Raw genomic sequence first — 67,055 nt, forward strand, 5'->3', positions numbered from 1 at the left:
TGACAAACACTCACAAGCTGGTTTCAATGTATTTCACTGAAGATAGATTAAAATGGACTGAATAAAGGCAATTTAATAATAAAAATTGTCTATGTTGAGTAAGAAAATTTCTCTACCCAATTTAAAAATATGCTACAATAAATATTAAGAAAGACGTAATGGAAATCTTATTGTCATTGTAAAATAATTTTAAAAAAAATTGATCAAGATTGACCTAGCAGATCTTATTTAATTATGGTTTTTTAGAAAAACTTGAAAGATAATGTTGCTCTAAGTTTGAATGTAACAAATTCATTTAATGAAAAGGGTTTTTTTCTTGGAAACACTTATAGATTTGGATAAACTGGAATTTTGAACTACCATAAATCTGGTTTTTATTTGGTGTTGATGATGGTAAAAATATTTTTAAGAGGCTCTGTATTTTGCATAGGATAAAGTCACAGGCAAGCTTGATTCCAATGCCAATCTTAACAAAGCTTTATTATTATGCATGATGTAATCTTTTTAGACTACATAACACAGAAGTGTCTGAGACTGCAGAGTTAATTTTATTAGCCTTGTGATGAACACAGTACCTAAATCGCTTGTCCTTTGCCAAAGATAGGACAGTAGTAGCACCTCCAAATGAATGACCAACCATTGCAACCCTTTTTAAGTCCAGTCTTCCCTTAAAAAAAAGACAAAGGAGACACAATTTATGAATTAGCATTATTCTTGTTGTCAAACAGAGGTAACCACTCAACTAAAAAGCAATCAATATTTTTCTTTTACCTGACTCGATGAGCCATGAACTACGATGTAAACAAATATGAAATTTTGGAATACATTGGTTAGATTGCTTTTCAAGGAAACATAATTCTTCGATTATCCAATGCACAGCAATTTATTTGCTGAATGGCTTCATCCCTCCTTCAAATAAGTGGTGCCATTGAATAGATTAATGGATGGAATGACTGAAGATAATTAAAGGAACAGGGATAAAATTAACGGACAAAGCCAATTTCCCTCAAATACCTTGAGCTGTTGTAAAATAGAGTTTTCCTGGAACAAATTTGTTGGAAAATATCCTGACTGAATGTTTTCAAGAATGTTATGGGCTCTTACACATTCATTTGCTCTGATGTGAACCTATAAAAAGAAAAAATAACTGTTTTAATGAAAAAAAATGAAGTATATTTCCTTGTTAAGGCAGTTTTAACAGTGATATTGTGGTGTTTAAAGATATAGTAGAGTTGGCCTGATGGTAAGGACCATGGAATCTGTGTCAACAGATCTCAGTTTCAGCACCAACTTGGTCACTGTGCTGCATTCATCTGCAAGACACTTAACTTTAAAATTGCCTCTTTCCACCCAGTAGCTGAGGGGATAATTGAGTCACAAGGAATTATCAGATGCCATTCATTATCCTCTGATAACTGGCTTCCCATCCATAATGCCTGGCCATATATTTTATAGTATAATGCTTCATAAATCAGGATAAGCTCTGTCAGAATGAGCCAATAAGCTGAAGTACAAACTGTGGTTGTATCTTAAAATCAAAATGAAATGAATCTAAACTACAAATAAACACACCTGCCTGTTTCGAAATTCAAACTCATTATCACTTTCTCGGAGATGGTGGTACTGGATCCATTCCTCTGTCATATTCCCATCTCCATCATTCTTCTTTAGAATGTATGTAGCAGAGGCTGATTCATCTCTGGTGTTTTTTTAATAAAGAAAAAAAATCTTATTCAATTTTAAGTGGAGTCAGGTGCAAGGCCTTGGAAAATAAACTATAGAGATTGTGCAGTTGATTTTCCTGAGCCTTGTAGTTCTGTATTTTGTTTTATGCTGGTTTAAAAATTAAAAATTGTTTTCAATATTTAATTTGGGTCAGATCACAAAATCAACTGATGATTACTGCAAAAGTCATGTGAACCCCTTATTTATTGTCCCATCTTAATGATGAATCATTCTCTATAATGCTTTCAATTGCATAATAAGTATCAATGCATTAACTTTCAATGCTAATACTTGTCTTCATTACATGAAACTTTCTTTTTGTGTCTTTCCTCACTAGTGGACAAAACTGTAAAAACTGTCCCATCAAAATCAAAGGACAAATTTTGTCATAACAAATTTGCATTTATTTTTGTCCACATTAAAAATTTCAAGCTGTCAATTCTGTCAGCGTTTGATCTGTTCATAAGACCAGCCAACATAGTTTGGCAGAGGATTCCACCTGCAATTTCCAGGATTCATCAACATTCATTTTAAAATTTTAGAATCACCGAGTTTTGCAACAAAAGACAATTTTTGCCTTTCTAATAAACTAATTTCAGTTCAATTACATGCTGGTCATAGCTTTAATGACAAATGATTAAAAAGGTTATCATGATTATGGGACAAATTTTGTTGGCAGTGTGTTTGAAGATTTGTCTGCTTCGGCCAAAACAATTATTTGTCAAGTCAGGACGAACCATTCACACTTGTAAAATGTTGGTGGTGACAGAACATTTTCCTAAATAAACATTTTTTTTGCTAGTGTGGAAAGGCCCATACTCAAAAAACCAAATAAAGCCATAACTGCTTACCTGTGTTCTACACATGCCACTAGACATCCTTGGGATGCCAACTCACAACAGTAAGTGTTGTAGATTAACCTGTTACCTCCCAGGCCATGTGAAAAAATAACACAAGGTAACAACTGGTCCTCTCCAGCAGGTTTACAAAGTGGTGCATTGTATATTGCAGGGATCTGCAAGCTACCTAGAGTAATAAAAATATCGCAATAAGTGGATTTATTGATCATTGCAAATGCTCACAAGCTGACTATAGCCCATTTAAGAGGATTCTCGCTGCACACGTTCAGACTATAGGAGTGCACGTCTTGACTACCACTTTATTTTCCGCATCCCCCCCCTCCCTAGGAAGGTAAAACCCCCTGCATTACAATCAATAGCTATGCGGTCGAGTACCTCAACCTTAAGTTAGTAGTAAATCAAATTGAGAGCTGTACGCCTACCTACACACCAGTGGAAAAATCTTCCTAAAACCCAACCTGGAAGTTTCATGAAGTTTACAAGTCCTGATGCGTATTCTTGACAAGGAATCCAAAAACATCTTTTCGATTCATCCAATGTTCCAGCCGTCTTCTCCGCTGGGTAAAAGAAACGTATAAAGCTACCACCTTCAGTAGAAAAACCTGTAGATTCATCTTTTGCACACATAAAATCGCTGCAACCAACAGAGAACGGCCCGGTACATTCTTCGAGCTTTGTCTGCACTCTCCAAAATGAGAACCAGCTCGACATTTTCCTTCTTATCATAATATTTGCGAAGTAAAACACTGCTTATCGAATAAATAATAATCACCTAATATTACACAATTGCAAAACGTGATTTTATGCCAGGCGTTGCACGTGATTAACGTGAAGGACTGGATCTCGGAGTTGACTATCACATTGTTTTCCCGGAACTGTTCGATGCGGATTTCATGAACTAATTTCAAGTATGTCTGACGGAGAAAATCGTCCGCTTTTACGCAGTGATTCAAGCACAAGTTCAAATTATCAAAATGAGGTGACGAATTTTGGAAAATTGGTTTATTATTCCACGTGATGTCCCATGGTGGAGTATAAATTTCAGAGTATTATATAATTTTGTGAATTCCATCATTTTGTGTGGTGCAGAGCTCCCTTACGTTTTCAAGCAAATGGGGCCTTGTTTTGTCGTGCCTGGGCTGTGTGATAGGAACAGGAAATATCTGGAGATTTCCAAGGATAGTTGCCAATAACAGTGGAGACAAAGGTAGAAAAATAAGCAAAGCAGTTGTGTCCATTTGCTGTTTGTTTACGTTTTACAAAATTCCACTCAATCCATTCGTCCATGGAATACCAATAGCCTTATCGCTTATTGTCACAACCTTGTAGATGTTTCTCATCAAAAACAGTTTTGCTCAGAGGAATCACGCGAACTCTATCGTTAATTAATAATCCATGCCGAGCTCTAGGAAGTTTGGTCATATCCAACTCCTTTTTTTACTTAAAGGGCATGTAAACCCAAAATACATGTTTTTCTTATACTATGTAAAAAGTGGCGTAGAAAACGAATTTGAAATTAGTGTTGTCCAATTCGACTTATTTTAGGAGAAAATCGGCATTTTCAACTGAAATTCCATTTCCGGTAAAAACAATAGTGAGAAGTCGTGACGTAAGCGGTGGAACCAAAATATTGCGCAACACATATTCTTTAGTAGAACTGGTGTGGGAGTTCGTGTAAGTGGCGGTAGTTCGGAAGATGTTTTTTCAGAAGATAGCCACTCGAATGCCTTAAGCTTAGTACATGAAAGCGCTGGGGATAATCCAGAATCTTCAGGAGAGTCTGGGCCACGTCCTTAACAATATGAGCCGCGTAGAGTTCACCGAAGCGATCCGCACGAAGACAGTACAGAACATGTCGACAGCGATGCGACCGTCTCGGAAACTCAGACTGGTATTTAATTTACTTTGTGATTTATTTGTATTTAACATGAAAATGCAATAAAGCGAGAGTAAAATCTAAAGGAATGCAACATAATTTTTTTTAACTAGAGCTTCTGAAAGTGTTTTATATAAAATTATCAAAGGTGCGAGTGTGGAACTTGTCAACCAATGCCGACAACTCATGAAAGTGTTTGTTGTACGGAAATCGGGCAATTGTGGCAAAATGGCCTGAAACCCAGATAAGTTGTATCACTGAGCATCCAGGTTTTCAGTCAATTTGCCTCGATTTCTGGGTGCTGGAGACGGCCAAGTACGCGTACAGGCAGCAGCAAAGCACAGATAATCACACAGGAAACGACTAAGCTAAATATTTTCTGTTTCATCTGTTTTGTTACATTTTGAGATCGATTTACTTGAGTTGTTTCTGCCATTGATTTAATAATACAGTATTAGAGCTAGTTGTTTTTCGCTTCTTTCCTGGCAGGAAATTTCGCTAAATTGCCTACAGATAGCTTGTTCGTTGGTGTTGGGGATATCTCGGCAAACACTTTAGGGTCGCTGTGCTATCTTGTGCGGTAAACAATATCCTTCATCTCAGAAACATTTCCATCGATAAACAAGTTGTATCATGTACATTTCCTTGTGTGGCCTTCATAATTATCCAACCCTGTTTGTGTTTGCTTCGATTTGAAATATTGAAAAGATAGTTTTGCAAGCTGAAATCAGGATCTTTTAAGTTGTACTCAAAATGATGAATATTGTCCTACTGACCTTTGAATGTATTTTCACTGTAACCGTGACACAAATTCTTCTGCTGTTTCTCTGCAGGGTTTCTCAAAGGAAGAACCAAGCGGGGCTGGCTTGGATTTTCTTATAGAACATAAGGGTTGATTATGGGATCCTATATAAAATTCTTTGTATCGAACCGACAAAATTCCAGATCACGTTATTACACACTGATATCAACGAATTCTCTTTCTTTGATACGTGTTTCGAATTCAGGCAAAGGTTCAGACATGTCAGTGTCTTTTACGGGCTCAGCGCTGGCTCCCGAACAACTGGCTTCCCCATGATATTTCATTAGATGAGAAAAAAGATGTTTTTAGAGAACCAATAAAGCTATTGTTGTTTAATTAACGAAACGTTTTCATGTAAATCGATTTTGTACTTTCTCTGTTGACTTTCTCAGTTCGGTCGCCGGGGGCCGCTTCCGAATCCTCGTCGTCTGCCGACTGTATGGGTCGTTTTTATACTTCCGAATAATTTGCTTCTGGTGAGGCCTGAATCGTCAGCACAAGGAAGAAAAATGACTGCTACAAACAACAGAACGTTCGAACGGCTCGACGAAATCGGCTATTTTCACATGAACAAATTTCACAAACTGTCGCTTCAAATTTGCGTCATTTGGAAATATTTGCATTGTATGCCCAGTTTTGTTTGAATCAGTACAAAACTGGACGACACAACGCTTCACCATTACGAAAAAATCGAATATATTGAAGCAAACTGTAAGTGAAAAAATCATGACGAGACCAGCAAACAACGGCTGTAGAAAAGACCCCTTCGTGCCTCACGCGATTATAAAACGAGACTTTGGAGGGTCCACCCGTGACGTCACAGGAAAGATGGCGCCATTCAAGATGGCGAATGTTTCGAATTTGGAAGAGCTTTTACAAAGTGAAAATTGACTTTTGAGAATAAACGAATGGTACCTTTCGTGTACTTGATATATTTACTAAACGTCTGTGTGAAAAGAAAATGAACGTTTTTTGGGTTTACATGCCCTTTAAGGGGATTGTCAGGGTTGGGTCTGGAACTTAGTGGTAAGTTAATCAGCTGGCCTGGGGAGGTGGTGTTGGGGGGGGGAGGGAGGGGTGGCAGGTGTAGAGGATATAACCCCTCCCCCTCTCTAGGTTTAATTATGTGATATCACTATTATGTAACATACCATGTTGTTTTTGTAGGCGGACTCCACTTTTTGTTGGTGTGGTTATTATTTCTTGGTCTGTGGTCAATACCAGTGATTCTGATAGAGTATTCTGTTGGTCGATATACAAGAAGGGCTCCAGTCAAATCATTCCGAGCACTACGGGGACCCTGGTCATTATGGTGTGGTGGATGGATGGTGATAGTTGTTAGTTGCATTGCGTAAGTGTGTTTTTTTTAATGAGTAATTTACAGTTTAGTGATGATCAATGTAGCCATTTTGTTAACTTGATATTGGATCAATATTGTGGTGACAACTTGTCTTCGCTGTTGAGTTTTTCAAATTCCTTACTCAAGCACAATTTTCTTCTGAAGGATTCTTTGTGTGATCTACAAATGTTGCAGAATTTAATAAATTCATCAATTAGCTTTTGATGCTGCTGTTTGGTTTTTCCATTGTATCCATCATTCTGTGACATGAAAATTTTTGACGAAGCCTTTTGCTTATAAAGGTGGCCTCTTTACCTTCAAACTCCTCCTATTTAAAATTTAAAGATGTGTATTCCTCTGGTTCAAATTACTAATCCCACCAAGGCATGGTACTGATTCCCCACCCCCCTGGGCATGGACAACTGTCAAATGCCCATGGGTTGTGCAGAGGAGGAAGGAATGTGAATCTCCAAATTGATTGGTGCAATACAAAGTGAGAGTTCTCTTTACAAGTGTGATTTCAGACAGAATTGAATGACTTAAAGTCCTGGTACCCTTTAATCAAAACTCCGACAAAATTTCGGAAACAAATTTGCCATGGGTTATACATTTTCATTAAAAAAACAAACAAAAAACAGTTAACTTGGTGAAATGCACAACAAGAGCTGGTACACATGAACCACACAGGCATGACTTGTACACTATCCAGTTAAACTCTTCACTTAAAAGCATGACTTGTACACTGTCCTATCAGTGCTCAAATAGGGCTTGTAATAACCAATTTGATGACTTTTGTTATTTGTTTTGTTGTTAAACAAAGATGATCATCTGATTGTATTTCAGGTCATATTATGCTGTGGTGGTTGGCTGGTGTTTTTATTATGTCTTTCACTCTATTTCCTATCACCTGCCTGAATCATTGAAAGCAAGCCAGGCTATTTGGAATCATTTACAGGTGATGTTTGTTAGTAATTTGTTACTTGGTTTACAGATGTCATTAACTTCTTAAAACAGGCACCCATATGGTTGGAAATGCACTTTTAAACACATTTGAAAAAAATCTGTTTTAAATCATTCTTCTTATTAGCAGACCACAATTAGCAGACCACAGATAATGTCAAAATGTGGTAAAAACAAAATGATGACATACGAGGCAAAGCCAAATGTGTTGTTAAGTTCTTACAACTTTTTGACATTTACTGTGATCTTAAATACTTAATGCAGACTCATGGCAACATGGAAACTATTTATTTTATATGCTTAAAAAAGGTAAATGCATGTATTAATTAGCTTATGGTATAATTACTAATGTCAAACTCAGAAAACTGTAATTGTTAGAAATATTAAAAAAATTATTTAAAAATATTTCTTTTTCTTTTTTCACAGGATCACAAGTGGTTACCAGTCCTCCTTCTGTTTTTAAGCCTGTTGTTTGCTGGTGTCTCAATAACCAGATCCGTGTCATCCATTGAAAGAGTGAACATTGTCATCATGCCACTTCTGTTACTTGTACTGGTGGTATCATTCTATTGGTCGCTGACTTTGAAATATGCGTCATTTGGAATTACTTACCTCTTCACACCAGATTGGGGTATGTTGCTATATGATGGCTGCAGTGCATCTTCTATATTGTATATTTTTGGAAAAGTCTCTAGTTAGGGTATGAGCTAGTGTGGGAATCTGCAGAATGGAAAGTCTGTTTCACTTGCTACATGCATGTATCACTTCCCATAGATACCAGAGCTTTTTGGTTAAATATAGCAGCAAACAATCCTGTTATTTATTGGCAAAGGCACAGTGGGCTCATGGTTAATGCACTTGACTCTGGATCGAGTGGTCCGGTTTGGAGCCCTGGCTGGGGTCATTGTGTTGTGTTCTTAGGCAAGACACTTTACTCTCAAATTGCTTCTCTTCACCCAGGTGTACAAATGGGTACCAACAAATATGCTGGGGGTAACCCTGCAATGGACTAGCATCCCATCTAGGGGGAAGTAGCAATACCCCTAGCTGCTTCATGCTAAGGAAACCGGGGTGAAGCGCTGTCCCCATGGGCCATTTGGGCCAGTATAAAGGCTTTACTTTTTTTTTTAATTGACTGATGGGTCTGTAGTGCTGATGATGTATGTAGTATTTTGACTTTGTGATTGGAAGTCCCTGTGCACTACAGAAAGCATCAGTTTTGTTGTAATAAAGCTAAACTTTTAAAAGAAAGTTCTTACCTGATAATTATAATGAACTCATCAAATGGTTTGAAACCTAAAATTTGTCCTTAGAAACTGAAGTTGTTGCAGTTCTTTTATTTTTTCTCCTGTAGCTGAATTAGGAACCTTACGTCTTTGGGTGGATGCAGCCTCTCAGAATGCTTGGGACACAGGTAAAAAAATGATTTCAAATAATTTTATTTCAATTCAATTTGTTCATTTTGATTTAATTTCATTTCTTTTTCTCCCATTTAATTATGTTCCACTCCATTACTTTCCATCATTTCACTTCATTTCAATTTATCAATTTTTCTTATGTCACAGAAATTTTCCCATTTCATTTCCCATCATTTCATTTCCATTTCATTTTATAACTGATTGGAACACTGCAGCTGCGTTAGTCAGTATTAATAGACTAGGATTTTTGTATCATTAAAGTTCCTAACTGGAGTTGATGATACCATACAAACTCACATTTTTGTTTACTTTTAACTTTTTTGCCTAAAAATCCTTGCCTTTATTCTCCTAGGTGCTGGTTCGGGGTTATTTTTAACATATGCAACATACATGTCCAGACGGAATAGTGTGGTCAAATTAGGAATCCTTCTTCCACTTTGTAACAATTTAGTCAGGTGAGCATGAGGAAGTCCTCTTGATAAAATTATAATTCTTGGGCCATAAGTAAGTCCTGCCTCCTTAAATCTCTATAATTGTAGTTGAGACAATTGACCCAGACTATAAAAAAATCCTTAATTGATTAAGAGTGAGGTTGAAATTGCTAAATTTAACAAAAAGATCCCATGTTCAGTAACAGATCACAGATGAGAACAGTGCAGTTGTTAATGTGACTTCATGTATGCGTCTGGCCTCCAATAGATCATAAGTACCAACCAATCAAAATACGTGTATAATTCAGCTTATTTGTGACTGCATGGATTGGACTTCATCACAGTCCAAAGTAAGGCAAAACAAACTCACAGAAATTGGCCAATATACAGTTTTTTTATCCTTACGCCTTGTCGGTAACGTAGATGTATGGCAGCTCGCTATGAGTTCCCTCTAACCCACTGCTGGTAAAGCACTGCTCTGTTAATTGGAAGGTTCCATTCTCGTTTCTAATGAATTAAGATTTCTTCTTAAAAGTTATTTCAGAGTTGCGCAATCATTTAGAAAAGTGAAAATTGATTTAATTTTCTTCAGCGATTCCAACAAAATCTTTTGCGCCATTTGTAAACGTAGAGAACTTATATTATGCCATACATTTATTTTTTTAACTTATTTGTCACTGCAATTTTTCTCCTCTTCAGTTTAGTAAGCGCTTTGACACTTTATTCCACGGTATTTTCTACAAAGATGAGAGAGGGAGCTAATAAAACTGAAATCGCACGGTTATTAAGAGAGGACGGCTATGCTAATACAGGACTCACCTTTCTTTGGTAAGTTTTAGTTAATGGAAACACGTGCGTGCAAGCGCGGGCTCAGCGATGTTTACACGTGCACGTCTTACTGCTATTCTTAACGCTCCCCTTTTGGTTCAAACAATCTCGCCTTACCTGTCTAACCAATCAGATGTAAAGTTAATACTAATTACGACATGGTCACTCACGTTTTCCCGCACTGAAAGGCTTGCCGATTGACTTAGTATCGAAAAACAAAAACCAAAGAAATCACAACGGCCAATCATGACAAAGGTTTACATGATCATTATCAGCCAATGAGCGCTCAAAGTAAAAACAGGAATACCACCATAAGCGCGGGAAAAACGCGGGCGACCACGTCGTGATTGTTTTTCGTTTTGCATATGATTGATAAAAACGATGGTGCGAATTTTGAGGATCGACCACTGACCGAATTGATACAACCCCCCAAAAAATCTCTGACTACTTTCAACATTCTATTGAAAATTACTCTAAGGCCATCAAATGAGTTTTTATTAACTTAAGTTTGAAGAGGATACCATTGTGAAATCGAATATGGCTGGTATTGAAATATTCTCTGGGGATTCGGATTTTTGTTTGTCTTGTCCTCGAGGAAAAGGTGCAACGTTTTTTTTCTAATTTTTTTTTACATGCCTTTCTTTTGTCAGGATGCCAGTTCTTTACGAGCATCTTGGAACTTCAGGGCGGGTCCTATCATCGCTGTTTTTCCTTTGCCTATCTCTTGGTGGCATCACTTCACTTTTAGCAATGATAGAACTGCCAGTTCGTACGCTTCAAGAGATGCAAGGTACGAATAGCTATTCATTAATATGTTTCTTTGTCTATTCATTTATTCACTTATTTATTAAACTTAATTTATTTTTTAATGCTCTCAATCAAATCTCGTAACATGAAAAAATTATGGTTACTATAACGACCAATCAAAACAAGAGAGTATGTCACCGGGAGCCAATGAGATCTCGTCCTCAAGCGTGGGAAAATGCAACTACAACGACTCACGATTAGTTTGAGTTTGGCATGTGATTGGTTAAAAAGGTGGACCAATCAGTGAGAACATTTTAGCAAAAGCAATTAAATGGAGGATTATTTTTAATTATAATTGTCTGTTTATCCTGTTCCCTTTTTCACAGTTCCTCGAAAATATGGTCTCCCCGTGGTTTTAACGCTGTTGTTTTGTTGTGGCTTACCATCAGCACTGCATTTGGACTTCCTTGTCAGCCAGGTAAGGGGTTTGTTTTGTTTTTTTCTCGGTATTATCGACCAGTTTTCGATGGAAAGTCGAAATTACTTTGTAAACATTCGGTGTTAATTCTCACGCTCTTTGATTGGTCCAGAAAGCTCGTGCCACTCTCTCAACCAATCAGACACAAAACCAAACGTAGGACCAATTGTAACCAGGTCACCCTCGTTTTCTCGCACGTCAGCTACAAAAAAGTGATTATCAAATAGAAAGAAAAAGATAAATGAATATATGAATAAATGGATGAAAGGATGAATGGATGAATGAAATAAATGGGAAATGGAGGAATGAATGAGTGAAAAAAAGTCAAATATCAGTAAGCTTGTTAGTTGCCCTAACGATTAATTGTTAACATTTATCTTTGTTTCTTGATTATTTTTCGAGAGCTTAAAGAGAAAGCGAAATGCGATCTAGGCTATTTCATTATCTTTTTCATTGCAGGATTTTGTTTGGGCGTTCGGTCAAGTCCTCGCTGGTGCTGTTACAATATCATTACCAATACTTTATGGCGTGTCCAAATTTAGGGAGGATTTAGTCAATCAGGTGTGTTCTCATGGAGCATCGAGTTTTTCGATTTTATAACCTTTGGTATTTAATGTGATAAAAGGGTTTAATTTGCTTTCCAACTTAGTGGCTTAGTCAGCGGGAAATCTTGTACCCAGATCCTACCGTGTGATTGAAACAACCGCTTGGCCGTGGAAGGTTTGGTTACAAGATTAATCAGCAGGGGCACTCATCCCGGTTTGCACAGCCCCTGATGCTGCAAGTTTATCTCCAGTTACCCCTTACTATTTCGTCATGTTTCCCTGGCAACAGGTTTTTAGCTATTTATACTCCTGGGAGGGGAGAGGCACTATGAGAGTAGAGAAGTGACTTGGCTAGGGACACAACACAATGACACGCTTGGGCTCGAACCCAGACCTCTCGACCCGGAGTCCAGCACCAACTTCAAGGCCTTTCCGTTTCCCGGATGTTTTAATTCGAGTGATTTTGTCTTGTGTCTTCTTTAGTTTGGACTTGACGACTGGAGACTTCCCAGGATTTGGGATTTTATTGTAAAGTATGTCACATTTTTGTTAATTTTTTTTAGGCTTTGAAATGTGTGCGCAAAAAAGGGAAATAAAAGAATTTGAACGCAGTAATTAGTTTATTTTTTGTTTATCATCTCAGGTTTCTTGATCCTGTGATAGCAGTTGCGTTGTTAGCGTCATTTGTGGTTTACACTGTCGAGTATGAAAAATCGGATTGGTATAAGTTCGGAAGAGAATCGCTTATGCTGTGTTTTGTCGAGGTAAGTAAATAAGAAAAGAACAATACGCAGGTTTTTTTGATCTTCAGTCTTGGAAAGTTTGGGTTCAAGGTGATTATGAAACTATATAATAATCACGATGAAAATTTCGCATTTGAACACCTAATCCCTTGGAAGGGGGTTGGGGGAAGGAGGGAGGGAGGAGAGGGTAGGTCGCAACATTTCTGGTTGTGGATATTTGCCGCCAAACAGTGTGGTTTCGGTGTCTTGTAACTGAACTGGGTGTGGAATTCGAATAGCAGGTGTCACAAGCAAGGGTGGCTTTCCTTAATTCTAGTTAACATGTAGATTATGAGTTCAAGATTTCTATCGCATGTAGGAAATCGACAGAGGAAATACTGAATTCTATGATGCCGTGGGTCTGTACAATAATAGAATACAGACGTGAATGAAAGTGATCCTCGCAGTAATGTGCACTACTTAGGTAGTAGTGAAAATAAGGCCTGAAAAATTCAGGCCTGTACGGGATTTGAACCCATGACCTCTGCGATACCGGTGCAGCGCTCTACCAACTGAGCTAACAAGCCAACTGCACATTACTGCGAGGATCACTTTCATTCACGTCTTTATCCGCAGTTCAAATATATGACTCTCGTATATTCTTAACCATTTATTCATCACTTCACGGGTTTATTAGAACCAACTTCATGACCAGCTCCCAGTTGGCTTGTTAGCTCAGTTGGTAGAGCGCTGCACCGGTATCGCAAAGGTCATGGGTTCAAATCCCGTACAGGCCTGAATTTTTTCAGGCCTTATTTTCACTACTGCCTAAGTAGTGCACATTACTGCGAGGATCAGTTTCATTCACGTCTTTATCCGCAGTTCAAATAAATGACTTTCATATATTCTTAACCATTTAATAGAATACAGAAGAGGCCAAAATGTGGTAGGAACATTAGTGCCACGTTTTTTGTTCTTACCACATTCTGACGTCATCTGTGGTCTGTTACTAAACAGACGCAAGGTAATATGGGATCTATTTGTTGAGTGGATAGCGATTATATTAACCAATCAGATTGCAGCAGCTGTGACTAGCACTTGTTTTTCTTTCTCTGTGTATTTCAGTGGCTTGGTGTGCTGTTGCTATTGTTACTGGCAAATTGTTTCTGGATCTTTCGTCGTCGTTCTCGTAGAAGAATTCGTAGAATATCCAGCATACGGGACTCTTGAGTACAATAATAATTAGTTTATCGCTTATTTTAAATATTTGTTTTCGATTTTGATTCTTACAAATAAGTTATTTAGATACCATGTTAGTTAACCTCCGTTTTAGTTTAAATAAGAGCATTTTCGATTTTTGGTTGATTTGCCTTCGTTACGCTATGTGATTGGTCAACAACATTCGCGCCAAATTATCAACCAATTATATTCAGAACTAAAATAAATTGTGACTTGGTCACCCGCGTTTTCCCGCGCGTTGTAATTTACTTTTGTTTCTCTAGGTCCTTGCGATTTCAGTGGTTAGACTTTGCGACGCTTTGTGATTGGTCAAAAATATTTACTCCAAATTCTCAACCAATCAAATGCAAAAGTAAAATCAATCGTGACTTGGTCACCCGCGTTTTCCCGCACGTTGTAATTTACCTTTGTTTTTATAGGTCCGTGCGATTTCACTGGTTTAACTTTGCTACGCTTTGTGATTGGTCGAAAGTATTTGCTCAAAATTCTCAACCAATCAGATGCAAAACTAAAATCAATTGTGACCTGGTCATCCGCGTTTCCCGCGCGTTGTAATTAACCTTTGTCTTTATAGGTCCTAGAGATTTCATTGGTTTGACTTTGCTACGCTTTTTGATTGGTCAAAAGTGTTTATTCCAAATTCTCAACCAATCAGATGCAAAACTAAAATCAATCGTGACTACTCTTAAATAAAAACCTTTCTTTAGCTCAAAAATTCTTTACCGTGACGTTATGAGCATGTATCGAATGCTGGCATTATGTTCATTATGTGTGTGTTCAAGTTTAAACAATGTAAAATCTTTAAACAGTTTCTCTCAACCGCATCAATAAAACTGTTTTTACAAATTCCCACGAATATCAAGTTCTCTTAAACCCTCTCTTTTTTGAAACAGTCGGTTATTGGCGTCCGCAAAATTTGTAAATTTGCATCCAATTTTTCTTAATATGTACTTCATGGTACAACACTGTTCAGTAATGACTGGAAATGTATGAAAATCGGATGTGTACTGCGGATGGAGCAATGAGTATGGAAACGATCTTCGCAGTAATGAACACTTCTTACACAGTAGTGAAAATAAGACTTGAAAAAAATTGAGGCCTGTGCGGAATTTGTGCCCATGACCCTTTTTTTTAGGCCTTATTGTTATTACTGCTTAAGTGGTGTTCATTACTGCGAAGATCGCTTGCATATTCAGTGTTCAGTCACTTTGTTAGATTCTTTCGGATATAACCACAATCTTTGATCCTTCGAAACATCGCTTTGACAATGCGGAGCACCTAGGTTAAATGCCAAAAGGGTTAGTTACCACTTCGAAAAGTCTCGGTAGATAAACGCACTTGACGGATGATGAGTATCAAATAATGTCGTTAGTCCTTTGTTTCTGATTTTACCAGCAACAACCTCGGACAAAATCTCAGAAAAATCCATTTCCTACTACATTTCTCTGGCTATTTCAGGTAGGCGTTACCGTTCTCGCTGTTGTCTCGGCATTTAAAGGTAAAAATCTTCCTCAAAACAACCTTGTACCCTCGTCTGAACCTCTCATCTGCGGCAGAATATATGAATGGGTTTATGGTGCTACTCAGATAAATTAAGAGGCTGTAACTTAAGTACACTTGTCGTGGTAGCGTGGGTTCTCCACGTGTCATGTCAAAGTTAGCAACGACAAAAACAGGAAGCCAACAGCATGCAAAGCCGACCACAACTGCTACCAAACGCTTCGTCACTTTGGCTTCTTGCACATTCACCCGAAGAAGTTCCGGGTTATTTTCCAATGAGAAAACACGATTTGATCTCGACACGGCGCGGAACACTTTGACATAGCAGATCGTGATGATAATCAAGGGTGTTGTGATAAAACAACAAAGGATTGAGGCAGAGTAAGCAATATTACTTTCAAATTTGTACAGACACATTGCTTTTCCAGGGTGGAATTCAATGCTGTCATTTTTGAAGAGTAATATGGGCACAGATCCAACCAGAGCCAAGCACCAAACGATGAAAATATACATCAAGGCTCTTTGCTTCTTAAACAGCGAGGGATACTTTTCCCGATTAACAACACAGAAATATCGGCTGACTGCAATTGCTGCCATAGTTCCAAGACTACTCGTCCCAAACGCAAAGATATCAAATGCTTGAAAGCGGCAGACCGTTTCATCAAAGATCCACCTGCCGTGGAAAAGACTTACAACTGTAAAAGGCATACAGATAATAGGCATCAGAATATCGCTCACAGCTAGTGCTGTTACGAATATGTTGGGAATCGTGCGTTGCCTGTGGTTATGGTACACGGCGCAAAAAATGAGGAGATTTCCAAGGATGGCCACAACATTGGTAATAGCAAACAAAACTGTTTCAGTCCTAACAAAGGCTTCAGTTCGCATAGCAAGCTCATGGAAAAGTGTGTTGGAGACCATCATTCTCGACCAATGAATAAAAAAACTGGGACTGCAACCGCGCTTGAGACTTTGAAGGTGCAAGTTTCTTGGGAAACTGTGGAGCTGCGTCGGTGGGAGAGTATAACAGGGTAATTTAGTATTATCAACTGAGTTGAAACGTAAATTGGCCACCGTAAAGAGTCTCGAGCGTCAGCCTTCCGTTAGAGCGATCGGAGGAATTGTGGGTGGTGAGCGTTTATATGCAGAAATGGAGCTACACCATTGGTGGGAATATGGTGACGAGAAAACAAGAATAAATTAGTTAAATGAATTTCGCTCGTTGCCGGGGGGATACCGTAGGGATTAAGAGTGCCGATTTGAGAGAAAAAATTTTTTTTCTAGAGAAAAACTGTTATTTATGTAATAGTGAATTTTTGTTTGTGTATGGATATCAGTTTAAGACATTTCTCTGTTCATTTACACTTTTCTTATTCAGGTTAATTTCCTGTGCTCTTCAATGACTTCTCTGAGGCTCGGGGCCAAGCTAAAGATAATCGAAAAGGACATCTTAAATCAGATTTGAGTAAATTTCTTCAATCATAACGCAGCCAGGACATGACTGTTTGAGTTTCGATGTCGTCTTCATCATTATCCAAGCAAAAATTTGTTGTTTGAATTATGTAAAATTGGACGTAAACTTTTTCTCAGAAATATCCTTAATTAAACCTGCCTAACTGTCATTAAAATGTTGAACACCTTCAACATGCAGTAACTTACTCCCGTTGAATCCTATAATTAATTAAATAGACAGATACTTGCTCAGATAATAACGCCTGAATTTTGCTCAGTTTAAACTAAGAATTCGTACAAAGTAATGTGTTTTCTTTTCAAGGAATATCTGTTATTTTAACAGCAACTATAAAGTAAGGGGTCTTTTTATTTGATTTCAGTGCACACAGCTCATAATTACATTCCTTGGAATTAGGTTTGTTAATCGGGCACCTGACAAATTTTACAATTTGTTCCGTTAATGTTGTCGTCATGCGGAAAGTTCTTCTGACCACCTTTCATAGTTTTGACTTCCCATTCCGGATTCAATTGCTAGTTACAATTCCTCCGCATTTGTTTCATTCTTCTTTCATGCTGTAGGGGCCAGCTGCGCTTGGCAAAATAAGTGCGACACAACAACTTCTATGCGTCTTGATTCCTTGTATTCTTGTACAGGATAATCACAACGAATGACCAATGAGGATCTGTCCGGCAACGATTCGAAGTTATTGCATCATACACAGCCTAAAATCCTTGGCTGAAACTAACTCGACAAAAACGGCAAAAAAAAAAAAAGCAAAAAAAAAAAAACTGCAAATAACGCTCAAGCAGCGCACATGGCATGGGAGACTGCGCCCTAGGTATATTGTCAGCGGCGTTATAAACTATATCAGGTAAATACAACGAATCATACACATGCTAGTTTCTTATTCAACTTTCTTTTCGTTCTGCTTTGAACGATACAATCAGGTTTCACGATGAAAATAGAGTGCACTTATCTTTGTAAGACGATTTACACTCGAGACAAAATTATCATAAAAAGTGCAGCAGATTTATTTCAAGTTACTACAAGTCTGCTGTTACCTCATTTAGAAGACGTCACCAGTTCCTTTTCGCCAGTTATTTTCGCATAGTCAGTGGTGGTGAATCTCCTGTAAGCTTGGACTGGCAAATTTCCTGCAAATGCGCCTTTATATTTATAAGGCAGATTTTTACGAAGACGCGTAAACGTTTTTTTCCAGAACTGTATGACTGCAAGCTGTTACAAGCTCTTTAAACAAAAACAGCTGTATTCCACAGATTTTTTTATGTGAATCATCAGCCAAGGTCAAACTTAATTTAGGAAGTAAAATGACTTTTTGGCTTCAATATTTAGAAAGAAGATGTTCAGACAACATCCCCACGGTTTTTAATTAACCTTCTAAATGTTTCAAGAAGAAACGTGAGGTGGTTCTAATTACAACTTTAATTTTTACTGACACTCTACTTCCGCGATCTTGTGTGCCCGTCAAAAGAAAATACTTCCCCTCTACTATGCCAAAAAACGAATTTTAACCAAAAGTTGCATTGTGGATTACAAAGTTTCCTTTGATATTCGTAATTCGTCTTCTTTTTTTCAGTAATTTTGTTTAAGGAAATGAAAGTTGTTGAAGCTCTCTATTGTATTTCTCACTTTTTTGGACGACGGAATCATCGGATAGCGTTTGTTTACTAACCAGGAACCTAAGGTAAATGCTGATGTTTAGAAACAAGAAATGGCTAAATAGAATGAACAGCCTTTCTTTCACTCAGAAAGGATAAACCAAACATCAAAAGCGACTCTCTAGCACTTATGTAAAGTTAAACAAGTGAGAACAATTAAAACAAACCTCTTTTAACTTCAACGACAAACAATACGTGGTAGTTCTCGCAGTAACATAAAATCGATCCGTTTTTTGCCTTACAACCTCCCACGGTAAATGACAACGACGTTGACATAATTACATAGTTCAATATTAAATATTGCTCAATATTTATTTATTGCAATTGGTATAAAGATAAGATTTATGAGAGAATGGCATCTGTTTTCATCTCAGCAGACAATATCACTCGCGCACCTTATAGGTTTTAGCGATTTATGATTCAAAAAGGTGTCAACGAAGACTTCACAACAGTATAGTTCTTTTTTTTATCTTTTCGCTAAGCTAATTGACCAAAAGCTGTGATGACAGGTAAACTTTCCCTTGAGCTTACCACAAGAGAGGAGGCGTTAGCTTGGACTGAAACAATTTTGTTTGCTGTTACCAATGTTGTGGCCATCCTTGGAAATCTCCTCATTCTTTGCGCCGTGTACCATAACCACAGTCTACGCACGATTCCCAACATATTCGTAATAGCACTGGCTGTGAGCGATATTCTGATGTCTACTATATGTATGCCTTTTACAGTTGCAAGTCTTTTCCACGGCAGGTGGATCTTTGATGAAACGGTCTGCCGCTTTCAAGCATTTGATATCTTTGCGTTTGGGAAGTGTAGTCTTGGAACTATGGCAGCAATTGCAGTCAGCCGATATTTCTGTGTTGTGAATCGGGAAAAGTATCCCTCGCTGTTTAAGAAGCAAAGAGCCTTGATGTATATTTTCATCGTTTGGTGTTTAGGTCTGGTTGGATCTGTGCCCATATTACTCTTCAAAAATGACAGCATTGAATTCCACCCTGGAAAAGCAATGTGTCTGTTCAAATTTGAAAGTAACATTGCTTACTCTGCCTCAATCCTTTGCTGTTTTATCACAACACCCTTGATTATCATCACGATCTGCTATGTCAAAGTGTTCCGCGCCGTGTCGAGATCAAATCGTGTTTTCTCATTGGAAAATAACCCGGAACTTCTTCGGGTGAATGTGCAAGAAGCCCAAGTGGCGAAGCGTTTGCTAGCAGTTGTGGTCGGCTTTGCATGCTGTTGGCTTCCTGTTTTTGTCGTTGATAACATCGACATGGCACGTGGAGAACCCACGCTACCACGACAAGTTTACTTAACTAACAGCCTCATAATTTATCTGAGTAGCACCATAAACCCATTCATATATTGCGCCGCAGATAAGAGGTTCAGACGAGAGTACAAGGTTGTTTTGAGGAAGATTTTTACCTTTAAATGCCGAGACAACAGCGAGAACGGTAACGCTTAACTGAAATAGCCAGAGAAGTTGTGGTAGGAAATGGATTTTTCTGAGATTTTGTCCGAGGTTGTTGCTGGTAAAATCAGAAACAAAGGACTAACGACATTATTTGACACTCATCATCCGTCAAATGCGTTTATCTACCGAGACGTTTCGAAGTAGTAACTAATACCCTTTTGGTGTTTTCTCATTAGTAAATAATCCAGAACTCCTTCGGATGAAAGTGGAGGAAACCAAAGTGACGAAGCGTTTGGTTGCAGTTGTAGTCGGCTTTGCATGCTGTTGGCTTCCTATTTTCATCATCGACAACATCGACATGGCGCACAGAGAGCCCACACTACCACGACCAGCTTACTTAACATATAGCTTTTTGCTTTACTTGAGTAGCTCCATAAACCCCTTTATATATTGTGCCACAGATAAGAGGTTCAGACGAGAGTATAAGGCTGTTTTCTGGAAGATTTTTAGCTTCAAATGCCGAGCCAACAACGAAAACAACGACGCCTAACTGAAATGGTGCAAGATCTGGTGTAGTAGTAGTTTTTTTTCTCAGACTTTAACTGAGGTTTTCACTTGTAAAATTGGAAACATTTGAAGGTAGACTGGCTTGAATTACCGAAAAGAGTGACTAAATAAATACTTTGCACGAACCTGGAAGTCATTTGGAGGATCCCAAAGACAGGCACTCTTAGTGATTGCAGCATCTGGAGGGGAACTACCCTCTTATCAGTTCCAAGAAAAATCTTGGCGGAGATCATCATCAAGTGAATATCAAACACAGTGGACTATAAAGTTTTATTTGATTTCAGTGCACACAGCTCATGATTACATTCCCTGGAATAAGGTTTGTTAATCGGGCACCTGAGAAATGTTCCGTCAATGTTGTCGTCATGTGGAAAGTTCTTCTGAGCACCTTTCATAGTTTCGACTCCCCATTCCGGATTAAATTGCTAGTTACAATCCCCCGCATTTGTTTCATTCTTCTTTCACGCTGTAAGGGCCAGCTGCGCTTGGCAAAAAAAATGCGACACAAAAACTTCTATGTGTCCTGATTCCTTGTATTCTTGTACAGGATAATCACAGCGAATGACCAATAAGGATCCATCCAGCGACGATTCGAAGCTACTGCTTCTTACATAGCCTAAAATCCTTCGCTGAAACTAACTCGGCAAAAACGGAAAAAAAAAAAAGCTGCAAGTAATGCTGAAGCAACGCTCACGGCATGGGGAACTGCGCCACAAGTATATTATCAGCGGCGCTTTAAACTGTATCAGGTAAATGCAACGAATCATACAAATGCTACTTTCTTGTTCAACGTTCTTTTCGTTCTGCTTTGAACGATACAATCAGGTTTCACGATGACATAATAGAGTGAGCTTATCTTTGTAAGACGATTTACACCCGAGACAAAATTATCATAAAAAGTCCAGGAACTCTAAGATTTATTTCAAGTTACTACAAGTCTCCTGTTACCTCATTTAGAAGCTGTCACCAGTTCTTTTTCGCCAGTTATTTTGCAAAGTCAATGGTGGTGAATCTCCTGTAGGCTTGGGCTCCACCCTTTATATTCTGTTGTCAACGACTGATCCCCCCCTTTCTTTCCCCTGAGAACTACGTAACTCCCCAAACATCAACCCATTCCTTCCCCCCCTCCCCCGACACATGTAATTGACATGAATGAAGCCTCGCGCGTGGAACTCACGTTGCCGCGAGAAGTGTCCCTTACATATGGGTCCTTCGCTTACCGAAGCAGCACCATCAACCCTCTTCATTTATAGTGCATTGAGTGAGCAACTGAGGAGAGAGTTCAAGGGCATTTTGAAGTGTTTTCGTTAATTAAAGACCCAAGTAGGTAGCTATGGTAACGAAATGTGACGACAAACGTAGCTTGAAATCATGTTTTTTCCACATTAAATTAATTTTTGCGTTGGTATTGAGAGACGAAATGTCAAACGCGTCCAATTTTGCCGTTATTTGATAATATTCAAGCGCTTTAGCTGGTATAGGGCAGATTTTTACGAAGACGCTTAAAAATTCTTTTATCTAGAACTTTATTACTGCAAGCTGGTATTAGCTCTTTAAACAAAAACAGCTGTATTCCACAGTTTTTTTTTAAGTGTATCATCAGCGAGAGACCATCTCTGTCCTCTCCAAGGTAAAACAGTTTCTTTTTATGCATTTTTTAAAATTGTTGCGACATGAGTTGATTTAGTTGAATTCAAACGATATAAATACTGTTAAGAAATGTGCTAAAGCGACGATTTTTATATCTTCGGCCAACCCTGTTAAAACTTGTTGGTTTCCACAGCAACACGAGAAAGAATTATGTCAACTTAAAGTTTATTTAGGACGTAAAATGACTTTTTGGTTTCAATATTTAGAAAGAAGATGTTCAGACAACATCCCCACGGTTTTTAATTAACGTTCCAAATGTTTCAAGCAGAAACTTGAGTTGGTTCAAACAACTTCAAATTTTACTGACACTACTTCCGAGATCTTATATGCTTATCAAAAGAAAAGACTTCCCCTCTACTATGCCGAAAAACAAATTTTTACCAAAAGTTGCAATATGGATCACAAAGTTTCCTTTGATTTCCGTAATTCTTCTTTTTTTCAGTAATTTTGTTTGAGGAAATAAAATTGTTGAAGCTTTCTAAAGTATTTTCTCATTTTTGTGAACGACGAAATCGTCGGATAACGTTTGTTTACTAACAAGTACCTGTAAATGCTGATGTGTACGAACAAGAAATGGCTAAACAGAATGAACAGCCTTTCTTTCACTCAAAAGGGATAAACCAAATATTAAAAGCAACTCACTAGCACTTATATAAAAGTTAAACAAGTGAGAACAATTAAAACAAACCTCTTTTAACATCAACGATAAAAAATACGTGGATGTTCCCGAAGTAATATAAAATCGATCTTTTTTTGCCTTACAACTTCCAACGGTAAATGAAAACGACGTTGACATAATTATATAGTTCAATATTAAATATTGCTCAATATTTATTTACTGCAGTGGGTATAGAGATAAGATTTATGAGAGAATGACATCTGTTTTCATCCTAGCAGACAAAATCGCTCGCGCACCGAAGGTTTTAGCGATTAATGATTCAAAAAGTCGTCAACGAAGACTTCACAACGGTATAGTTTTTTTTTTTATCTTTTCGCTGAGCTTATCGACCAAAGGAGATGAGGAGAAACACACTTTCCCTTGAGCTCACCACGAGGACGGAGGCGTTAGTTTGTACTGAAACAGTTTTGTTTGCTGTTACCAATGCTGTGGCCATCCTCGGAAATCTTCTCACTTTTTATGCTGTGTACAGAAACCACAGGCTGCGCACGATTCCCAACATGTTCCTGATAGCTCTGGCTCTAAGTGATATTCTGATGTCTACTATCTGTATACCTTTTACAGTTGCAAGTCTCTTCCACGGCAGGTGGATCTTTGGTGACAAGGTCTGTCGCTGGCAAGCATTTGATATATTTACATTTGGGATGAGTAGTGTTGGAACTATGGCAGCAATTGCAGTCAGCCGATATTTCTGTGTTGTTAATCGGGAAAAGTATCCCTCGCTGTTTAAGAAGCAAAGATCCGTGATGTACATTTTCATTGTTTGCTGCTTGGCTCTGGTTGGATCTGTGCCCATATTAGTCTTCAAAAATAACAGCGTTGAATTCCAGCCAGGAAAAGCAATGTGTCTGTACAAATTTGAAAGTAACATTGCTTACTCTGTCTTTATGCACTGCTGTTTTATCACAACACCCTTGATTATCATCAAGATCTCCTATTTAAAAGTGTTCCGCGCCGTGTCGAGATCAAATCGTGTTTCCTCACTTTCAGGAGGCGATTTCAGTGATATTGAAGAGTTTGCCGACTCGTATAATTGATTTCCAAACGTTTATCAGGGAGATATTTTTCAAATAAAACTTTCTTGAACCGCTAGAACAGTTTTTTTGATGAGTCAGTGTTGTCTAAAAGATAACATCTCTGTTTACTCGCAGCTTTACAATTTTCATTTTAAGACATTCCACAAAGAATTACGATTGAATTTCATGAGTTTAGGTAAACGACTAATTTACTGTTTATTACGTTGTTATATTACAGTTTCTAAGTTTCTAAGCCGACGATTTTTCTAACTTCTTCTTTCGTTCTAGATACGTGAATAAATGTAAGAAGGCTCTAAACTTATGGCTAATTTAGAGCTTAGATTGACTTTTCGGCTTCGTTATTTGATAACAAGATGTTCTTACAATATCCTCTCGGTCTTAGAACAAAGGTTTTTAATTTAAGCAGAAATTTAGAGTGGCTTAAATTATAATTTCAAATTTGACCGTCACTTAACCTTCGCGATCTTATATGCCCATCCAAAAAAAATCAGTTCCCCCCCATACGATGCCGAAAATTGTTAATAACAGACTGGACTTCAATTTTTTTTTCTGAGAGAGAGTTTTAGTTTTTTCCAGCTATTTTTACTGCAGAAATGAGAGTTGTTCAAACTCTTTAAGATATCTTATCCCTTTCGTGAGCGGCGTAATTATATGTTTGTTTATTAACCTGCTGTGTGAAGAAATTGTTTAGACAAGATACGGAGAAATAGAAACAACATCTTTTCTTTCACTCTAAAGAGATATGTCGATATATTAAAAGCGATCCAACAACACTTATCCGGAGTTAAATTACATAGTTTAATTATAATAAACCTCTTTTAGCAACAACGACATACCGCACGAGCTCTCGCCGAACAGAAACAGTTTTCATTTGGCCCTACAACTTCCAACTTGATGAGAATGATAACAACGATGACATACAGACATTTTTTAATATTTATTAATTGCAATGTGTTTACAGATAGGATGTGATGGAAAATAACATTTGTTTTTCGGTGTTGGTAGACAGTGTTGGTAATCGCGCACACCAGCGGGTTTCGCCGATCACTGCTTCAAAAAGTCGACAACAAAGACTGTGCAGAAGTGTAACTGAATTAATAATCTTTTCGCCGAGCTAGAGATTATTGACCAAAAGCAGTGATGACAAGTAAACTCTCCCTTGAGCTTGCCACAAGAGAGGAGGTGTTAGTGTGGACTGAAACAGTTCTGTTTGCTTTTACCAACGTTGTGGCTGTCTTCGGAAATCTTCTCACTTTTTACGCCGTGTACAGAAACCACAGGCTGCGAACAGTTACCAACATGTTCGTAATAGCTCTGGCTATCAGCGATATTCTGATGTGTACCTGCTGTATGCCTTTTACAGTTGTCGCTCTGTTCCATGGCCAGTGGATATTTGGAAAATCTTACTGTCTCTTTCAAGGTTTTGCCGCGCTGACTCTCGCGATGGTCTCCATAGTTACCATGGGTGTCATTGCCGTCAACCGATTCTTCTGCGTTGTAAAACCAGAAAAGTATCTCTTTGTGTTTAAGAAGCAAAGAGCGTTGATATACATTGTCATTGTGTGGTGCCTGGCTTTCGCTGGATCTGTGCTCCCGTTTTCCTTTGAGGGCAAAAATAGCTTTAAATTCCAGCCTGGAAAAGCAATGTGTTCGTACACGTTTGAAAGAAATATGGCTTACACGTTTACAATCGCATGTCTTTACATCGCTGCGCCCTTAAAAATCATAGTGGTCTGCTATATCAAAGTGTTCCGCTCAGTTTCAAGATTAAATCGTGTTTTCTGTCGAGGCGTTAATCCCAGTCAACTCCGCGCGAATGTGGAAGAAGCAAAAGTAACGAAAACTTTAGTAGTAGTTCTGTTTGGCTTCGCGTGCTGCTGGCTTCCTATCTTCGTTATGGATATCTTGGACGCCGTGCGCGGAGAACTGGCAATACCACGACAGGTTTACCTGACGAACGGGTTCTTGATCTATCTGAGTAGCACTATCAACCCAGTCATTTATGGTATCATGAATAGACAGTTCAGGCGAGAGTACAAGGCCCTCTTGTGCAAGATTACTTGCTTTCGACGCCAAAATGGCAACAACAACGGCAGCCACAACGCTGAAAATGATGCATGAATTATTTTCACCATTCTCAGCAAACAGCAAATATTTCTGTCTGATTACACGGAAATGACGCTTACATTTTCCTATAAGAGTGCAAGTCGGGCTGTTGTCAACCCATCTCATTCGAGAGCTGTGCTATAGTTTTGAACAGTGATGGTAATAGGACGAAGTGGAGTCCAATTCGATCTGTAATTAAACAAGTGATTAGCAAAATCGGACTACTACGTGTAGTGTCCCGTATGTTCATTATTATTATGGGATATAGTAGCGGGGAGAGCATGTGGTAAGACGATATAAAACACAATAAAGATTACGTTGTTGTTACAAAACGGAGTTGTACAGTCAATACGTCAAAGACACCACATTTGGCGACGAGGATAAACGATATTCAACTTGCCGTACGGCTGCTGAAGTGGAAACGAGTTCAAACAGTGGACAAAACTCGCACAGATGGCCGTATGCTTAAGCGGATTACCTGGATTATCTGCGTTCGACGCCGTCGGCGAACCAGCTACACTCGCCCAAAGATGGTTAACTTGGAAAGAAGAATTCGAGCTTTATGTTACTGCCTCTGGAATCAGCGACCCCACACAAAAAAGAGCACTACTACTTCACCTAGCCGGCCCCAAAGTCCGAGATGTTTTCAATAATTCCATTCCTGCTACAACACGAGGCGAAGCGAAAGATTACAAAAAAGCTATGGACTGCCTTTCAGAACACTTCAAGCTCAAAAAGAACGCCCCAATGGCCAGACAAATATTTTTAGCGGCTACTCCATTACCTGGTGAAACCGTCAACAATTTTATTACTCGCCTGCAGAAACTAGCAGAACATTGTGACTACGAGGGCGAAAGGGACAACCAGGTGAGAGATCGCGCCATTTCTTTTCTGAAGGACAAAAATCTCAAGTCAAAATTGTACCATGAGGAAACACTGCCTCTCAGCAAACTCATGGAAATCGTTAGCCAGTATCATGACAAAGAAGCGCTTATCCTCATTCCCGAAAGCCACGTAAACAGCTTGTCCCGTGATCCAAAACAAGGGGGAAAATGTTGGCGGTGCGATAAAGTGGGTCATTTCGCGAAAGAATGCCGTCGCTCACGTGACCACAAATGCGGAAAGTGCGGGCACATCGGTCATTTTGAAGTGTGCTGCCACTCCAAGCAGAATAAAGGACGAGACCCCAGCCAAAGTTCAAGTCGTGGTCGCGGAAACCCACGAACAAAACCTAGCCGTGGACGAAGAGGAGGAAATTCAAAGGAGCAACGTGATGTACACAACGTGTGCGAAGACGCGAGTGCAGACGAGCGCGTAAACAGTGATGACTTCTACGTGTTCAGCACCGGGAGCACGGATGGAGAGAACACCATGGAACTCATGATTGAAGATAAGCTTGTAAACATTGTTATAGACTCTGGTGCTAGCTGTAATTTAATGTCAGAGGAAATGTTTAATTTTGTATCGGGGGGCAAGGCTAGATTGTTGGACTGCAATAAGAGAGTTTATGCTTATGCTTCTGTACAGCCTCTCCAGCTTAAAGGGAAATACTTTTTTAACGTACAAGTACCACAGACCCACAAATCCCTGTATACTGAATTTTATGTAATGTGCGGTAAGGCAGCGACGCTACTTGGTCGCGAGGCCTCCGAATTGCTGGGCGTGTTAAGGGTAGGCGTGTCCATTAATAGCTGTGATGTCAAATCTGATAGCATGGAAAGCCTCACAAACAGTCTTGACCGAAAAGCCCTTCTGAAGTCCAAATTTCCAAAAGTATTTCAAGGCCTCGGCAAGCTCAAAGGATATCAGCTAAAACTCCACATTGATGAGAGTGTTCAACCAGTCGCTCAGCCACTACGCAGAATCCCTTTTAGTAGAAGAGCTAAGGTCACCGAAAAGCTAGAGGAACTACTCAAACTTGATGTCATTGAAAAGGTGGAGGGACCAACCAGCTGGGTGAACCCCTTGGTTGTGGTGGAGAAGCCTAATGGTGACATCAGGATATGTCTTGATATGAGGCAAGCAAATCAGGCCATCGTACGGGAGAAGCACCCAGTACCAACAGTTGAAGAGACACTCCAAGAAGTCTCCTATGCCAAAGTTTTCTCAAAGCTAGATCTAAATATGGCCTTCCACCAAATTGAGCTACATCCAGACTCTCGGGATATCACAACATTTGCTGCGCCTGATGGTTTATACAGGTACAAACGCCTGCTTTTTGGCGTGAACATGGCCACAGAAAAATTCCAGCAGATCGTGTGGCAAGTAATTAAATGCTGCCCGGGTGCCTACAATCTCCATGATGACCTGCGAGTCGTAGGGGCAGACGACAAAGAACATGATGAGAATTTAGACAGGGTCATGCGTAAACTGGAAGAATCAAACCTCACCTTGAATTATGACAAATGTGAAATTGGTGTTAGCAGCATGGTTTACATGGGTGATGTACTCTCTGGCGAGGGATTAAAAGTCTCCAGTGAACGAGTGGAAGCTATCGTTAAAGCACCAACGCCCCAAAACCAGTCTGAAGTAAGAAGCTTTCTCGGTTCAGTTCAGTTTTGTGCGAAGTTCATCCCAAACTTTGCAACCGTATCAAGTCCATTGTGGGACCTAACCGGCAAAGATGTTAAGTGGCACTGGGGTCCAAAAGAAAAAAAAGCCTTTCAAGAAATCAAGGGCCTGCTAACCAGAGCACCAGTGATGGCCTACCACAGGCAAGGTGCCACAACACGGCTCACAACTGATGCTTCTCCTGTTGGAGTTGGAGCAGTTCTGGAGCAAAAACAACGAGACGGGACCTACAGGCCAATATATTACGCTAGCCGAAAGCTTAGCAACGTTGAAACAAGGTACTCCCAGTTCGAAAGAGAAGCTCTAGCTGTCAGATGGGCTTGCGAGAAGTTTTACCTGTACCTGTATGGAATTAAATTCGAAGTCCGCACTGACCATAAGCCGCTAGTCACAGTACTCGGTACAAAGTCGAAGCCTCCATCCGCCCGGATAGAAAGGTGGCTCCTATACTTGCAGCAATTTCAATACACGCTGACGCACATACCAGGCAAAGATAATCCGGCAGACGTCCTCAGCCGCCTGCCTATTGGCTCAACTCAAGATGACGACACCAGAAAGACGGAAGATTTTGCATACAGCGTGGCAAGTGCAGCAATACCAGCCGCTTTGTTGCCGAAGCAAGTTGAGACTGCCACAGCAAATGATCCAACTTTACGGATAGTGCACAAAGCTGTGATCACTGGTGACTGGACCCAATTGTCAGGCACCACCTACAAAGCAGTTAAGGAAGAACTGTGGGTAGTAGGACAAGTAGTGATGAGAGGGACTCGCATTGTAATGCCTCAGAGCCTGTGGAAACAAACCATCATATTGGCACACGAAGGTCATCAGGGCATGGTCCGTACTAAAGCCAGGTTGCGGGAAAAAGTGTGGTGGCCACAAATGGACAAACAGGTGGAGGATGCCATACGTTCATGCCACCCCTGTCAACTTGTGGGACCAAGATCAAAACCAGAGCCTGTGAGGTCAAGCAGTCTACCTGATGGACCCTGGCAGGAGATCTCAGTGGACCTTCTTGAAATCTCAAACGGTGAACACCTTTTAGTTGCTGTCGACTATTATTCTCGTTGGCTGGAGGCTATTCTCCTAAAGAAGACAGATGCCCGACATGTGATAAAAAGCATGGAAGCTATTTTCAGAACACATGGACTACCAGAAACTCTGCGCAGTGACAACGGACCACCATTTGCGTCAAAGGAATTTGAGGGCTTCCTAGAATACCTGGGAATAGACCACAAGAAGGGCATACCCTATTGGCCACAGAGCAACGGAGAGGTAGAACGCGCAAATGAAACAATTTTGAAGATAGTGCGAATTGCACGCGTCGAAGGAAAGGATTGGAAAAAGGCTCTTGAGAACTTCCTCTTCCAATATAGAGTTACCCCACACACTGTTACTGGATTATCACCTGCAGAACTACTGATGGGGAGGAAACTGCGTGACAAACTTCCACGAGTCGAATTCTCCAAAGACCGTGCAACTGAAGCATATTGGCAACAGTTGTTGAGAGAGAGAGACACTCGTGCAAAACTCAGCCAGAAAGAGTATGCAGACAGAACACGAGGAGCCAAACACAGCAATATTGAGGAGGGTGACAAGGTACTGTTAAAGCAGACACGTGAAAACAAGCTCTCACCAAACTATGAGCCAGAACCTTACATTGTCACTCGTAAAGATGGAAATTCCGTCATTTTACAAGACACAAACGGGAACAATAAGATGCGCAACATTGCTCATACGAAAAAGTTTATGGATCCTGGGACTGTTAAAAAAGCAGAAATAGATCCACAGCCATGCCTAGCCGAGCAACCAGCGCAACCCCGACAGGATGAGCCAAATCTCAGTTCTAGTCAATCAGCAACAGATACATCTGAGGCCGTATCTAGCCCCTTACCTTCAGTTGCTTCGCGCCCTGTGCGTGCCAAGCGAGCGCCCTCCTGGATGCAAGATTATGTACGCGCCTAGTTTAAAATTATTCAGAAGAAAATAAGAGACTCTGAACTTTCTTTTCGAGTACTTTATTACTTGGTTGTTTTTTTTAATAACTTAGGGGGAGATGTAGTGTCCCGTATGTTCATTATTATTATGGGATATAGTAGCGGGGAGAGCATGTGGTAAGACGATATAAAACACAATAAAGATTACGTTGTTGTTACAAAACGGAGTTGTACAGTCAATACGTCAAAGACACCACACTACGAAGTAGGAGTGGGATTTGTCACGAGTATGATTACATACAGTATTGGACGACACAAAGTCTTGTTACCAATTAACCATAACCGTTACAGTTTCTGAAAACAGCAAATATATTTAGGACAAGTATCTCCCGTGGAAACAATGGAACAAAATTCCTCAATTTTAAAAATTCCACATTTCTTTTACGATAAGTGGTTGTTGCTGTAGTTATTGTGATCAATTCTGTGATTGGTGGATTTAGCTGAGTGGACTTAGTGTGACTGGTTGCTTCAACTGTCCGATTACAGCCAACTGTTTGATTACACTATCCGATTACAACTTTACAGAATGATTAGCGAAAATAAAGCAGCTAATGTACCATTCGTTTTGGCTTCAAATGCCGAGCCAACAACGAAAAGAACGACGCTTTACTGAAATGACACAAGACCTGGTGTAGTATGATAGTTTCTTTCACAGATTTTGTTGGAGGTTGTTACTGGTAAAATTGCAACATCTGAGTTTCTTTCCACGAACCTTTGTTGATTTGTAGACTGGCTTGAATTACCGAAAAGAGTGACAAAATAAATACCTTGTACAAACCTGGAAGTCATTGGGAGGATCCCAAAGTCAGGCACCCTTAGTGGTTGCAGCATCTGGCGGGGAATAACCCTCTTATCAGTTCCAAGAAAAATCTTGGCTGAGATCATCATCAAGTGGATATCAAACACAGTGGACCAAGAGTTCCGGAAGGAACAAGTAAGGTTCAGGAACCGGAAGGGATGTACCGATCAGATCTTTTACTCTTCACAACATTATCAGACAACGCATAGAGTGGAAAAGACAGCTGTGCGTTAACTTTTACAAAGCAGTTGACAGCATCCACAGAGGTAGTCTCTTGTGCGGGATTCTGCTGCAAATATTTCATCATCTTCATCATCATAGTTTTTTTACTAGTCACATGAGATATAACATTTAGATAGGTTTAATACAGGTTTAACAATATGGTAGGTCGAGGAGACCTCCAAGAAACCACCAAACTAATAGGGGAGGCCCCCTCGGTTGTCATTATGTTTGTAATTAAGTTGTGGATGTGGATATGCGGCTTGGCCAAGTGGGACTTGTTTCATTAAGAAATCAATCATCTTTCTTTTAAAAGTAAAAAAGCTAGTCAAACCAGTGATCGATATGATTGGGAGAGAATGCCAAATTTTAGGACCCTAGTATTTTAAATTGTTTAAGATTAGTACGACAGTTATGTGGTCGATAGCAATTGGCTATTCTTGTATCATTACTGTGTTCTTACCTATTTCTTCTCATTAAGAGCGTTTACGACAACATCACGAGCAGAGGTAGCGGAGGTTGGGTGCTGTAGCGAACAACCGAAGACCAGACCAGAGGCATCCGATAGACATTATTCTCTGCATACGAGGACCTCAACTTTGCTGATGACCAGGCGCTGCTATATCTCACACTCATCACCATAAGTAAGAGAAATCCCGTCTCTGTGACCTTGATAAACAGATTTGCCTGAAGATCAGCTAAAACAAGACGGAGGTTATGATTCCGAATGTCCCAAACCCCTAGCTGATCAGAGCGAACAGAGAGGATCTTCCAACGACGGTGGAACTCACATATACCAGGGCAGCACAGTTAGACATGATGAAAGAGCAAACAAGGACATCAAGAACCGCTTAGTGAACGCCATCAACGTAGTCAGAATGCTCAACTATGTATAGAGGTCCCAGCAGTAGAGCACCAAGTTCAGGCTAAAACTATATCCTAGTCTCCTTAAATTTTGTGTTAGACACAGCGCCCTTTCGTTTGCGCGCTGGACTCAACAATGTCTGGTCGTTAAAAAATGCGAGAAGCTGTAAATTTGGCTCACATTTGATCATCGTATTCACGCGGTTGTTATTAAAAAAACTTACAAATTTTTTTCTTTTATCCAAACTAAAAGTCAAGATGGCGTCAATTCTTTGTTTCAGGAAGCGATTTTAGTGATATTAAAATGTTTGCCGACTCGTAAAATTGGTTTCCAAATCTTTATCAAGGAGATATTTTGCAAATAAAACTTTAATTTTCTTCTAGAACCGCTAGAACAGCTTTTTTGATGAGTGTTGTCTACAAGATATCCATGTTTACTCGCAGCTTTACAATTTTCATTTTAAGACATTTGACAAAGAATTATGATTGAATTTCAATGAATTTAAATTCTGTTTCGAACGTTGTTACATTACAGTTTAAGAAGTTTCTAAGCTGACTATTTTTCTAGCTTCTTTCGTTTCGTGAGTGTTGTCTACAAGATAACATCTCTGTTTACTCGCAGCTTTACAATTTTCATTTTAAGACATTTGACAAAGAATTATGATTGAATTTCATGAGTTTAAGTTAAAATTCTAAATTTAAATTCTGTTTCGTACGTTGTTACATTACAGTTTAAGAAGTTTCTAAGCCGACTATTTTTCTAGCTTCTTTCGTTTTGGATACGCGAATAAATGTAAGAAGTCTGTAAACTTATGGTTAATTTAGAGCTTAGATCGACTTTTCCGCTCCCTAATTTGATAACAAGATGTTCTTAAAATATCCTCTCGGTTTTAGAACAAAGGTTTTAAAAGTAAGCAGAAAGTGAAGGTGGTTTAAATTAAAATTTCAAATTTGACTGTCACTTAACTTCTACGATCTTATATGGCCATCAAAAAAAGTTAATTTCCCTATACAATGCCAAAAATTATTAATAACAAACTGAATCTCAATTTTTTCTGAGAGAGTGATTTAATTTTTAAGCTATTTTTTATCGCAGAAATGAGAGTTGTTCAAACTCTTCAAGATATCTTATCCCTTTCGTGAGCGGCGGAATAATATGTTCGTTTATTAACCAGCTGTGTGAAGAAATTGTTTAGACAAGATACGGAAAAATAGAAGCAACGTCTTTTCTTTCACTCGAAAGAGATATGTCTATTATTAAAAGCGACCCAAAAAACACCTATCCGCAGGTAAATAACTGAGTATAATTAAAACAAACCTCTTTCAACAACAACGCACGTGCTCTCGCCTAACAGAAACATAAAGTGGTGTTGTTATTTTGCCCTACAGCTTCCAACTTGATGAGAATGATAACAACGATGACATACAGGCATCTCTAAATATTCATTAATTTCAATGTGTTTAAAGATAGGATGTGATGGAAAATAGCATTTGTTTTTCGGTGTTGGTATACAGTGTTGGTAATTGCGCACACCAGCGGGTTTCGCCGATCACTGCTTCAAAAAGCAGACATCAAAGACTGTGCAAAAGTGTAAGTTACTTATCTTTTCACTGAGCTTATTGACCAAAAGCAGTGATGACAAGTAAACTCTCCCTTGAGCTTGCCACAAGGGAGGAGGCGTTAGTTTGGACTGAAACAGTTCTGTTTGCTTTTACTAATGTTATGGCTGTCTTCGGAAATCTTCTCACGTTTTACGCCGTGTACAGAAACCACAGGCTGCGAACAATCACCAACATGTTCGTAATAGCTCTGGCTGTGAGCGATGTTCTGATGTGTACCTGCTGTATGCTTTTTACAGTGGTCACCCTGTTCCATGGCCGGTGGATATTTGGCGAATCGTACTGTCTCTTTCTTGGGGTGAATAACAATGGATGCCTCTACCAGCAGTCTGAGTAGTTTGGGGAACCAGCTTTGGCTCATCCACCGTGGCACTATAAGAATGCCCTCTCCTTGGTTTGCATGTAATTTCTCCAGACATCTCCCAATTAGACTAAAAGGAGGAAATGCATAAAAGAATAAATTATTCCAATTTACAGAAAATGCATCCACGAACAAAGCTTCCGGGTCTGGACGCCATGATGAGTATTTGGCATATTGTTTATTCAAACGGGATGCAAAGAGGTCAATTTCAGGACTACCAAACTAATTGGTAATCCTCTTGAATATCTGTGGATCTAACATCAACTCTGTGCGGTCATTAAATACCCTAGATTCTGCATCAGCTTCTACATTTTTACATCCAGGTAAATATGTAGCTCTGAGCCAGTTATTATAAGCATTACACAGGGCCCAGATTTGTTTAGCTACCTCATTACATGGAATGGATTTAATTCCACCCATGTTATTTATGTAATACACTGCAGTAGTGTTGTCACATTGCACCTGGATGTGTTTATTTTTGTGTGCACCACACAAAGCTTTGAGGGATAAAAATATAGCGAGCAGTTCAAGGTAATTGATGTGATCTAGTGCTTCTGTGGGAGTCCATCTGCCTCCTGCTCTCTGGTCACCATGCACCCCTCCCCAACCTTGAGAAGAGGCATCAGTTTGGATTACTATATCAGCTTCACCATGGGAGATTGCTTTACAGGAAAAAGGTAGGTTTGCAATCCACCACTGCAGTTCCTCTCTTGAATTAACAGATAGAGATATTTCACTAGAGAAATTGCCTTTAGTTTGTCTCAAACCCTCAATTTTCTCAATGTCAAGGCTACGGTAGTATAATGGACCATGTTCCACGGCGGGGAAGCTGGAGACCATAAGCCAAATAACCTCTGCTAGATGAAGTATGGTGGGATGGGAGTTACTGAGGTTTTTCACATGCTTGGACCACCTTCTCAACTCTAGCGTGAGAGAGTCGTACCGTCATTGACACTGAGTTTAGGACAAAGCCTAAATATTCGAGTTGTTGAGAGAGATGCAGACAAGACGTTCCAAGATCTCTAAGCAGTTGCACTGTGTTCAAGGTATTTTCATGACACTCATGAAAGGTATCTCCTTGCAGATAAAGATCATCTATGTATGCAGGTGACAAGAGGCCTTTTTCTCTAAGGACTTTAAACACTGGTTTAAGCAGCTTGGTAAATAAACGGGGTGCAGAGCTTAACCCATTTGGTAGACACACATATTGATAGAGGTTGTCCCTCCACACAAACCTGAGAAATTTCTGGTGCTCTATAACAATTGGTACTGAATAGTAGGCATCTTTGATGTCTATTGATGCCATAAAGTTCCTGAACTGATTCAAGGATTCCATTTTAAAGTGTTTGTATACAACAAACTCGTTTAGATCTTTTAGATTCAAGATCATGCGATAATCAATTTTATTCTTTTTCAGTGGGCAAAACATTGGAGATATGAACTCCCCCCCTAAGTAGGAGCATTTCTCTGTTACTAAATTCAATATGACAATGTTGTACCCAGTCAAGCACCTCTGGGTCAGAGGTTATTTTATGCCATTCTGGGACAAACTCTTTCAACCTGCCAGCAATAAATGTGTTTTTTATCTGTTCGGTTGTTGTTGAGGGGTCTTGAGGCCTTATTTGTGCTTCTTCCCCTCCTCCTTTTGTTTGTGAGTCGAGAAGCTGGGCCTTTTTGAGTTTAATTGTTTATTTTGTGAGTATATGTAACCAAACTCCCTGCCTCTATTATTCTTGTAGGACTTATGGCTGTAATTTTGACCTCTGTATGAATCTTGTTTTGATTAACTGTTCTTGCTTATTTTCTTGCTAACCATAGTGGCTTCAGCTAGATCTTTTAGCTGCTTAGAGAAGTCAGGGTCATCTCCGAATAGGAAATCTGTGAATGGCACTGTAGGTGAACATAGATGTTTGTAGTCTGCATTGAGCTCTGGTTTTATGTTATCTCTTCTTTGCATATTGAGGCCAAAATTTGCTGCCCCAAGCAAGGCTACTGAGTCAGTGGCCGTTCTTATTAGAGATGGGATATCCAATAATTCTTCTGATATTTTGTCCTGGACTTTGACCAGTTGTTCAACTACCAGTACGATGCGAATGACTTCCTTCAGTAAATTGGCCTGAATAAGCTGAAGCTTTAAGTCACTTGAGCGTGTGTCATGTTTTAATTTATCCCAGAGATGGTTAACCTGGGTTGGCTCCAAGCACTTGCAATTTACTGGCCTGGTATAACGATTTTTCGTTTCTGTCAATACATCGTCATCAAGTTTGACATGCATGACCTCTTTCAGTATTCCCGCGAATTGTGCATTCACAGCGGGAGCTTTCTTTTGGCCCAATTTTAAATTACTCGCAATTCCTGCAAGAGTTGAGTTTTCCTCTTTGAAGGACTCAGGGTCTGTTTGACTGTTATTATTTGTCAACGTCAGCTGATCGTTGACGTTATTAGCGTTGCTGGACCCCGATAGATTTTGGTCCTTAGTGCTAGCGCTGTCCTTGTTTGCCCCTTGTCGGTCTTTCTCCGCGTCGGAGTTTACCGAGCCTTCTTCATAGGCAGATTCCTCGACGTATGCGAGGTTTCCTAAAGTCTCCTTCATCTCAGTAAATGAGTGGTCCATTGAGTAGTTGAGTGTGGAGTGTGGTAATAGAGGACACTAGTTGTTTAGTCATAAGCGAGATTGCTTCGATAATAGAGTCGGGTTTCCCGAGTGAGTTTGGCGAGTCGCCATGTTTGTTTGAGTCAAGCGCTGATATTTCTTCTGGATTTTGCTTGTTTGTCATGTTGATGGTCTTTGAAAAGGTAGCTGAGAAGAGTTTCTCCTGTTTTTGTTTGATTGTATGACAGTTTACGTCGACGTTGAAAGGTTTTCTTGATTTCCAAGTTGAATTTCGTATTTCTCGACCGTCTCATGCAAGGCGGGAAAATGCACTGATCTCTTGGGCGGTTAGTGCTTTCTCACGTGACTTTGTCAGTGCACATGATGACGAGGCAGAATCACGTGATTTTACTCCTATGAGGGAGACACGATGGCGTAATGGTTAGTGCGCTGGACTCCGGGTCAAGGGGTCTGGGTTCGAAACCTGGCCAGGTCATTATGTAGTGTTCTTGGTTTGTCGGTCGGGATTAAGAAATAATAGTAAAATAATAAAGTAAGATGAGATCGTAGCTCTTCTGAGTCACTATGACTTGAGGTGGCGTAAGTCATCTGTTTGTGCTTATCTCATTACTTTATGGAAGATATTCTTCTATTGTTGCCAGGTTGAAAATATTTTTTTGAAAAGTAAATCAATAGTTTTTTTTTTTCATGCATCTTAATTTTTAGTTCAGTATGTCCTACATTTGTAAGGATACTTCAAGGAATGGCAGCAAAATCCACAATGGTCCCTCTCCTGCTTCCTGGCCCTGCTCCTCCCCCTGAGTGGCCTGCAGGCGGAAGTAACTGGAATGGTTGAGACGAATGTCCTTGATAATCAACTGCAAACAGGACAAGTGGAGATGCCCACTCTTGTAGGTGCCGTAAAAGACAGTTGTGTCGTTGATGTTACACTCGAGGAAGGTGAACAGCAACAAGAAACCATTTCTAGGGAAGGTGAACAAATTGGTAAAGACGAGATCGCTAAGGAGTTTTGTGATCGTGGTAGCCAGACAAGACTGCGTTCACAATCTATCTCTAAGGACGCAGAAAGTTTGAATTCACATTTCTAATTCAAAGTGAGTAGAAAACGAGAGCAAAAGTGTTAAACTAATTTTACAAAGCTATTGTTCATTGAGCTGAGCTACGCTGACAGTCTCCTTCATAGGGGAAAGCAGTTTAAAACTTTAGCATGGAGGCTACGCATACTCTTTTCTGGGAACTAGGAAGTAACGCCGAGGAAGACTTTTTTGTTGATTGATGTACGTCTTCGCTAAACATTTTTTGGGGCTCATGTCATATTAATTAATGTTCGCCTCTCCTTTTCAAATTTTCGTTATCAACGCATATATGCCACCGTCAAAGGCTTCTTTACAAAACGATTTAATTAATTAATGTGGAAGAGTATCTCTTTCTAATCCGAAGAGCTAATGATAATTCTATCACTCCAAAAGACTTAAACCCCTTAACTCCCAAGATCTGATTGTTAATTCTCCTCTCTCGCTGCTACACATTTCCTTTTAACGAGCTGTTCAATCATTTGATTTATGCGTAGGGTATTTCATTTTCGTCAAACGCTTAAACGTTAATTCATATGATCAAATTTCTTTCAAACAAAGAACGCAAATCAAGAAGAAAACGGCTTTGTATGGAACATGAACTCGATAGACTGGAAAAACGTAAAATTAAAAAAATGTAGAAATAATAAAAATGAAGTATAGCTAATCAAATCGTATGAAAGTGAGAGAATAATGTTATGTGAAGCGCTCGAGAAGTATTTTAGTACTGTTAGGGTATGTGTATACGAAGTATGCTGAGTTTTTGGGAGATTTCTACTCCAAGCGCAGTTTATTAAGTATATTTTGGTTGCTTTTGGCCTCGCACCAGCTGCAGGCTTTGTAATCAACAAGCCATGAATAAATGGGTTTAGTTTCTAAGGAAATTGTGGTGCTGCATCAGTGAGGGGTACAACAAGACAATTTGGTTCTATAATCCAACTGCACAAGGTAGAGTTCAAATAACGCGAAAACATGTATATAGCGCATGTGTACAGTTGGTTATTGTGTACTGTAAAAAAACCTGTTTAACCGGTCGGCTACTCACGCTGCGCTTCTCTATCAACTTTGCTTTTCCCGCCTTATGAGAAATGAGCAGAAAGACTTAGCGGGAAAAAAAAGCAGTTGGATCATAAATAATCTTGTAGACTATTCATTGGTGTGTAGTATTGCCTAGTACTTTCACTCCTTGTTTGAATTTGACGAGCCTGTGGGGAAAGTCAAAATACGGCACAACTCATAAAAACACTCAGGTTTGCCACCGCCAGATAAAGAAAATCCGAAAAAATCCGAAAAAATCACCACGAATCCTATTTCGCGAGATGATCATCTCGCAGCTGGAGCTTGGGCTGCTTTGGTGTGAGTTCAGATAAATTAAGTTTTTTTCTTTTTCTCAAGGTGAAGTAACGCGATATTTTCGTCCGTTTGAAAGTCATGCTCTTTTTCTGTTACAAAAATGAAAACATTAGGTACACAAAGTGTCCCATCTCGACCCACCCATGCTACGCATACCTATGTTCTTATAAATGATGTCATGGATAATAATAATAATAATAATAATAATAATAATAATAATTTATTTACTTATATAGCGCCCTTTAACATTTATGGGATGATCAAAGGCGCTTTACAATCCAAGAAAACTAATATTACAATAGATAATTACTATAAAAATGCTATTTACTATAGATAATTACAATAAAAATACTAAAATAAAATAATGATAGTAAATGAATACATAATGAAAGAATGAATGAATAAAAAGTAAATAAATAAGCTACAAAATACCGATACGATTGTAATGCGAATCTAAAACGCTTGCTTAAAAAGATAGGTCTTAAGAGATTTCTTAAATAGCGCTAGCGAATCAATCGTGCGGATGTGCACAGGCAAGCTGTTCCACAGCGCAGGCGCAGGGGCATGAAACGAGCGGGCACCTAAAGTTGTGCGCATAACCCCTTTTGGGCGTTCTAAAAATATTGTATCATTATTGCGTAATGGATCAAGGGGCTGTGCACAAAGAATAACATTAACCAGAAATCTTGAGCTCATTTGATAAGTGTGGTGGTTTGTGGCCTTCGCGAGAGCCTCGTTGATTAAGGTCGAGATTTATCGGGACATGAACGGTTCGCATTTCATTTTTTGCGTTATTTTTAAGTCAAACGTATTTTTACGGCTCCTTGACGCACAAAGAACACGCCTAACAACTCCCGTTCCATCACGTACCATAAAAACAACGTGCAAAGTCCATTAGAACATACCCAATCATTGCACTACGTGAACATTTGGCAATTTTTCACGTGCTTGAATTGTATTCCATGAACCAATTCGCATTTACGCGCGCCCGTGAATTATTCTCTATTTATGACTCATTTTCTCGGGAAAGTTCACAATGTGTCATTAACTTTTGGTTTTCCAGAGAATGTCACGCTATGGTAAAAACATCATTATGGTCGTGAAACAAAAAGTGAGTCATTTGCATCCTGTCAGGGTCGAGTGAACATCTTTGGTGGCAGCGAGAAATTTTTAACGCTCGCCATCCCCAGCTCGAAGCGTTGCTTCTAAGTTATCGCGAGCTAAATTTAAGAGGAAAAAAATCAAATACTCCTACGTCGTGAGATCATTAAGAAAAGAGTAACCTCTCGACACCGTTCTTGTTATAATTCACCTTCTGAAGACCTCATCAAAATATCTTCGGTCTAGCAAAATTTTACAAATTTAACAGGTTCTTAAGGACGAATTCAACGCTCCGTCGTTGACGAAACGTCGTTTTGAGGTAAGCTCTGAAATAATTAATTAAACCAAGTGGTTTGTCTCGCCCACTCGCAGTGTTCCATCAGTAACATTGCCAGTTTGTATTAACAAAGAAAAACTTTGTACATTGTAAAATATAGACAATCCGGTATGAGGCGTGGGGTCTTGGTTTATGTGGGTCTTTCAGCAAAGTCAACCGGCAACAACACACTAGGCCACATGATCGCAGACAAGAGGAAGTTATGAAAATTTTATCGATGGAAAGTGCTGTGTCCCTGCTTACTCCATTTTTTTTAGAAGAATATTTAGTGAGAACTAAGAAAACTGAGTGTTACGAGATAATGTGTTTATTTTTATTTTAATTATAAACTACCGTCTACGTGTTACATCCTGTTCGCATTATAGAAATTGAAAGAGGAAGCAGTTGTCATAAACACATGTTTCGAGGGGAAGATGTAAAACGCTCCTTGCTTATTAAATGATACAAAACTTGGCAGGAATTTTCAGGCAGAGAAAAATTTAAGGCGACAAATCAAAATACGAATTCTTTAACACATTATTTGACTTCTTTTGAAAAAATGTAGGTTATATTAAGTACACAGCGTAACTGAATATTTATCAGCATACCTGTGGAAAATGAAAATAAGCTGAAATCCAGTTCGCACATACATTTTGGAATAAATGATCGTCTTCTTTGTTTTTTTTTTTGTGCTACATAAATTAACAGGTGAATTACATGCTCCTCGTTCTTGTTCGTCATAACTCGAGTCGAAAATTTTACGAAAATTTTACGAAAATTTGAAATGAGATTGCCTAATTGTATTTGTTTGTTCCGCATAAAATCATGAGTGCACCACGTGCTACTCGTTCGAGTTTTTCATTGAAGGCATTTTGGGTGGCGGATATTTATCTATTAGTTTAGTTTGCAATGACAGAAGGAAATAGTCCAATATGAAAGAAAGAAAACATTACAATTAATCCGAGTCATTTCGTTAGCGCCATACCTCCTGACTGTGGTGTACTCAAAGTTCTACGGAGCATGCCCGAAGGTGTTAGGTTGAAAAAACAACATGGCGCGATCGGTAAGAAGTAAAGATCGTGTAGATTATTATTGCTTCTAAAGACAACAGGAAATATAAACCCGGGGTAAAATTGTATCAAGTGGGAAAGCGGTCAGCAAGCGGAAATCGTTGAACAAAGTTTCGCATATTATCAGGATAATTGTGCAGAGTTGCAAACAATGGACACCTGATTTTATGACGAGCGTATTTGCGTGCACACTATAATAAATCACATTTGAATTACCAACAATAAAATGCCTTGCTAAATTTCAAAAGTGGCTACCAAAGCAACAAAAAAGAAGTGCGGATGCGGCGAGCGTTTTCTATATTTTTCGCCTTCTCATGACATCCCTGGCGAAAATCTTTGAAGGATCTTTAACGTTCCTACAAGATCTTTATGAGAACCTTTAAAGATCTTCAAGGATCTTTCATTTTCTTGCTAAGATCTTCAAGGATCTTTCATTTTCTTGCCAGGATCTTCAAGGATCTTCAAAGTTCTTGCCAATTTTGCCAATTTAGACTTCGCTCCATCGCGTGTCATTTCCTTGTAAACAGTTTGCATTTAATCACGTATTCTAACCGCAATATCCAACCCCACTGGAAAAAAATTTATACTAAATGCTACTGATAGTGAACTTTTCACGCAATTATCCCACGTTTTAACTTTTTCTACGAATAAACTAGGCTTTTAACTACCTTGGACTTAATCCAATCGCGTGTTTATTCCTTGTAAACAACCTGCATTTTATAAGGTATTTCACACACAGTGGGCAAAGGCCAGATAGGCAACAACCAATCAAGGAGCCCTCTCTCAAATATTATCCTTTTCTCTTGGGAAATGTATCTTCGTTTGGTCGAGATCGCAATATACCTTTGGTTAGAGTCTATTGGAGATACAACAGAGTTTCAGTTTGCTTTTCGTGGTAAAATTACATGGAATTATATTTTTCAGGCATCTAACTGTTGACGAATAATTTTACTTTTCTCTCTGGCAGAGGAACGGCAGTAAGCGCGGTCTCTTTCGCAACTATTATTTGGTCTCATCACGCTACGCGCTCTCTCTCCGTCGGGGAATAAATGGCGTTGTGTGACGAGACCAAACAACTGCTGCGAAGGAGAAAACAGTAAGCGTGGCACCAATCCATTTTATTTTTGCTCAGAAGTATTTCGACGGTAGAGAAAATAGACCACAAGATATCTGTGTGAGTTCAGATAAATTACGTTTTTCTCTCTTTCTCTTAAGGTGAAGTAATGCAATATTTTCGTTTTTTATAAAGTTATACTCTTTTTCTGTTACAAAAATGAAAACATTAGGTACACAAAGTGTCCCATCTCATCCCACCCGGTCAAAAAAAATAATTCTTGCATGGTACGCATGCCTATGTTTTTATTTGGAAGCCAGAAAATTCACAATACACTAGCTTAGTGCAAGTGACATTAGTGCATGACCATTACCTTGCTTTCTTGAGCTGTACTGGGAAATATTGGCTCTATGGCATTTCTATACTGCCGCAACCATGGGCCAATATTCCCTAGTAGTGACTCGTGCTCGAATGGTCAGTAAGAAGTTAGTACTGGCTTTGGAAAAAATGATCTGCACTGTACATGCATCTCAGGCTATTTTTAACTCCAGAACAATTGATTTCCTTGTTCCTCTACATTTCTTGAATTTTTTTCTACGTGAAGACAGCTAGCAAGGATTTTATGATATTTGAAAAACAACCAGTCTAGATTATCAGGATAATTAAAGTTAGCATCAAAGACAAATCAATTCTGTGCACAAAACAATGTAAACATGAAATAATTGCAAAAACAATTAGTTTAATATACATATACAGGTAAACCACAAACATCAGCACCTGTACCAAATTGAAATCCATATCAACATACATCAGCAAGAATTGGTGTATATATTTCATTGTTTTTCCTGTCATAAGTGTCCAGTTGAACTAACTGCCAGCTGCACAAATATGGATGTCGGTTCAACTGGAGGAAATTGGATAAAAAACTTACATATTTTGTAAGTTTTTACCAGCAATCCCTATTTAAAAATCAGATAAGAAAATCTTTGGTTTTGTAAAAGTTGTTTCTTATTAGAAGGGATTCACCATAAACTCTCTCCTCTTGTGGAGACATGGTGGCCTTATGATTAGTGAGGTGGAGTCAGGGTCGAGAGGTCTGCATTTGTAACCTGGCCTGTGCTGGACTCAGGGTCAAGAGGTCTGGGTTCCAGTCAATGTGTTGTGTTCTTGTGCAGAACACTTTACTCTTACAGTACCCCTCTCCACCCAGGAGTATAAATGGGTACCAGAAATTTGTCAGGGGAACCTGATGAAATGACAGGAGGGAAGAGGGAGGGGGGGGGGGTAACCATGGGGTGGACTGTCATCATGTCCAGGGAGGAGTAGTAATACCTAGTCGCTTCATGTGAGGAATCCAGGATTATAAGCTCAGGGCCTGGATGGGCCACTCTTAAATACAGACTTTACCTAACTACCTACAGCCTCTGGTTTAAATAACTTCAATTGCTGCTGTTACAAATTATATGAACTTGCAACATACAGATGATGATTTTTGCCCAATTTATCTCAGTCAATTAGGACTGTCTTTTGTAAATCTTGAAATTTTCAAAAATCCAGACAGATACGGAGTTTCAAAAAAATTTTCAAAAATCCAGACAGAGACGGAGTTTTCTATACTAATGTCTGAGCACTTTGTAGGCTTCCTGCCATCTGGCGGGACGCGTAATTAAGCACACAGTGGTAAAGGGCCCTTCCGTAGTAGCTACAAGACGCTGACAAAACTTTTTCTCTCCACCGAAAATCACATCAAAACTTGTCCTAGCTAAATTTCAAGTGTGCTGCACGTATCAGCACCCCCCGGGGAACCCCTATATATAAGAGGGCGAGAATGGGAATTTCGAAAACGACCCTTATAAGATTATAAAAGGTACCTGAGTTCGTGTGGGAGTGGCAACAACTGATATCTACCCCTATAAAGTACCAATTTAAACACAAAAAAAATTGAAAAATCTAAAAAATAATAACTTCTTTATCGATGTGCTCTAAAGGCTCAAGTCAGATCATTAAAATCGTCCTAGTGCTTATTAATGCTTACTTCAGGTATTTTATTGAGCGGAAAACACCCTAAAAGGTACCAGCTAAGTCTCTGGCAGTCCACTAAAGTTTGAGACACCGTAAAAGGTACCAGATCACTGATTTTGACCCCTGAAAGGTACGACAAGCATCCTCACTCATTTCCGATCGCCTCCTCCCCCACCTCCCCCACCAACCCTGTCAGCACCTAAAAACAAAAGATGTGATTTGCCAACTAGGAGCTGTCAGTCTAACCTCGTAAAATTCACGTAAACAGGTATTTTACTCATAAAAACTTTAGGCGCTGATCTGTCAGATTTTTATGCGGAAAAAATCTGACCTGCTTCGAGGCAGGACGGCTGAACTTTTTTTTGTTTTGTGCGTCTTGACATAATTTGGTAGGGATTTAAATAACTGTACGTCTGCATTTGTTAGACAGACTATTCAAGTGCATCAAGAACTCGATGTGTGCACTTCTAGTGTATTAAGTATTCTTTTGTAACATAGCCAAAGATCTTGCAAGCCTTCAAGCCTTTTTCTCTTTTCAAAGAGGCATCAGAATTATTTTCATGTCAAATTTGCAGTAAACTGCTTGCGTGTCATCCTTTGTTTTCAAGGTGTCCGACCAGGTATGCCTGAAAACAGCACCTCGCTTTGATAGGAATCCTTTTGTTGTTGCTTCTTACTTCCTGAAATTATCACTTGAAATTTGTAATGTAAAAAAAAAAAAAAACAACAACGCGAGTAATACATATATATCCAAATTCTTTCATCACATGAAAAGTTTTAAGACCTGATAGCATCTTAGGGACGGACCTATTGGGGTGTTGGGCAATAACCCCCGAAAAAATTGAGCATGGGCTTAATGGAAGAAAACAAATCGTACAATTGGCAAAAGACCCCCCCCCCCCCCTCCCCGCATCAAAAATCTAATAGTCCGTCAATAAGGTACCTTTTACGTTTTTCTAAAATGGGTTTCATTTCCGAATGAAATTAATTTCATGCCGCGTTTACATGCAAGATAATTTAGATTATAAAAACAAGTATTTAAAAAATAAATAAAATAAATATTTTTTTGCCAGCTTCAATAATGTCAAGGGATTAAGTTTAGATGATAAAACAAAGGATTATGCCGATAGAAATACCGGAGGTCAAGTAAATTCGTTACATGAGGTCACACAACTCGGGTAATATTCAGAGTGAAAATTTGCATATTTGAGCGGTCGAACGAAAAAAATCATTTCTCAAAAACTAAAATATATTTTCAAAAAAACTGCACCACAATTATTAGGACATATTGGGCTACAAAATATGAAAGTAGGATAGAAAACGAATTTGGACGACTTGCCGCTGTTTGTCGGATGCATGTTGACATTAGCTCTTAATTGGCTTCTGATTTTGTGTCTATGTATCCCTCCCATTCTCAGAAGGGAAAAAATATTTATTTTGCGACTGGGTAATATGTTGAGCTGATGTTTAAACCATTTTCAATCGCCTCTTTTTCAGGCCAGGATGACTTAAAAGAACAACTTTTTAAGAAGCATCAGTCTTCTTACAGTTGCTATGGCTACAGGAAGAAGTTCAATTAAAGTTCCATGTGAAAATGAAGACTTACCTGACAAAGAAAATGCACCAGATTTTGACGAGGACACCTTACGAGGTGAGCTAGGTTCAACTTCGGCTTCATTTATTGTTAGAACAATTTCTATTCGATCAGTTTCAAGAATGCAAGCAGATGTGGAAAAGGACATTTACAGTGTATGACCACTTTAAAGGATATTTGGCCAGTCATGACTCTCTTCTATGATTACAATATGCTGTTCATTGAGAAGATCTATGACACAGAAACTTTTGCTATTTTCTTTTCAGTTCAAAGCAATAACACAAAGTTATAATATGTTAAGACTTTATTTGATCATCATATAACATCCACTGTGTAAGTTTGCATCATAGGTACCATCATCTTTCTATTTTAATGAAACATAATCACTTTGAAACCTTCAACATTCCCTCCCTTCTCCTCGAGCAACCCACAGGCATTTGATCCTCATCCAAGCCAAAGAGGGTGGGGGGGAGGGGGGGTTAACCCTGCCTGACTGGCGTTAGGAAATTTGAATAAAAACTGTCATATCTAATTTCCAGTAGAGTACAAGTGTTAATTATCATTGAATATGGAGGTGTTTAAGGTAGATAGTGTTCGTTCACTAACAAATGGCTCAGAAGAAATAAGGCTTCAAGGTCTAGGTTTTAAAGCTTGGTCAATTAGTTTTTAAAGCTTGATCAATTAGTTGAAAGTGAAATTGCTAATTATTTCGCCTTTTACATAAGATTGTGTGGGGCATTTGAACATTTTATTAATTTTGCCCAGGGAATAGGAATTTTAGGAATCTCCAGGGGTTTGCCTCGAATTGAGTGATGCTTATAATTCTCATCATTATTCTTACCCATGTTGTCACCTACATTGTTAGCATCATCATAACTATTGAAAATCTGCAGATTTTAAATCTCCAGATCTTGGCAGCTCTGACAATACACGAATAATTATTTACTACGACCACAGACTTTGACACCCATTTTTTAATTTTTTTTCGAACTATTTATTTTTTTCTTTGCAGCCACAGCTGATGTTTATAGGAATGAGGGTAATGAGGCCTTCAAGAAAGGAGATTTCATCAATGCTATTCATTTTTACACCAAAGGAATTAAAATGAACTGCAATGACAAAGAACTGAAGGCCAAACTGCACAACAACAGGGCAATTGCACATTCTAAACTTGGTAAGATGATGAGAGCTTTAATATGAATTTTTTTTCTATTTTGAAGCTATTGAGTTGTCAGTAGTAGTTTTTTGAAAAAGGTGATGGTTTTGAATGCATGCCCGGAAAAATGTACATCTTATCTTGGCCTCTCAAATGTACAAAGAAGTAACCTCTTACCCCAGATATCAACGAGCATCACAAGTTTTTCCCAAAATTATAGTAATGGTAGTTGGTTTGCAACATGTATGGTTAATCAGAGATATTTATTTCAATAACAGGAAATTACCAGGATTCACTAAGGGATGCAGAAGCAGCCATTGAGTTAAATCCAACTTTCCTTAAGGCAATTGTGAGAGGTTAGATATGTTAGCTGTACTATAATAATAGTAATAAAAAAAAGAACTCAACACTCCAAGGGTAAATGAAGTTAAATGGAGTTCAATCTTTAATTAAGAGATCAAGACCACCCTGATGTACATTTGAATCCAGCTCTTGACTGGAACGCCATTACTTCCATTAATCATGATGAGAATATTATTTTGAACGGGATGAAGAACTCAATGCGGAATGCAAAGAAAAATTTCAGCATGAATATTTTAGTTCCTTAAGTTCAATGAGTCACAGGTGTCAGATATGTTAAGAGCGTGTCCACGAGAGCACCGGACAGTCGTGCTACATATCATCTCACCGATTTCAATGAAACTTTGCCAGTTTAAAGGGTCTACCCTAAAACTAAAAAAGACAAACTGGTTTCTGTTTTGGTTTTTTTCTGGGGGGAGATAGACCACCCCCTCGGTGTTTTCTTAGTTTTCACCAAGAAAATCGCTTCAAATAGGTAAAATGTATGAAGCTCTCATTGCGATGGTATTTAACCAATTACTTTGAGGATTTGCACACATATTTTTACATCCTTATTTAATGTCTGCTGCGAGCATCAGTCAGTTCGATTGACGGCTTGTCAATCAACAGAGGCAAATATACGACTGTGTTTTTAGACTTTTCGATTCATCCAAATATTTGACAACTTTGTGGTCAAATATCTCCCGTTGCCAGAAAGCTACAACACTAATCTTAATTACCCTTTATAATCCATCATTTCATCTCTGAAAATCTTTGGGCACTACCGTATTTTTGTCTTGGATACCTTTTAAAATCTGCGACTGTGACAAGTTTCTCTCAACTACACCTGTCACGCACTTCTTGCTCTAGGCGGTCACTTGACCAAATAAACCTACATTTTTTAGCTCTTTATACAAGATGGTTGTTCAAGAAAGGTGAAAAATGTGAAAAACTTTCGAGAGTTTTTGTAGGAATGGAAAATTTCACGTTTGGAGAGATGCATGTACACGAAAAATCAATGGGAAAATCGTAGCGTTTCTTTCTTCAGTCGTTTATTACTTTGAAGATTTGCTAAAATCAGCAGATATGGCTTTTGTACGGCACAAAACATTCATTAGTCTATAATGTGATTGTTGATCATCATCATTGCTCATTTTAGGAGATTTTAAAGTCACATGCTGCGTGTTGGTTGATATTACTACATGTTCCAGTGTACTACAACTTCGGCTTTTACAGACGAGAAATTCTGCGCTCTCGCTCGAGAGCAAATATCAATAGTTCTATCGGACTAAAAACTGTGCTTCTATTTCGGAAATAAAATTCAATAGTGTTGTCGTTGTCACTTACCGCCATCGAACATTTCCATGCAGAACTCCGCTAAGCTAACATCTGTTGTGTGACCCGAAGACTCTCCGTAGGAATTATTCAAGCGCGTTGTTCATGCTGTCTGCTAGATAACAATTTCAGAATAATCTGCAGCTCTCTATGATTATTTGCCTGCTTCGTTTGTAAAATATCTGCATATTTTTTTCAAGCATCCTATTACTACATATAGATCCACATCTCTCTAGATCGAATGCTGCCGGGTTTGACTTGTAAAATTTTAAAATAAGAATGAGCCAGCAGTAATTTGACGAGTAGGCTTCCTGCAAATCTCCCTTGATGAAATCCTAAGACAGCCAGTTGTTTTCGTGAGCAAGGACAATAAACATGAAAGAAAAGTGAGATGCAATTTTTTTTTTTAGCTTAATAGCAGCTGTACCCTCTCCTGCAGTCTTCGTCTAAATTTTGCAAGGTCCCTCCTTATCTTCTGCCTTGTTCGGTCAGTTTCGAATTCTGAAGCTAGATCATTGGCATCGACCTCTCCGTCCTCATTCATATTTACAGAGGGGGACCTCATCGATAAACCAATTTTTGCTACGGCAGATAACTGGCTGAAGTATCGAGCGATTTGCTGCTGTATCAACCGGTCAGTCTTAGACAACATTTCTGGCTGGTGTCGTCTCTTAAACTCTCTCTATATTTGGGAAATCACATTAGAGGCGATTGCCTTACTAGTTTCCTCCCTTGCCCAGCACACGTCTAAGAGATAATTCTCTGCTTTCTGAGAAAAGGTGGCTGTTTTTTGTGTTTTCCAAAGAGCCCATCCAAAGTCCACTTGGCTAGTTAAGGATTGTTCGTCAGAATTTTTACCTGAGGTCCGACCTTGAACGTAGCCATCCCCTATAGAATGGCAAGCCGGTCTTAGTCCATTTCCTCTTGATCTTATCCTAGGCGGAATTTTTTTGTTGGCTTCACTGTGTTTGTCTTTGTCAGGGTACATTTGGATGGCAGCCAATGACTGAAACGTCTTGATACATCCTTCTTTTAGCAAGAATATCTCGCTTTCTTGTTCTGTCTATGACAGATTGGGTATAGTTCTCGCGATGACCCGCGTTCAGAAATCTGTGCACGTTGCTGATAACCACCCACTTCTACGATTAGTTTGCTGAAGGTTTCTAATGTGATGAGCCTAGTGAGACCTTGAGGTGCTTCAAACCGTGCCAGTTGGTCTGCGCTATAAACTTGTCGCAGTTCTTAAGTCAGAGGGAGGATCGCCCACCTCTATCAATGTGAGCTCCTCTACAGTACCTGCGTATTCCTAGCAATCATATGATATAAAGTTCATCTCAGTCACAAGTCACCAGCTAGGAAAACTGATGTTCAGATAAGCGCTCTTCTTGCCCTTCTTCCTTATTCATTGCCGACTCTAAGATAGCAGCTACAGTACGCGTTCTATTTAAGTTTACAGTCACCTTGCCGCCACCAGGAAGACTCGCCACCAGCTTTGATTTCTTCTGCCATCTGCAGATTCATCTCTCTCTCAATTTATGTCTCCGATTTTTATGGGGAGGATACTGGCATTTACGAACCCGAAGGTCTGAATCTCACACCAAGTTGTACACGATATTTGAGGTACATCGTGAAATCGCGGCCTTCGTAATCTCCAAATAAGCCAATACGCGCTAGAATAAGCTCTATCTCGGACGAAACGCATGTTTGGGATACACCGACGTCTCTCAAATGTTTTTTTAAAGCTGTATACCCACGAATTTAGAGGTATGAGCTGTTGCCGTCCCTGTCCAGCGCGAGAAAAATAACATTTGGTTCTACAGTTAGTTGCAAATGAACAGGACAACTGCACCATCTTGACTTTATCAGTTCGAGTGTTAGATTGAATTGAGGGCTTTTTAGACACTAGATTTCTTATATGGCATCACTATGAAGACGTAATACAACTGATACACCTACTACATAGGATAACAATGTCTGTTGCGCTGTTGCGAGAAGGAGGAATATATTACCGGGAGTCTAAACTCTTTTTAAAAAGAGTTTCAGAGACGTTTCAGAGATGTCTATCTTTGATCGGCTGTCACAAAAAAATGACCCCCACTTAAATTTACTGGGAAAAATGAACTTACCAACTCCTTGTTGAAAAAATTGGTATTCATTTGACCGATACGCCGGCTTTTTCCTCGGGCTGCTGTAAAACAGTTCATAAATTGACTAATGAATAAAATGTTTTGAAATACTGTTCGGAATTTGCCTTTTTTTTCTGCGTGCAATTCAAGGGTAGAGAAAGTTTTTAAAACATTTGACTAGAATTTCATGGAGTTTACCTCGATAATTTTCGTCGGCCAGAGTCAAGACGCGCCAAGGTAAGCGACATCGCCCTACAGTAAAATAATTTTCCAAAGAATAAACGTGGCAAGCGTGAGGAAACGCACATTTTTTTATCATTGTGATCAAAGCCCAATGATGTACCTAAACTGGTACTTACGGTATCAAACCTTTGATTATGACAGGATGAGCTTAATTTTTCTGTCGAGGTCGACGTGATTTCACATTAAAAGCGTTTTTGACGGAACAAACTAGTGAGCATCGCTGCACGAACTGAGAAAGTAAAAACTTGTATTTATCTCCCACGCGTTTCGTCTGACAATAGTAGACTTCATCAAGGATTTTTTCAAGTAGAGTAAATAAGCTTTCTCATATACAAATAGTAAATAAGTTGTCTCTTTGCTATTGAAGCCAATGGATAGAATTCGCCAGGTGCGCCTGAGGTGTTATACATGCGTGACATTTTCCGGACGTTACATGTACGAGTACGTGATCCGTTTGAGGGTCACAGATTTAGGGTAAATATTTCACCCCTCAACATCACGCAATGTCTCTAGTTTATAGAGGTCTTAGAACGTTTCATTATACGGAGTTGCCTTCTGCGGGTAGAAGGCTACAAGCGAATTTTTCAGGCGTAATTGCCTTTGATTTCTAAATTGATGTTGTCGCAAACACAGTTTTTGGGAGTCACGAGACAAAAACAACTTATCGGGACCTAGTTTCATGTTCTAATGGAAATAAATAGCAAATAGAAACACATTTTCTTGAGAAATAAAGTCACAAATGACGGGGGTCTCTGAAACAAATAGTGATAGAAAAGGATTTCAGTTCTGGTCAATATTGACTTTTCATGGCCTACTTCCAAATCTGAGGGAACGCAATGAGGGAATAAAAAAACATAAATGTGTGATAATGCAAGCAAGAGAATGAAAATCCAAATGAAGAAAAAGGAGAAAACATGGGAACCCGTGTTGCAGCGTGCAGATATCTTTCGAGCCAGACCTACACACCTAAGCCCGACACCACCCAGAGAAACTCGAAAGAGTCCTGTATATGAACTAGCTCGCACTTGCTTGCAGGAAAGGCCATGACAATCAGCGAAAATAATAGCAAATGCAAATGATATTTGCAGTCAAAAAACAGGAAAATAAGATAACAGAAGGATTAAGAACTTTCTAGAAGTGTCTTCTTGAAAAGAAAAGATGAACAATTTTTACTTCTCATGAAAAGTCACGCAGTAACCCTACAAATACTATTTCTATACGTGGAATTTCTTGATGGTGGAAAGTGGAAAAAACATTTTCCAGTCTTATTTTCTGGAAACATGGCGTAGTTAATGAATTTATGGGACTATTGATATTTCCTATCAAATAAGGGGGGCAGAGTTTCCCGTCATTCGCGGTATGGAAAAGCCGAAGTTGTTACCCTCGGGAACTTGTACGTCAACAAGCAGGCGACATGTGACTTTAAAATCTCCTCTACTGTTACAGTTTCCTTATTGTAAACTGTGCGATAATGATAATAGACGATCAAAGTATAGGCTAATGAATGTTTTGTTCTGTACAAGAGCCCTATGTCCTGATTTTAGCAAATCTTCAAAGTAATAAACGACTGAAGAAAGAAACGCAACGATTTTCCCATTGATTTTTCGTCAACATGCATCTCTCTAAACGTGAAATTTTCCATTCCTACAAAAAATCTCGAAGCTTTTAAACATTTTTCACCTTTCTTGATCAATCATCTTGTATAAAGAGCTAAAAATGTAGGTTTATTTTGTCAAGTGACCGCCTGGAGAAAGAGGTGTGTGACAGGTGTAGTTAAGAGAAACTTGTCACAGTCGCAGATTTTAAAAGGTATCCAAGACAAAAATACGGTAGTGCCCAAAGCTTTTTTTAATGATTTTCAGAGATGAAATGATGGATTATAAAGAGTAATTAAGATTAGTGTTGTAGCTTTCTGGCAACGGGAGATATTTGACCTCAAAGTTGTAAAATATTTAGATGAATCGAAAAGTATAAAAATACTGTCGTATATTTGCCTCTGTTGATTGACAAGCCGTCAATCGAACTGACTGATACTCGCGGCGGCCATTAACTAAGGATGTAAAAATATGTGTGCAAATCCTCAAAGTAATTGATTAAACACCATCGCAATGAGAGCTTCATACATTTTACCTATTTGAAGCGATTTCATTGGTGAAAACCAAGAAAAACCGGGGGGTGGTCTATCTCCCCACGGGAAAAACCAAAACAGAAACCAGTCTGTTTTTTTGAGTTTTGGGGTAGAGCCTTTAAACTGACAAAGTTTCATTGAAATCGGTGAGATGGCATGTAGCACGACTGTCCGGTGCTCTCGTGGACACGCTCTTAAGTCACTATCTAGTTGTTTTAGAAAGAAGGATCAGGACTTACCTAACTCTTAGTGTTTTTGTGGGAGTTGTTGATCCTAATTTAAGTGTTCTTAGAAGTTTCAGTTGTCTGTAAAGCTAAATAAATCTAACTGAAACCTAATAGGGCCTGTTTATTCTTTTCCGTTTAGTTTTGTTTTGTTTTGTATTTTTTTTTCTTCTGGTCTGTAATGATTTCAATGGTTTCAGGTTCTTTTCTCAGAATTGAGCTACAGTAATAGTATGCTTCTTTGTGTTGTTGCCTACAGGAGCCACTGCTTGTGTTGAATTAAAAAGATTTGAAGAAGCAATCACTTGGTGTGATAAGGGACTAGCTGTATCCTTTGAAGGAATCTTTCATTTTTAACCGTGGGTATAAAAGAAAGTTTCCATAATTTGATGTTTTAAGGGAGAAAATACAAAGAAGGGTATTAATTATGATGGGAACTTATCAGTTCATATACTTTAAGTGTGTGTGATTAAAAACATAGGAGAAGTTATTACCTCATGACTTATTAATGAAATTACTCCTTTTAGCCAATTTGACTTAGTTCTACTATCCATGCCGATAACTGGTACATTAGTTTAAATAACCCTTTAATTTCCCAGAACAAATTTGTAATTATCCTTACTGTCAACCGTACAATTCTTGTAATGTTAGTACAGAGAATTTAGTATTGCATCAACTAACTATTTTCAAATTGATATATCTTTTTTTACTCTCAACACTTATCTGATTGATATTGTATTGCTATTGTAAGGAGAAATTCTCTTTTGGTCACTCACGGGAGTTAAAGGGTTAGAAGACTAATATTCATCCAGTTTATACATAGTACTTGGGTAGATGATCTCTCTAAAACAAGCCAGAACAAAAAGCTCGGTAATGTTTACATATTTTATGCAGATTTTCTTGCCTTCGACCTTTTTCCACTACTTAGAGACTCAGAAACTTTCGTCCTGCTTTCCTATGGACAAATAAAAATTTTAAAGACATGTGTTTGTGTTGTAGACTCATTTCTTCCACTGCTGTAAAATAATTGTGTGATGTTAAAGCTACATTAATTTAAAAATTGAGCAAGTGCTGCTCAGTTTTTGGAAACTAAGGATTAAATCTAGATATTTCGCGTTAAATTTTGAGGCTGTAGACAGAAAAAACATTTTTTGAAGTGTAGATTTACTTCACAACTGACTTTAAGACTGTATGTTGATAAATCATCTACCTTTCATGCAAAGCCCTCCTAATGGGTAATTTTATAGTCGTGTACTTAGTTGCCAAGCCTTAGTTTGGAGTGAGGCTGAAGGTGACCTTGTTGTGATAGAGACCAGTATCTAGAAACGATAATAACAAAGTAGTTTGCATTTAAAAAGCAGCAATGTTTTTATCATAACAAGGTCAGCCTTTATCATCCCTCTTGTTCAGAGGCTTGGGAACCAAGCACGCAAATGTTAAAATGGACTATTACATATCAATATGATCAGAAACATAATCTTTTTTGTTTTTCCACATTTAACCCTTAACATAAAAAAAGATTGACAAAAACAATAGGATCTTGTTGTCATTAAGACTTCAGTCTGTCAGAGAAGTGGGAGATAAGTCCGTGGAGGAAAAAGATCCTATTAGTCATGACCACGTTAGCGCAAGTTCAGGTGATATCAAGAAAGTCATAGACTTCTATAATTGGGGAGAAGAAGCCATACAGTACCTAGACCTATATCTTAAAAAAGCTAAAGAAGTAGGAGACAAACATGGGGAGGGTCGTGCTTATGGCAATCTTGGCAATGCTTATCACCGTCTGGGTGATTTCAAAAAAGCCATAGAGTACCACAACCTACATCTTAAAATAGCTAAAGAAGTAGGAGACAAGCATGGGGAGGGTCGTGCTTATGGCAATCTTGGCAATGCTTATCACCGTCTGGGTGATTTCAAAAAAGCCCTAGAGTACCACAACCTACATCTTAAAATAGCTAAAGAAGTAGGAGACAAGCATGGGGAGGGTCGTGCTTATGGCAATCTTGGCAATGCTTATCACCGTCTGGGTGATTTCAAAAAAGCCCTAGAGTACCACAACCTACATCTTAAAATAGCTAAAGAAGTAGGAGACAAGCATGGGGAGGGTCGTGCTTATGGCAATCTTGGCAATGCTTATCACCGTCTGGGTGATTTCAAAAAAGCCCTAGAGTACCACAACCTACATCTTAAAATAGCTAAAGAAGTAGGAGACAAGCATTGGGAGGGTCGTGCTTATGGCAATCTTGGCAATGCTTATCAGAGTCTGGGTGATTTCAAAAAAGCCATAGAGTACCACAACCTAGATCTTAAAATAGCTAAAGAAGTACGAGACAAGCATGGGGAGGGTCGTGCTTATGGCAATCTTAGCAATGCTTATCGCCGTCTGGGTGATTTCAAAAAAGCCATAGAGTACCACAACCTACATCTTAAAATAGCTAAAGAAGTAGGAGACAAGCATGGGGAGGGTCGTGCTTATGGCAATCTTGGCAATGCTTATGACAGTCTGGGTGATTTCAAAAAAGCCATAGAGTACCACAACCTACATCTTAAAATAGCTAAAGAAGTAGGAGACAAGCATGGGGAGGGTGGTGCTTATGGCAATCTTGGCAATGCTTATCAGAGTCTGGGTGATTTAAAAAAAGCCATAGAGTTCCACAACCTAGATCTTAAAATAGCTAAAGAAGTAGGAGACAAGCATGGGGAGGGTCGTGCTTATGGCAATTTTGGCAATGCTTATCAGAGTCTGGGTGATTTCAAAAAAGCCATAGAGTACCACAACCTACATCTTAAGATAGCTAAAGAAGTAGGAGACAAGCATGGGGAGGGTGTTGCTTATGGCAATCTTGGCAATGCTTATAACAGTCTGGGTGATTTCAAAAAAGCCATAGAGTACCACAACCTACATCTTAAAATAGCTAAAGAAGTAGGAGACAAGCATGGGGAGGGTCGTGCTTATGGCAATCTTGGCAATGCTTATCGCCGTCTGGGTGATTTCAAAAAAGCCATAGAGTACCACAACCTAGATCTTAAAATAGCTAAAGAAGTAGGAGACAAGCATGGGGAGGGTGGTGCTTATGGCAATCTTGGCAATGCTTATCAGAGTCTGGGTGATTTCAAAAAAGCCATAGAGTTCCACAACCTAGATCTTAAAATAGCTAAAGAAGTAGGAGACAAGCATGGGGAGGGTGGTGCTTATGGCAATCTTGGCAATGCTTATCAGAGTCTGGGTGATTTAAAAAAAGCCATAGAGTACCACAACCTAGATCTTAAAATAGCTAAAGAAGTAGGAGACAAGCATGGGGAGGGTCGTGCTTATGGTAATCTTGGCAATGCTTATCAGAGTCTGGGTGATTTCAAAAAAGCCATAGAGTGCCACAACCTACATCTTAAAATAGCTAAAGAAGTAGGAGACAAGCATGGGGAGGGTCGTGCTTATGGCAATCTTGGCAATGCTTATCGCCGTCTGGGTGATTTCAAAAAAGCCATAGAGTACCACAACCTACATCTTAAGATAGCTAAAGAAGTAGGAGACAAGCATGGGGAGGGTGTTGGTTATGGCAGTCTTGGCACTGCTTATAACAGTCTGGGTGATTTCAAAAAAGCCATAGAGTACCACAACCTACGTCTTAAAATGGCTAAAGAAGTAGGAGACAAGCATGGGGAGGGTCGTGCTTATGGCAATCTTGGCAATGTTTATCACAGTGTGGGTGATTTTATAAAAGCTATAGAGTACCACAACCTACATCTTAAAATAGCTAAAGAAGTAGGAGACAAGCATGGGGAGGGTCCTGCTTATGGCAATCTTGGCAATGCTTATCGCCGTCTGGGTGATTTAAAAAAAGCCATAGAGTACCATAACCTAAATCTTAAAATAGCTAAAGAAGTAGGAGACAAATCCTTGGAGGCAATGGCCTACTGTTCATTAGGATGCGTTTCTGAGTTGCAAGGTGGACTGCCAAAAGCCGTTGAACATTACCAAGCTAGCATAAACTTATTCAATTCGTTGAGAGTACTTCTTAAATCTAAAGATGAGTGGAAAGTTAATTTTCGAAATCAGCATCAAATGGCGTATACGGGTTTGTGGAGAGTTCTCGTAGAACAGGGTAATGTAGATGAAGCCTTATTTGTTGCTGAGAAAGGACGAGCTCAAGCTCTAACCGACCTCATGGAATCCAGTTTTCGTGGTGGAACAAGTCACCACACGGGAGAAGATGAAGATTGCGCAGTTTTAAAAAATGTTCCATCAAACACTGTCTTTCAGGCAGTGGACGAAGCTAACGTCAATCTTTGGGTTGTGTCCGAAGGAAAACAAGTTCAGTTAAGACAAAGTAAACTCAAAGGTTTTGTTTCAGAGAATAGTGGATCTAGCCAGTCCTTTGAGTCGTTCATGCTCGGTGTCTATACACAACTTGGTGTTCGTTCTAATGTGAGATGCGAGAATCGATCTTTAGATGCTTTGAGGGAGGGCCGTTCAAAAGTGGATGAGAAAACCAAAGAAGCCAACCCTCAACCTCACTTCCAACAAGACGGATGCTTGAGCAGTTTGTATGATATCGTTATGAAGCCGGTGGCTGACTTGATTCAAGGGGATGAGCTTCTCATTATTCCTGATGGACCCCTGTGGATCGCTCCTTACGCTGCATTGAAGGATGGTAATTCTAAATACCTGTGTGAATCGTTCACAATCCGAGTCGCTCCATCGTTAGCAAGTCTTAGACTCATTGCCGATTGCCCAGATGATTATCACAAAAGCAGTGATGCGTTACTTGTAGGAGATCCGTGGGTATCCGAGGTTACTAACAGCGAGGGAGAGAAAGTCCTCGAGCAGCTTCCGTGTGCTAAAGAAGAAGTAGAAATGATCGGAGAAATTCTGAATATCACGCCAATCACTGGCAGAAAAGCCACGAAACGTGAGGTGTTGAAAAGACTCAGTTCCGTTTCCTTAGTTCACTTTGCGGCACACGGATGTATGGAAACTGGCGAAATTGCTCTTACACCTGACCCAGACCGAATATCTTCTGTGCCTACCAAGAAAGAGGATTACATTTTAACGATTCGAGATGTGTTGAATGTTCAACTTCGCGCTAAACCTGTTGTGCTCAGTTGCTGCCACAGTGGTCGGGGCGAGATCAAGGCTGAAGGTGTGGTTGGCATTGCGCGCGCTTTTATGGGGGCTGGTGCTCGGTCTGTTGTGGTGTCCCTGTGGGCGATTGATGACGAGGCTACTCTCGAGTTCATGAAATGCTTTTATCAACACCTTGCAGAAGGTAAATCTACAAGCAAGTCACTGAACCTGGCCATGAAAAGCCTCAGAGAATCAGATGAGTTCCACGACATCAAATACTGGGCGCCCTTTTTGCTGATTGGAGATGACCTCACATTTGACCTGATGGCAAAGGAAAGAGAAAATTTGAATAGAAAATCAAATAAATGAGAAAATTTTATTTTTCATCTCAAAAGAATGAAGTAGGAACTTGGAAGGTTTAAATGTTTCTCTATTTTAAACAATTTTTGGTTATTTTTCTTTACTTTTTACTTTTTTGTTAAATGGAACTTGAGATGTGCAACTTTACTATGGTGAAGAAATAAATCAGTCTATTTCATTATATTTTGATCAGTGGAATTGTCATTTTTTGTTACTTTAACAAATTTAAATGCTTGCGAAGAGAACGAAATGCAACAAGGCCTCTGTTATGAACGAGGTTTCCATTTCCACCAACATGTCACTCAGCTCTGTTCCTGTATTACAATCAGTTGTATGGAAAATAATTTAAAGGTTATTTCTTTTACCCAACCAGGGCTTTTCCACCGGATTTTAATTACCTATGCTCTAAGCTTTTGATAAGCAAAGAAATAATTCGTCATTTGCAGAAGTTGGCGAATTTTTATTTCCAAAACTTTGATTGAATATGTATGTGAATTGATCTTAGACTGTTTTTTACATGATAAATTTCTTTGTTACAATTTACCTTCATCTTTACAAAAAAATTGATTACCATTTTCAACTCAATCCATTTTAATGCAATCTAGTTCTGTCAGTGCCAAGATTGCCATTCTAAGCTTAATTTGAAGAAGTAAACATCAGAGATAATGTTATTAAATTTACTAACCATATGTTAGAGACATTACACCTACTTTTAGGGGTGTAGCCAGCCTCTAGTCCCGTAGGCCCGGCCTACAATTGTTTTCTGCCCGCTTGACTTTTACTAAAAGACAATATGACTCTTGCAAATGTTGAAACAAAAACTGAAATTTGTGAGAGAAGAGGTTTACATTTAGTCAAAAAGCTGGCTACAACCCTGTTTTCAATCAAACGAGTCTGGCCAATTTTTGTCCGTTTTACCAAACACTTCTCCGTTCGTTTTAAAGAACGACGACGGAGAGGCTAAAAATTGTCCATGTAATCTAAACTAGGAAAGAGGGACGCAGAGTTCACTATAATTAAAGTTTCCATAGGTGTGACTTTTATTGTATATGACATGGAATTTGTTGTTTCTAGTACGACAATATTTACGCTCATAAATGAGAGAAGTAGTTAAGGTAAGCCATGTAGTCCTCAATGGGAATTATTTTGGTGAAAAGGCTCATTAATTAATGCAAACCTAGTGCGTAGTTGATAACGTTCAGGGCTTCAGGATAAAACTTCTAATTGTTGAAAATCACCTCTTGAAATTTTTTCATCGCTTTAAATTTACCTCAGCATGATTTGAGGATGTCTGATAATATGCGTGGTTGAATATAATGTAACTAGGATTTTAAAGACATGCTAGGACATTTTCAACTAAACATGGTTTGTATAATGTCAGTGTATTTCGTGTGAAGTGTTTTGATGCTATTTTTTTTTAAGTTGAAGATAATTGTTCATTTATCTTAGTTTACATTAATTAACTCATGAACTCCCAAGTTCTGAAGAAAAATTCTCCCAACTGATAAGAATGTGTTTCTCTTTGCTGCCGCTTGTTCCGAGAATTCGATGTAACATTATGTTTCTAGTAAAAGATTATCCTCCAGTTTGGATTTTCTCTAGTTGTTATTGACTCCATGTTTGTCGGTGTATTAATACCGTGAGGAGAATTTAAATTATGATCAGTCTTGGGAGTAAATGAGTTCATTTTAGCGTCTCCGTTTAGCGCATATTTTACTTAATGCCTTGAACAATTTCATGCAGTTTCTATTGTGCTTATTTTTTTTACTTCTTTGTGTAAGAGAAATATACAGTGTATAAAATACAAAAACTGCGTTGATTTACATTGTCTGTCTTTATATTCTTAGCAGATCCTACGGGGACATCAATACTTGTTTTGACCCGCGCACCAAGTTGATAATGTGTGCAGCTAACAGTGTACTAACATTCCATGTTTCAAGTCCCCGCCCACTTAACAAAAGCGCGTCATCTCTTCGATTGTGTCTCTTTCACTGTCTCTCGTTCTCCGTATTGCCACACGGTTTTGAATGCCGACGGACGTGTTCATACTGTTACATATCTGCGCCTTTTTTTATCTTTTTCCTCACACAAGTTTTTACGCCTTTTCACATTTGCGCATCCCTTTTTTTTCTCCTTCCTCTGGTTCCTTCCTTTGTTCATTTTTCATCGCAATTTTCCTTTATTCCCATCTTTTTCATGTCTGTTTCAGTTTTCACTCGTCTCAATCTTTGCGCAACGTCAGGCTTCTTACAACTCATATACCTCGTTACTCCCCCATAGTAGTTGTTATCATGCGTATTATGTCCACTTTGGGATGGTGTCCTCTTAAAGTCATCTCTAGTAAAATCTCAGTTTTCCTTTCGATTGATTCCTAGTCCACAGGGTGCCAGTGCTTGCTCTCCTCAGTCCTCTCATCATAATAGCAGTTATAAAGCGAAACAGCTCTCTCCAAGTCTCGGCGACATAATCGGTGCATTTAGTCGGAAACGAGTTCCTCAATGTCCAAATTAAGGCTTCTTCTATCATGTGATTGGGAATGGGTCAAACTCTCGCCCAGGGTCCACCTACAATGCGAATCCAAGATGGCGGCAGGCAGACTCAACTGAGTCGGTAGCCGCCATCTCGGATGCAGACGGATGAGGAAGAGTTTTGACAAAACAATAATTGAGAAAGGATAAGTTACAATAATGCTTAGAGAGATAGCCGATGACAACTTGAGAGATTCATCATGAAAAAACACGTTCCGTCGATTATTAAACTCCATGTCTGTTCGAATACGCACTCCTATATGCCCCTCTTCCCCGTCCCTTTACATCCCTCTACTGCAAGTTTTATCATCATACAGCACAATACAACATTATACCCCAGAGTAGCACTGTAAATCCGTAAAATGCAGTAACTAGACAACGCTTCACAACAATATGTACTCCTAGATAGCACTATGCTTCCCTCTACTGAGTTTTAAATCACCATACAGCGCTATATAAACAATTGCTCCAATTTGGCGCCAAAATAAGTGCGAATATTTGCCGCAGTCATTTTCTCGAATTTTCTGTTCCAAGATGCGGAAACTGTGAGCTTCGAGGAACAGATAATATCCAAGGACAAATATCCGTACATATTTTCGCGCAAAATAGACGCTATTGTGTTTTTTATCCTTCAAATATTTTGCGACGCTCGTGAAAAATGTTAATGAACAGCTTACTGAATTGAATTAAGAAAAGGTTAAGTTTCTAAAAAAACTGTGATGCTGCGTCGGTGGGAGAGTATAACATGGTAATTTAGTATTATCAAGTGAGTTGATAACGTAAATTGGCCACTGCAAAGAGTTTAAAAACTGACGTTTCGAGCGTTAGCCCTTCGTCAGAGCGATTGCAAAGGGCAAACGCTCGAAACATGAGCTTTTAAACTCTCTGCGGTGGGCAATTTACGTTATCGATTCAGTTGATAATGCCTAATTACCCTGAATTGCATTAATTTTGAGATGAAGACTTATTGTGGTGGACGTAAGGTCTGCAAATTGGGGAATATCGTTTAGGTGATATTCTCGAATATCACTTAGTTTTAGCCAGGGAATATTCAGTCACTTACTGCGTTAAGACCAATCGCGCGCGAGCAAAATTATTTGATGGATCATAAGCAATAATATGTACCCCTAGATAGCACTACACTTCCCGCTACTGTAATTTACATCACAATACAGCGCTATACAACAATATGTACCCCTAAGTAGCCTTGATCGGCATAATAGAATACATATATCGAAATGCTCCAGCCTCACGGGCCATGGTTTATGTCTTTCTCCCAAGTTCATTAAATATTTGATGAAAACCTCTGCGTTTTTCAAAGAAAACACAGCATTTTCCAGCGCAGTCATGACTCGTCTGACGTGGAGATACAGTGATCGAGAGTTGATTACGGCTTCAAGTTTCAAATTGTTGAAGGCGGGAAATATGTCTTGAACTCTTGGGTTGGACTCAAAAAGTCTGAAACAAAATCATTCATGATCATCTTTATCAATTCTGAATAATTGAAATTCGATTCACGTTTACGTTGGATAATAAATTTTACTCCTATTTTGCCAGTTATACAAAGAAATCAAGACACTGACAAGACACAGCTACAGTGTTGTGAATCTCCATCCTCATCTTCAACAGAACTGTGCTATCACGAAGATAGTGCGTGTGTTTGCATTTTAAAGTCCCTTTTGCACAAAATAATGACCCGATTGGCAAGAATACAGGCTAAACACGCAACAGCGCTGGTGCTTTTGCGTTTGCGTTCTGGCGTTTGCTCTCTAAAAGGCCCGAGAAAACGTTTTCATTGTCTATTAAATTATTGATTGTTTTTATTCCTCGGGTTCTTCTTTTAAGCAGGAACTCGGTTCTTAGCGTCTTGTTCAAATACTGCACTAGTTAGGACGTAACCTAACTCTTTATACAACAGGAAATAAACAAACAACAGGTAGAGTCTCGAGACTCTACATTCATTATTTTTTTTAGGAAATGAAACACAACAAACCAGAGATGGCGAGTATTTAAAACGCTTACCGTTTAAACACTTTCTTCCTTGTGACGCTCTTAATGCGCCAATGAGCTGCCAAAAAGAAAGAAAGAATTCTATTTCTTTAGTTATTCCGACATCCCTCAACGCACGAATTCAGGCGAATTAATTTATTCATTCTCTAAGTTGTGGAGTCGGAAATTAAAAGCTCCCCATCTACTAGAAAATATTGATCCAAGGGACATTTGCGCTAAAATGTTCGAAAATAAATACAAGAAAAGGAATTTTTCATAATATCTTTGCTTCGAATAGTCAAATGATGATATGAGCCCGTCCAAACAAGTAAAAGTGATTCCTCATTCTTAACTAAGTGATTTGTGACAGTTAAATTACTGGGTGTCATTTTTAAGTGATTCTTAAGTGACGTACTCCAGTACATGACGAGATGTAACCTCTCTCTGTTAGATTAACTTTGTATTCTTTCTTGATGTGACATTATTTTAAATGACGTCACAAACTTAGGCTCCAGGCTTCTGCAGTGATCATGATGCTGACGAATAATGCAATGAAAGTATGTCTGTGACGAGAAAATTTTGCAGGGATTTTATTTTACGCATCAGCGTTAGTTCATGTCATGTGTAAGCAAATTATTTTGGTTTGAGTCGATGAAATTTTCTGCTGAGAACTTCTATTAGTGATTTCTTGTTCAATCCGACAGAAAACTAACAAAAGGAAGAAAACGATGGAGAACAATTCTCAAACTAGATTTTCACGCCACTCAGCGATGTCTTAAAATATAAAAGGGAAGAAGATCTTAAAAGAAACTCAGGAAAGAAAGCAGTCCAGGGGCACGCCCCAGAGGTACAAAAGAGGTGAGGATCTGAGCGATAATTATAAACGACAACATAAAACATTAAACTCAAACTACCATAACTTACAACTTAGTTTTTTTTAAATTATTTTGCACAACGCTTGGAGGGAGAATTGAGGGGTATGTATTTTTGCACCATAAAGAGAGTGGCTTTCTATTCTCGAAACCCCCACCGACTACTGCCGCTGGAGTCCGTGCAAGTCACTCCAACTAACATGAGGTCGGTATATACTTATGGCACACCTTATGAGAAAATAATGGGACAGAGAGGGAAAATCAGGGCATCGGCTAAATAGATCGATCTCAATTAAGTTATATTTAGATTGAAGCGGAAAGCATTGTGATTTCTTAATTTAGTTTCTTTATTGCCAAAGTCTAAGATAAAAGAGCCAATCTCATCGTTGTTTTCCAATTCATCAATTGTATTCATCGACGACTACGGCTCACTGAAAGAGGATGGATGTTTGTGGAAACGAATGCGTTTGGAAAAGATAGAGTCCAGCAAATATAAGCTCATATTTGTGACCGCGGAGGAGATTTTGTCGAAGCCATTTTTTTTCTGTTAGTTTCTGTTCTGTCACACGTGTCACGTGTCTAGCGTCACAAACCCAGTTAAGCATTGTATTTCATCGCAAGGTATTAGGGTGTTGATTTTCCATGTTATTGTCGAGGATTGTAATTGTCGTTTTCGCCAGTGAAAACGCTTTCTCGTTTCACCACGAAATTTCACTTTATATAAATCTGGTTACACTGCTGATGAAGGACCTACGTCTCGTTTGTTGTGAGGAGCATGGAGGCTACGCATACTCTTTTCTAGGAACTAGGAAAGGAGCGTCAAAGAGGACTCTTTAGGTGATTGACGTATCTCTTCATTAAACTTTTTTTTTTGTGGCTCACGTCAAATTAATTAATGTTCGCCTCTCCTTTTCAGATTTTCGTTATCAAGGCATATGTACCACCGTCAAAAGATTGTTCACAAAACGTTTTAATCTAATCCGGAGAGCTAATAATAGCTCTATAACTCGAAGAGACTTTAAAGTTATTTAATTAAAGCAACTCGTGAATTTAACCTTGAAATCAACCTTGATTTAAAAAAGACAGTTCTTGCACATTTTGGAGACAACCATGATTTGAAAGGCAACGTAAATTATTCACCTGTGAACAATCTTCTCGTTTTCTTCAGAATATCTCACTTGTGAGTTTTGAAGAGGGAGTGAATAATATTAACTTAAGCGATTCTCTTGTCACGCCATGGTGTTAATTGCTCGTTTGAAGATTTTCAAATATTAAGGGACCGGTCATTATTTATCGCCTGGGGGGGGTCGGAGTATTTTTGTTGTCACATCGGAGCATTTACCTGATCCCCCCGTAGAGTATCTAGTTTTTTAGAGATCCCCCCTTATCGGTAGTGGAAAGTTTCATGATCCCCCCCCCCTTTTCTCCCAGCCACCACCAAATAACTTTTTGAATATGCAAGTGATATTTTAATAGTGGTACTTACGTCTCATGGACCTTGAACCACAACGGTAAATATTTGCTCGTCAGATACGAACTGAATTGTCGAGGAAGTGCCAATCTCAGGCTGTTCATCCAAATCCACGAAAACATAGTCATCGTCGCTCTCTGCCTCTCCACTTTCGGATTCTTCATCCTCGGATTCCACGTCATCTTCATCACTCGACAGTTCTTCTGTTATCACAGTCTCTTTATTCTGTCGGTAATAGTGACATCGAATGGCCTTCACTTTGTCAAGTTTCCGACCCACAGTCGTCAAACCATGCTTGCTGAGATACAGGTCTAGTTCTCTTACCCGCAACTTTTCAACTTTGCCACCCTCGATGAGGTTATCCCATGGAAAGTCCTTGTACGTTCGTTCGGCCTCTTGCCTTCTTCGCTCTTGAGCTGCTCTTGTTCTGATGTCCTTTCGGATCTCAATATCCTTCAAATGATTAACATATGCAATGACGTGCTTCTCTTCCACATTATATTTTGAGCAGAAGCTCTTCATGGTATCCTGATCGTTTC

The 67,055-nt window shown here is 39.0% G+C and overlaps 8 protein-coding genes, 1 long non-coding RNA gene and 1 pseudogene across 16 annotated transcripts in view; 6 read left to right on the forward strand and 4 right to left on the reverse strand.

Annotated features, from left to right (window-relative positions):
* LOC113669410 (platelet-activating factor acetylhydrolase 2, cytoplasmic) overlaps window positions 1-3,415 on the reverse strand; it is a 6,133-nt gene extending 2,718 nt beyond the window's left edge. Inside the window, exons 1-5 of one of the 3 annotated variants that reach the window (XR_003446078.2) lie at window positions 3,008-3,405; window positions 2,577-2,751; window positions 1,573-1,699; window positions 1,015-1,128; window positions 576-667 (exon numbers count right to left, since the gene is read on the reverse strand). Coding sequence is in view for 2 of the 3 variants with exons in the window: in XM_027185432.2 (XP_027041233.2) it covers window positions 576-667; window positions 1,015-1,128; window positions 1,573-1,699; window positions 2,577-2,751; window positions 3,008-3,311 (812 nt within the window). In the remaining variant the exon portion in view is untranslated. Of the gene's footprint in view, window positions 1-575; window positions 668-1,014; window positions 1,129-1,572; window positions 1,700-2,576; window positions 2,752-3,007 lie in introns of all 3 variants that reach the window. The other 2 variants (XM_027185432.2, XM_089206529.1) reach the window with 2 other exon arrangements.
* A 15-nt stretch (window positions 3,416-3,430) lies between these two features.
* Window positions 3,431-14,816, forward strand: LOC113669416 (uncharacterized). The gene is made up of 14 exons (XM_027185436.2): window positions 3,431-3,564; window positions 3,675-3,792; window positions 6,431-6,614; window positions 7,446-7,557; window positions 7,989-8,193; window positions 8,917-8,976; window positions 9,333-9,435; window positions 10,111-10,239; window positions 10,890-11,029; window positions 11,373-11,464; window positions 11,924-12,025; window positions 12,493-12,542; window positions 12,653-12,773; window positions 13,857-14,816. Exons 1-14 carry the CDS (start codon window positions 3,496-3,498, stop codon window positions 13,959-13,961), a joined length of 1,590 nt encoding a protein of 529 aa, XP_027041237.2. The 5' UTR covers window positions 3,431-3,495; the 3' UTR covers window positions 13,962-14,816.
* On the forward strand, window positions 4,179-5,608 carry LOC149051183 (uncharacterized). Of its 4 annotated transcripts, XR_016186721.1 has the most exons (3): window positions 4,236-4,476; window positions 4,951-5,041; window positions 5,295-5,608. It is a non-coding gene; the product is annotated as an uncharacterized LOC149051183 (long non-coding RNA). The 4 variants fall into 4 exon arrangements; XR_016186718.1 differs by lacking the exon at window positions 4,951-5,041 and having other exon boundaries at window positions 4,179-4,476; XR_016186720.1 differs by lacking the exon at window positions 5,295-5,608 and having other exon boundaries at window positions 4,951-5,131.
* LOC113669413 (melatonin receptor type 1A-like) lies at window positions 13,963-16,578 on the reverse strand. Its single transcript, XM_089206664.1, has one exon. It carries the CDS (start codon window positions 16,392-16,394, stop codon window positions 15,420-15,422), a length of 975 nt encoding a protein of 324 aa, XP_089062790.1. The 5' UTR covers window positions 16,395-16,578; the 3' UTR covers window positions 13,963-15,419.
* A 2,323-nt stretch (window positions 16,579-18,901) lies between these two features.
* On the forward strand, window positions 18,902-21,091 carry LOC113669412 (melatonin receptor type 1A). 3 transcript variants are annotated; one of them, XM_089206690.1, is made up of 2 exons: window positions 18,902-19,982; window positions 20,482-20,700. In XM_089206690.1, the coding sequence occupies exons 1-2, from the start codon at window positions 19,105-19,107 to the stop codon at window positions 20,561-20,563; spliced, it is 960 nt and encodes a 319-aa protein (XP_089062816.1). In that variant the 5' UTR covers window positions 18,902-19,104; the 3' UTR covers window positions 20,564-20,700. The 3 variants fall into 3 exon arrangements, with proteins under 3 accessions (XP_089062816.1, XP_089062809.1, XP_089062803.1); XM_089206683.1 differs by having other exon boundaries at window positions 18,902-19,794; window positions 20,285-20,700; XM_089206677.1 differs by having other exon boundaries at window positions 18,902-21,091.
* A 2,033-nt stretch (window positions 21,092-23,124) lies between these two features.
* On the forward strand, window positions 23,125-23,958 carry LOC113670583 (melanopsin-B-like). Its single transcript, XM_027186749.2, has one exon. The coding sequence runs from the start codon at window positions 23,248-23,250 to the stop codon at window positions 23,944-23,946; it is 699 nt and encodes a 232-aa protein (XP_027042550.2). The 5' UTR covers window positions 23,125-23,247; the 3' UTR covers window positions 23,947-23,958.
* A 1,128-nt stretch (window positions 23,959-25,086) lies between these two features.
* On the forward strand, window positions 25,087-26,210 carry LOC149051184 (melatonin receptor type 1A-like). Its single transcript, XM_089206639.1, has one exon. The coding sequence runs from the start codon at window positions 25,087-25,089 to the stop codon at window positions 26,065-26,067; it is 981 nt and encodes a 326-aa protein (XP_089062765.1). The 3' UTR covers window positions 26,068-26,210.
* A 9,891-nt stretch (window positions 26,211-36,101) lies between these two features.
* Window positions 36,102-37,412, reverse strand: LOC113684629 (uncharacterized; annotated as a pseudogene).
* Window positions 37,413-40,636: 3,224 nt separating this feature from the next.
* LOC149051185 (uncharacterized) lies at window positions 40,637-59,810 on the forward strand. Its single transcript, XM_089206385.1, has 6 exons — window positions 40,637-40,943; window positions 46,584-46,737; window positions 47,693-47,854; window positions 48,115-48,192; window positions 54,491-54,558; window positions 55,751-59,810. The coding sequence occupies exons 2-6, from the start codon at window positions 46,641-46,643 to the stop codon at window positions 59,663-59,665; spliced, it is 4,320 nt and encodes a 1,439-aa protein (XP_089062511.1). The 5' UTR covers window positions 40,637-40,943; window positions 46,584-46,640; the 3' UTR covers window positions 59,666-59,810.
* Window positions 59,811-66,498: 6,688 nt separating this feature from the next.
* LOC149051186 (uncharacterized) overlaps window positions 66,499-67,055 on the reverse strand; it is a 1,828-nt gene continuing 1,271 nt past the window's right edge. Inside the window, exon 1 of the mRNA XM_089206586.1 lies at window positions 66,499-67,055. This exon is cut by the window's right edge and continues 1,271 nt beyond it. Coding sequence (XP_089062712.1) covers window positions 66,535-67,055 — 521 coding nt within the window. The 3' untranslated portion in view covers window positions 66,499-66,534.

The sequence above is a fragment of the Pocillopora damicornis genome, chromosome 1, assembly GCF_964200805.1.
Source record: "Pocillopora damicornis chromosome 1, jaPocDami1.2, whole genome shotgun sequence".
NCBI classification, from domain to species: domain Eukaryota; kingdom Metazoa; phylum Cnidaria; class Anthozoa; order Scleractinia; family Pocilloporidae; genus Pocillopora; species Pocillopora damicornis.

Excerpts from the sequence above, each read along its gene's own strand:
- LOC113669416 (XM_027185436.2), top strand. The coding sequence starts at position 3,496 with ATGTCTGACGGAGAAAATCGTCCGCTTTTACGCAGTGATTCAAGCACA. Across the intron at positions 8,194-8,916 it reads CCTCTTCACACCAGATTGGG|CTGAATTAGGAACCTTACGT; the intron begins GTATGTTGCTAT and ends TTTCTCCTGTAG. Across the intron at positions 8,977-9,332 it reads TCAGAATGCTTGGGACACAG|GTGCTGGTTCGGGGTTATTT; the intron begins GTAAAAAAATGA and ends TTATTCTCCTAG.
- LOC113669413 (XM_089206664.1), bottom strand. The coding sequence starts at position 16,394 with ATGATGGTCTCCAACACACTTTTCCATGAGCTTGCTATGCGAACTGAA.
- LOC113669412 (XM_089206683.1), top strand. The coding sequence starts at position 19,105 with ATGACAGGTAAACTTTCCCTTGAGCTTACCACAAGAGAGGAGGCGTTA. Across the intron at positions 19,795-20,284 it reads TGAATGTGCAAGAAGCCCAA|GAAACCAAAGTGACGAAGCG; the intron begins GTGGCGAAGCGT and ends ATGAAAGTGGAG.
- LOC113670583 (XM_027186749.2), top strand. The coding sequence starts at position 23,248 with ATGAGGAGAAACACACTTTCCCTTGAGCTCACCACGAGGACGGAGGCG.
- LOC149051184 (XM_089206639.1), top strand. The coding sequence starts at position 25,087 with ATGACAAGTAAACTCTCCCTTGAGCTTGCCACAAGAGAGGAGGTGTTA.
- LOC149051185 (XM_089206385.1), top strand. The coding sequence starts at position 46,641 with ATGGCTACAGGAAGAAGTTCAATTAAAGTTCCATGTGAAAATGAAGAC. Across the intron at positions 47,855-48,114 it reads AATTGCACATTCTAAACTTG|GAAATTACCAGGATTCACTA; the intron begins GTAAGATGATGA and ends TTTCAATAACAG. Across the intron at positions 48,193-54,490 it reads CCTTAAGGCAATTGTGAGAG|GAGCCACTGCTTGTGTTGAA; the intron begins GTTAGATATGTT and ends TGTTGCCTACAG.